The following is a 72,089-nucleotide window of genomic DNA, read 5'->3' as shown; positions in this document are numbered from 1 at the left end:
ATCCGGACGTCTGAATGAAGCCTTACAGGGGCATGATCAATGACTGTGGTGATCACCCCATATAGACTCCCTGATCACCCCCCCTGTCATTGATCAACCCCCCTGTCATTGATCAACCCCCCTGTCATTGATCAACCCCCCTGTCATTGATCACCCCCCTGTCATTGATCACCCCTCTGTAAGGCTCCATTCAGATATTTTTTTGGCCCAAGTTAGCAGAATTTTTTTTTTTTTTTCTTACAAAGTCTCATATTCCACTAACTTGTGTCAAAAAATAAAATCTCACATGAACTCACCATACCCCTCACGGAATCCAAATGCGTAAAATTTTTTAGACATTTATATTCCAGACTTCTTCTCACGCTTTAGGGCCCCTAGAATGCCAGGGCAGTATAAATACCCCACATGTGACCCCATTTCGGAAAGAAGACACCCCCAGGTATTCCGTGAGGGGCATATTGAGTCCATGAAAGATTGAAATTTTTGTCCCAAGTTAGCTCTTTGGAATATGGGCCCCTTTGCCCACCTAGGCTGCAAAAAAGTGTCACACATCTGGTATCCCCGTACTCAGGAGAAGTTGAGGAATGTGTTTTGGGGTGTCTTTTTACATATACCCATGCTGGGTGAGATAAATATCTTGGTCAAATGACAACTTTGTATAAAAAAATGGGAAAAGTTGTCTTTTGCCAAGATATTTCTCTCACCCAGCATGGGTATATATAAAATGACACCCCAAAACACATTCCCCACCTTCTCCTGAGTACGGAGATACCAGATGTGTGACACTTTTTTGCAGCCTAGGTGGGCAAAGGGGCCCATATTCCAAAGAGCACCTTTCGGATTTCACAGGTCATTTTTTACAGAATTTGATTTCAAACTCCTTACCACACATTTGGGCCCCTAGAATGCCAGGGCAGTATAACTACCCCACAAGTGACCCCATTTTGGAAAGAAGAGACCCCAAGGTATTCGCTGATGGGCATAGTGAGTTCATAGAACTTTTTATTTTTTGTCACAAGTTAGTGGAATATGAGACTTTGTAAGAAAAAAAAAAAAAAAAATCATAATTTTCCGCTAACTTGTGACAAAAAATAAAAAGTTCTGTGAACTCCCTATGCCCATCAGCGAATACCTTAGGGTGTGTACTTTCAGAAATGGGGTCATTTGTGGGGTGTTTGTACTGTCTGGGCATTGTAGAACCTCAGGAAACATGACAGGTGCTCAGAAAGTCAGAGCTGCTTCAAAAAGCGGAAATTCACATTTTTGTACCATAGTTTGTAAACGCTATAACTTTTACCCAAACCATTTTTTTTTTACCCAAACATTTTTTTTTTATCAAAGACATGTAGAACTATAAATTTAGAGCAAAATTTCTATATGGATGTCGTTTTTTTTGCAAAATTTTACAACTGAAAGTGAAAAATGTCATTTTTTTGCAAAAAAATCGTTAAATTTCGATTAATAACAAAAAAAGTAAAAATGTCAGCAGCAATGAAATACCACCAAATGAAAGCTCTATTAGTGAGAAGAAAAGGAGGTAAAATTCATTTGGGTGGTAAGTTGCATGACCGAGCAATAAACGGTGAAAGTAGTGTAGGTCAGAAGTGTAAAAAGTGGCCTGGTCTTTCAGGGTGTTTAAGCACTGGGGGCTGAAGTGGTTAATGAACATGCGTTATGCCTTTTTATACTCCAAAGAAAAAATGTCCCTTATTGGGGACCGTGTTATGGGGAACAAAAAAAATATTGATTATTGGGGGAACAAGAGTCCAAAAATTATGTCTTGACTGGGTCAGAATGCCTGTCCATAATCTAGGCAGCAGCAACTGTATGCAACATGAGGGTAGGCAGGCAACAAAATGGAAGGCAGACAGACATCAACAGTGGCAAGATGGGGCATCATCAGCAAAATCTATTCATTGACCTCAGCCAGAGGAATGTGAAAATGCTCCCAAATCCAGGCTTTGTCCATTTTGATAAAAGTAATGTTTGGGACACTGGAATAGGACAACTTGATCTGTTTAGGTGTTACCATGCCCCCTAAGGTGCTGAACAAAAGATGACATTGAAGGCTGGGCAAGAAAGAAGACAGAGTGCAAGTTCAGGCTACTGTTCCAGTCTGCCTGCCCAGAAGTCCAGGGGGTCAGGAAACAAAGTATGCGCTGGAGACAGGTCAGAGTTTAGGTAAGCATGACCCTGGGCATTGAGGTGGGAGGTCTTGGCTTTCTGATTTGCCTCAGTCTGGCACAGCACATGAAAAAACTGCTCCATCATGTTGAGGAGACTGAACTGGCTGCTGCTTCGGCTTGTGGCAGCAGGAGGTGGGTGACTATTTCAGACATGCTGGCGGCAGGTGTCTGCTCGCCGAAAGTTGTGGCAAGCTGCATACACAGTGTTTCCTAGTAATAACATAATTTGGTCTTCCTTTCGGAGCGAGGAAAACATTCCCCATTTTGCTTTGATAGCGAGGGTCTAAAAGCATGACTGTTCGGTAATCATCAGACTGCTTTATGTCAATGATACATTTATCAGTGCGTAAACAAGCGAGCATACAGGTCGCCATTCTGGCTAGGGTACCCAGAGCCAGTTCTTTCCAACTCAAGACAATTGGGTGTCGTGGCTGGTATCACTACTCATCATCTTCCTCCAACTCCACCTCCTCCACAGGAGTTTCTCCTTGTGGGTCCCCAACAGCTACAGGGCAGGCAGCAAGATCCATTAGCTGTTCTTTCTCCGTCACCTCCTGCTGAATAAGCATCAGTGCCTATTCTAAGATAAATAAGGAGGGATGACAGACAACTGCAACATGAGTGGCATAAGCTGTAACTGCCCGACCTGGAAACACATGCTCCCTGCTGAGGTGGTCTCGTGCATGACAAAATCGTTCACAGCTTTATGCTGCTCATACAGACGCTCTAACATGTGCAATGCTGAATTCCAATGAGTTTTGAATTCCAAAGAGTAGCTGCAGACTGTTCTGTCACTGCAACTCCAGGAGAGTATTCACCACGTAAGAATGGCTTAAATGCTCAGTCTCTGGAATATTGCCAGCACCTTATGCAAACCAGTGCAATTTAAAAAAAAAAGCAATGCATGACTAGGTTAATGACATCCGCCATGCAGGGAGCATGTTTTTCCCTCAAGGTTCAGCACAGTCACATTGTTGTGGCCATTGTTGCTGACCACCTCAGAGTCAGCAGTGTGACAGTCAGTGGGATATTTGCTGCTTGATGTACGTTAGCAACTGTTCGCCTGTTGTGGCTACTCTCATCCAGGTCGATCAGATCCAACACTCCACGAAGTGGGAGCAACACCATGCCGTGCTGAATTTGTGGACGGCAGAGTGTCCATGGAGGAGAAGGCAGATAAGTGCCTGGTGTGGGAGCCAGGCAAACACAATTGTGCAAGAATCAAAAGGACTTGGCCTTGTGGCTGCTGCAGACTACATTAACCCAGTGGGCAGTGAAAGACGTGTACTGTCCTTACCCGCAACAGCTGCTACAGGTGTCTACCATGGCCTGCACCTTGCCGCACAGCGAGAATCACAACGAGCGGCTGACCTTCTCTGCCACATGAGAGTACAAGGCACTACTGCATTGTTAGTAACATGGCCAGGTGGGGGTTCAGTTTGTAGACAAGCAAATTAATGGCAAGGAATAGGTTTTTTTTATTGCCACATTCTGCAATGGATGTCTCACAATGGAGTAGAGTACAAGAAGGAGAAGTTTTAGCAGGAGAAGACAAAGCTGAAGATGATGACAATTACACTATATTGCTTGAGGATGTGAGTTAGCTGCCACAAAGAGGACCAGGAGAAGGAGGACAAACTTGTTCTGATTGGGAAGCTTAGACAGTTGTATTTTCCCAAATAATCCAGTGATGCTGCCTCATGTGCTGCAGTAGAACTCTGGTACATATGTTTGAACATCCATGGCTTATTGTAAGCCATCTTCCACATGGTTATGGGTGTGGTTTTGTGTGCCAGCCTTATGAAGAAAAAAAAATGCCATATGGGATTTGCTTGCACAGACCTAGTGGAAGCCGAGCTTGGCGTAGGTCTGGCACGTTTTATACCTGCGCCCGCAGCATTAGCTGCAAAATCAGTTCCTGAGCCAACCACAATATAAGCAGATCTGGTCCTGCCAGTTATTTGGGAGGTTTTGGCCACATGTTGCACATGTATATTGCAATTTTCTCAAACCCCTCCAAATTTTTTTAACTGTCTAGAGATGCCCTGACACATATTTAGGCCACGTGTGTCCCCTGTGGCCGTATTGCGGCCCTCATATGGCGGGTCCACAATACACTTGCGGAACGGAACAGAACCACTGAACGGAAGCACTACGGAGTGCTTTCGTGGGGTTCAGTTCTGTGCTTCCGTTCTGCAAAAAGATAGAACTTGTCCTATCTTTTTGCAGAACGGACGGATCGCGGACCCCAGTCAAGTGAATGGGATCGCAATCCGCATGCAGCTGGCCCACGGTCGGTGCCCGTGCATTGCGGACTGCAATTTGCAGTTCGCAGCATGGCCACAGGCAGCACACATTCGTGTGCAAGAGGCCTTAGGTCTAGTATTTCAGGCATTTTCAGTGAAATTTCAAACGCTATCTATCCTCTGGAAGGTAAAACACGTGTTGTATCGTTTTGAGCTTTCCCCTTTTCCTCCACACACACACACACAAAAAATAAAATAAATGTATTTGTTAAAATGGTTGAAAAAAAGAAATGTTCTTGCAGGTAGCTGCTTTTGCAGCAGCTACAGCTGTGTTATTGCAGCGAGAAGGCACTGTTACGCACAGTGAGCCTCAGTTCCTCACTTCTCACTCCCTGGCTGAAAGTTTTGCCTGCCTTTTCCTATTCTACACAAATCTTCTTCTTTCTAACCTTTCCTTTTACTGTCCCTTCACAATAAAATAGAAGATTGACTGTGACTGCACAGTGTCCCTAAGATTGTTTTCTATCAGACACTGTTACATTCATCTACCCTAATTAACAGCCAAAATTTTTTGTAATGAACCCGGTTAATTACAGACTGATTCGCTCATCTCTACCATAACATAGCAGTGGATGGAGCTGAAATCAGAAAACTCCATCTGTCACGTTCTGGGGTCACTAGAACCTATCACAACCAAGTCATGATCAGGAGAATCCCTGAACATCTTCAGTGCTCGCAGAACAGACAAGGATCAAAGGAATACAGAACAAATGTTTATTAACGCTATATGATGAATATATTCATCATGGAGCACTGCTTCTTGGTACTCCATGACAAATATATTTGCCATGCCATTAAACTGTCACCATGTCTATGCACATGGTGAAAGTGCTGAGATTGTGGCTGTTATACACAGCCAGGAATCTAAGCTAACTGTCGCGGGACCAATGAGGGCAGTTCCAAGCTGGCGATTGCTCTGATTGGATAATCTGTACAGACTGGTGAATCAGAGGATTCTAATGCCCATTACAGATTCTGAACCCCACAGTTTGTGACTGTGGGGATCTGAACCTGGTGAAAATGTATAAATGACCCCCCCCCCCCCCTGTATGTTCAGGATGGCCAATGGTGTTAACAGAGAGTGTCAGCTGTAATATACAGCTGACACTCTGCTGCAAGTCTAACATCGGTGCTGGCATCGATGTCGGCTGTTTAACTCCCTCCATGCTGTGGTCTGTAAAGACTCCTGTATGGAAGGGGTTTACAGAGGTAGGGAGCTCCCTCCCTTTAACCCCAGGCCGCTGTGCTGCCATGGCAATATCCTGATGGTTGAGGGTTTAACAGAGGGAAGAAGCTCCATCCCTTTCCCATCAGGCCGCTGTGGCAGCATCCCGATAGTTACCATGGCAACCAGGCTTGCCATGTACCCGAAGCCTGACATGTTCTGCCAGAGTCAGGAGCCCGATCAGGCTTATTGTCAGTGACAATATACACTGCAATACACTATTGTAGTGTATTGTACAGCCACCAGACCCACCGAATCTTCAAGAACCAAGTGGGTCTGGGCACAAAAAGTGTAAAAAAATTAAATCATTTTTAAATAAAAAATATAGCTTTTTCCTATATTCGCACATTTATAATTGGTTAAAAATGAAAAAAATAAATAAATACTGTACACATAATTGGTGTTGCCGCGTCCATAACAACCTGATCTATAAAACGATCACTTTACATATCCCGCACAGTGAATGTCATCAAAATAAAAAAAATAAAAAATAAAAGGAAAACTGACGGAATTACAATATTTTCCCATCTCTCCTCCTAAAAAATGCTATAAAAAGTGATCAAAAGTCATTTGTAACCCAAAATGGTACCAATAAAGACTGCAATCCGTCTCGTAAAAAACATGCCCACAGACACCTACTGTAAAGGGGGAATATTAATCACCAATATTTATGCAAATATCAATAATTAATATTCATAAATAGGAGGAGCCAACTATTGATGACTCCGCCTATTTATACCTTTATATAATAATAATACAATACTTTGCCTTTACCTTACGCTAATCACTATGCTAGCTGCATGTGCCTTACTAAACTAACTATCGCTAATAAACACACATTACACAGATAGTTATATATAAAACAGTATTTATTAATACCTAATACACTTAAGCACGCAATACACTAACAATACGGCACTATAACACAGTACTAAACTACACTACACGGTTACCAATTCCACCCACAAACTAACTATACAGTTCACACATACACACACGTATTAGCAGCCCACCCCACCTGTCTCTATTTACTATCCCTATGGGGTACGACAAGGGTTAACGGTGGTCTTACAGGGGTGTAAGTAAACCACAAATAATGGGGTAAGGTACCGTGACAATGGAAGGGTAATCGGGGCAAGGGTATACACAAACAAGGCAAGGGTTAATCAGGGCCCAGGGTGCACATCAGGGGCACAAACAAGGCAAGGGTTAATCAGGGGCAGACAAGGGACCAGGGGTGATAGGGTTAACCAGGGGGGATCACTTACAACAATACAAATTATACGCTATATCTATATATATTTATAGATCAATGGTTATAAATATATATACATATAGACGCACAAACCACAATACAAACCTCACTAGACAATTCCCAATTCCACCCCACACTCTAGCTGCACAATACACATACATACATTCCTTAGCAGCACACCCAAAACACACACTCAGCTGCTACTGGGGTATTACAGGGCAGCTACAGGGGTACTCAGCCATCCTCAGGGCCATGTGGCCTCTCTTCCTTCAGGGTGCAGCTCCCATGTGTCTCTCATTGCAGTCCAGGTATCCAAGAGACCCTTGTTCTTGGCTTCGGGCTCCTATATCAGCCTCAGAAACACCCCCTTCCCCCTCCTCAGGGATGTGACATCATAGTGTCACTGTGACGTATGCCTGCCCTCAGAACAGCCAGTTGGCCCCCTGAGGCTAGCAGCACCACACGCCCAGCCATGTTCCAAACACAAGGTGGGGGAGAGCATAGTAACTAGGCTGATAAACTCAACAAAAGGCCTCAGATTTCTTAGCCTTTGAAGTCACCAGCCACCTGGAGACATATCCACCCCACTGCAGGAACTGGCTAAACGCTGTCCCTATGGGGGGCATTTAAATGCCCCCCATAGGGACAGCGTTTAACCAGTTCCTGCAGTGGGGTGGATATGTCTCCAGGTGGCTAGTGACTTCAAAGGCTAAGAAATCTGAGGCCTTTTGTTGAGTTTATCAGCCTAGTTACTATGCTCTCCCCCACCGTGTGTTTGGAACATGGCTGGGCGTGTGGTGCTGCTAGCCTCAGGGGGCCAACTGGCTGTTCTGAGGGCAGGCATACGTCACAGTGACACTATGATGTCACATCCCTGAGGAGGGGGAAGGGGGTGTTATATATGTGTATATAGATGCGCCCCAAGTATCTATTTATATATATATACTTAAGTATATATATATATAAATACTTGGGGCGCATCTATATACACATATATACTCATTATAAACCTGGGGCATACATGGGCAGTTATAGGCCTATATATATATACTGCTCAAAAAAATAAAGGGAACACAAAAATAACACATCATAGATCTGAATTAATTAAATATTCTTCTGAAATACTTTGTTCTTTACATAGTTGAATGTGCTGACAACAAAATCACACAAAAAAAAAATATGAAAATCAAATTTTTTAACCCATGGAGGTCTGGATTTGGAGTCACCCTCAAAATTAAAGTGGAAAAACACACTACAGGCTGATCCAACTTTGATGTAATGTCCTTAAAACAAGTCAAAATGAGGCTCAGTAGTGTGTGTGGCCTCCACGTGCCTGTATGACCTCCCTACAACGCCTGTGCATGCTCCTGATGAGGTGGCAGACGGTCTCCTGAGGGATCTCCTCCCAGACCTGGACTAAAGCATCTGCCAACTCCTGGACAGTCTGTGGTGCAACGTGACGTTGGTGGATAGAGCGAGACGTGATGTCCCAGATGTGCTCAATTGGATTCAGGTCTGGGGAACGGGCGGGCCAGTCCATAGCATCAATGCCTTCGTCTTGCAGGAACCGCTGACACACTCCAGCCACATGAGGTCTAGCATTGTCTTGCATTAGGAGGAACCCAGGGCCAACCGCACCAGCATATGGTCTCACAAGGGGTCTGAGGATCTCATCTCGGTACCTAATGGCAGTCAGGCTACCTCTGGCGAGCACATGGAGGGCTGTGCGGCCCTCCAAAGAAATGCCACCCCACACCATTACTGACCCAATGCCAAACCGGTCATGCTGGAGGATGTTGCAGGCAGCAGAACGTTCTCTACGGCGTCTTCAGACTCTGTCACGTCTGTCACGTGCTCAGTGTAAACCTGCTTTCATCTGTGAAGAGCACAGGGCGCCAGTGGCGAATTTGCCAATCTTGGTGTTTTCTGGCAAATGCCAAACGTCCTGCACGGTGTTGGGCTGTAAGCACAACCCCCACCTGTGTACGTCGGGCCCTCATATCACCCTCATGGAGTCTGTTTCTGACCGTTTGAGCAGACACATGCACATTTGTGGCCTGCTGGAGGTCATTTTGCAGGGCTCTGGCAGTGCTCCTCCTGTTCCTCCTTGCACAAAGGCGGAGGTAGCGGTCCTGCTGCTGGGTTGTTGCCCTCCTATGGCCTCCTCCACGTCTCCTGATGTACTGGCCTGTCTCCTGGTAGCGCCTCCATGCTCTGGACACTACGCTGACAGACACAGCAAACCTTCTTGCCACAGCTCGCATTGATGTGCCATCCTGGATAAGCTGCACTACCTGAGCCACTTGTGTGGGTTGTAGACTCCGTCTCATGCTACCACTAGAGTGAAAGCACCGGCAGCATTCAAAAATGACATAAAAAATCAGCCAGGAAGCATAGGAACTGAGAAGTGGTCAAGTCACCACCTGCAGAACCACTCCTTTATTGGGGGTGTCTTGCTAATTGCCTATAATTTCCACCTGTTGTCTATCCCATTTGCACAACAGCATGTGGAATTGATTGTCACTGAGTGTTGCTTCCTAAGTGGACAGTTTGATTTCACAGAAGTGGGATTGACTTGGAGTTACATTGTGTTGTTTAAGTGTTTCCTTTATTTTTTTGAGCAGTGTATATATATACCTGGGGGAGAGCCATGGCAGATACACATATATAGATGTATGCACTGCTTACACACATCCCATATATATATATATATATATATATATATATATATACATGAGAGGGACAGGAAATATATACTAACTATAAGGGGACACAGATCATATAAGGGGGCACAGATCAACCAGGGGCCACATATTTCCCACAGGGCCCAACATGAGCCCCTGTGGGCCACTAAGGGCAGATGTGCGCAGATGCTGGGCACATCCGCGCACATCATCCTATGAAGTGACCATTAATGCATATATATATATATATCATACATGCATGCACATGTTTGCATGCATATATGTATATATATGCATGCGTCTCAACCCTTCCTCAACAATCCCCCTGTTGTCTAAATTTTACAACAATATCTTGGGGAAAAAGGGTTGAGATATTTGCCCCCCCCCCCAACCCCATCCTTGGTGGAAGTTCAGGAAGAACTGTAGTGCACACTGATCTTTAGGTACTTAGACATCCCTCATCCAGCTTCCTCCGACCTGCCCTTCACCGTAACCTACTCCTCCGTCCACAGGATACACCGTCTTCGGGAACTTTCTTGACATCTTAAGAGTCTTCCAGTGTCGGCGACTCCCCACGTTTGGAGTGGCCACACACCCACAGTCTCTCGGTATTTGCCAATCTTCAGGTGTCGCCCCCCCCCCCCCAAATCTGGAGCGGGTTCACCCTTGCAGTCTTTAACTTGCCTTTCTTTAACAGTCTTTTAGTGTCGGCCACCCCCACTTTGGAGTGACCACACCCCCACAGTCTCTCGGTAGTTCTGCCGATCTTCAGGTATGGCCCGCCTCCAAGGAATCTGGAGCGGGTTCACCCTCACAACCTCAGTCCCAACTTTCTTTAATCACAACTCTCATCCAACATCTGTTTCCATCTTGACGGGTGCGGTTCTCCCGTGGACAGATTAATAGGTCTTTACAAGGCAGGTCAGACTATTAAGCGGTGATGTCATAGTACCTAAATTCTACTGTGGAGAACACCTCCGCCACACTACACATCCAGCCCTTCCCTTAAGAACTTGACCGTTCCAGGGTTCAAGGTGGCAAATGGCAAAGGATGCCTGTCCCTATCGTGTCCTAATCTTATCCCCATTCACACAAAACCAGGTCACATCCCTCCCAACACGACCAAATTCCATTATATGTATGTGTACCCATAGAGACTCATGCAACCTGGCATCTCTACCCCTCCAAAGACACAGGTAGGTCGCAGACCCCCGTGTCAATGGGAAATGACTATAGGATGCAAATGTGTACAGCCAAATAATAACTCACCACCGTGTGTTGGGCGAGTTTCCCTGAGTGTGGGCTGTCACACATTTGTACCTAGAGTGTCTATGAGTACACCATCGACCGACAAACAAAATCATAAAATGTACAATGTGCTATGGGGTTTCAGGGTAGTACAAGTTATACGTCCCGAACCCCCATAGGAAACAAAGTGTGTCCATACAATATTTGGCTACAGGAACAATGTTTGAGTTATGTCCTGAGCCTCCTCCTTCGGTTAGTTCGGTAAAGTTCTGTCTGGTTCTGGTGTATTTGGTCAATAAGTCCCTTGACCCTCCGATACACAGTCTAATGTAGATGACCAGAACCAGAAGAAGTTTCACTGGGTGAAACAAGTGAAAATAAGCACTTCCACCCGAACGTCTCCAAGTCTTCCTCCAGAGCCTGAGATAATGCTCCCGCTGGATTGTGGCACAGTCTTCCATCTCTAGAACACCTCTAGACAGAGGTCGCTTGATTGCCAAAATCCAGTGGGATCCTCTGGAGCCTCACAAGAGTGTCAGGGGGAATAGCTGGTCTCTTCTGTGGCATCTCCTGGGTTTTTCTTCCGCTTCATATTAAACACACCTATGGCAGAAGAAAATACCAGGCGCTCCTGGGGGATTTCTCCCCTCACGGTGCAATTAAATGTAAAATAATCCCAGCACCCATACCTTTGACCCATGAGTAGAGAAAGGTATTGGGCTGCCCTTTATCTCACAGGACCCCTTGTTATCCTAACACTGGTGTCTGAACACCCTACCTTCAGAGGATCACGTCCTCTGCTACACATCCCTCTGCGCCAACAGATAAGGATGGCCATCCTACTAGGTTAGGATAACTGAAGTGCTGTGGACAAAGCACCATCTTGTTATTGATGGCACCGTATCCCCGTCCACTCATGTGTACCCAGGTCGATTTCCCCCTGTGATCCCGTGTTGTGGAGGCCTGCAGAACCAATGGCATAGTCATGCCCTGGCTCCCCAGGAACCCACAACACAAGAACACAGTCCACACTCTGCTGCCAAACACTCTGCGTCCAATCCCTATCAGAGCTGTGCTACCTGCTCGGACTAGATTTAAGTGCGCAGCACAACATTACACCAATGTTGTCTGTCCGCCCCAGTCCCCAGCGCAACACAGCCCTACCAAAAACCTTGAGCACAACAGTGTTATCCGTATCGATCTGAGACCCTGGTTGCCCAGAATAAAATCACATTATCCTTTGTGCAGGATTTCCCGTGTGAAATTATCTGCTCGCGAACCTATACGTTCTCGATCCACAGTATAACACTGTTCCACTCCAAGGGGACACAGAATGAAACACAAACAGCAGACGGGACTTACAACAAACTACATTAATCAGCATGGTAGAACACATCCGTAGACAAGGACTACCACCATCAACATCAAGAAAAACTTACAAACAGATAACAAAAACACACAACATGGACATACACAGGGAACAAACGGTGTAACAAATAGTACAGGGGTGTCAAATGTTGCCTAGCCTAGCTTGGCCATTCTGACCCCTCAACAGCTGGTGATGCTGCCGAGAGGTAACTCCTTTATGGCCAAGCTGACTAGACCCCACTGCACAATTTGTTACCTGGCTGATACTGTTGGACACATTGCAATTACTTGCACAAGGGCAATTCGTTGCAATGTGTCCTTTGTTCCCACACCTGAAACACGTGAATTGGTTTCCTGTCCTGTGTGTTATGTTCCTATCTGTTTTGCAGTGTCTCGCTATGTGACCTAGGCCACCACATGCAAAACATCTGTAGTTTGCTCTGCATGGCCCAGGTCCATCTACACTGCAGCCGTGCTCCCTTCTCCTGAATTGTTCCATCCTCAGGGACGCACTCTTCACAACAGTTCTTTTTCCCAAAGTCAGGGAAAAATCTCTGTTTGTCTGGACCGGCTTGACCTGATGATTTGACCGGTCACAGACTACTCTCCCCCCTTTTTGCCATGCACAGGGCAAAGTTTTGGGAGATTCCGACCCTGACTTTACGGAAAAAGAAAGGGCCGGCACCAACTTGGTGATAACCTGTTGCATGCCAGACATTAGCTGGGACCTTACAGTAACCTTAGCCTTCAATTTGGCTACCGTCACGTCAGTAGAGGCAGTCTGCTCCTTGAAGGCCTTGACCTCAGTATAAGACTGAGTCAACTTAGCCTCAATTTCCTCCTTCTGCCTCTGCAGCTCTACTAACTGTGACTCTAACCTAGCCACCTGCGCATCTCGGTCAACAGTAGACTGCACATTCTCTGCCAGCTGTGCCTGCAATGCCGAAACCTGGTCCGAATTACTGGTACAGCACTGGCAACTTCCTTTGGCTTACAGATGCTAACCTCAAATGTTTGCACAAGTTTGGCTAGCATCCGAAGCTGTTTGGTGGCCTTGTTCAACACCGTCCGTTTGTTAACACAAAGCCTGTCATAACTACAAGCCTGTGCTAACAAATCGGACCACAGCATTTCTGATGAATTGTATGTGGTGGGGAGGATGGGGTTAAATGTGCTGTGTCTGCTCAAGTGTTGCAGTGTGGGGAAGTCCATACTCACCGTTTGCTGAGCGTCCATCTTCTCATTGGGGCCGTACCTCTTCGTCCTAACAGCTGCTTGGAAGAAGTCCTTTTTCTTCCGGATCGCTTCTTCCCGACCAGCCGGACTTGTACGCTGCTCCAACGAAGATGGATCTCTTTCAGTGACGTGTCCTCTTCTCCCTCGCAATCACTTGAGCGATGCAGTAACCGTGTAAAGCAAATAGCAAAATATTAGTTCACAGATAGACAATAGATTCTCTGCTAAAGGTTTTTGATCCGTGCTTGGTGCTGTGAGGTAGAGCCGCGTTACCTGTCCGAATTATCAGGTCTTAGACGCTCAGACCACTGACCGCGTCTCTCTTGCCTGATAATTGACAGTATAACCAACCTCTAGCCTCAAACACCATCAGGAAGAGTCGCGTTACCCGTCCGAATTATCAGGTCCTAGACGCTCAGACCACTGACCGCGTCTCTCTTGCCTGACAACTCACAGTATAACGGACCTCTAGCCTCAAAACCAAACACAGATTTCAAAATCTGAGCAGTGGGCCTGACTCGCCAATGTAAAGGGGGAATATTAATCACCAATATTTATGCAAATATCAATAATTAATATTCATAAATAGGAGGAGCCAACTATTGATGACTCCGCCTATTTATACCTTTATATTAAAATATTAATACAATACTTTGCCTTTACCTTACGCTTATCACTATGCTAGCTGCATGCGCCTTACTAAACTAACTATCGCTAATAAACACACATTACACAGATAGTTATATATAAAACAGTATTTATTAATACCTAATACACTTAAGCACGCAATACACTAACAATACGGCACTATAACACAGTACTAAACTACACTACACGGTTACCAATTCCACCCACAAACTAACTATACAGTTCACACATACACACACGTATTAGCAGCCCACCCCACCTGTCTCTATTTACTATCCCTATGGGGTACGACAAGGGTTAACGGTGGTCTTACAGGGGTGTAAGTAAACCACAAATAATGGGGTAAGGTACCGTGACAATGGAAGGGTAATCGGGGCAAGGTTATACACAAACAAGGCAAGGGTTAATCAGGGCCCAGGGTGCACATCAGGGACACAAACAAGGCAAGGATTAATCAGGGGCAGACAAGGGACCAGGGGTGATAGGGTTAACCAGGGGGGGATCACTTACAACAATACAAATTATACGCTATATCTATATATATTTATAGATCAATGGTTATAAATATATATACATGTAGACGCACACACCACAATACAAACCTCACTACACTAGACAATTCCCAATTCCACCCCACACTCTAGCTGCACAATACACATACATACATTCCTTAGCAGCACACCCAAAACACACACTCAGCTGCTACTGGGGTATTACAGGGCAGCTACAGGGGTACTCAGCCACCCTCAGGGCCATGTGGCCTCTCTTCCTTCAGGGTGCAGCTCCCATGTGTCTCTCATTGCAGTCCAGGTATCCAAGAGACCCTTGTTCCTGGCTTCGGGCTCCTATATCAGCCTCAGAAACACCCCCTCCCCCCTCCTCAGGGATGTAACATCATAGTGTCACTGTGACGTATGCCTGCCCTCAGAACAGCCAGTTGGCCCCCTGAGGCTAGCAGCACCACACGCCCAGCCATGTCCCAAACACAAGGTGGGGGAGAGCATAGTAACTAGGCTGATAAACTCAACAAAAGGCCTCAGATTTCTTAGCCTTTGAAGTCACCAGCCACCTGGAGACATATCCACCCCACTGCAGGAACTGGTTAAACGCTGTCCCTATGGGGGGCATTTAAGTATATATATGTAAATAGATACTTGGGGCGCATCTATATACACATATATACTCATTATAAACCTGGGGCATACATGGGCAGTTATAGGCCTATATATATATATATATACCTGGGGGAGAGCCATGGCAGATACACATATATAGATGTATGCACTGCTTACACACATCCCATATATATATATATCTACATGAGAGGGACAGGAAATATATACTAACTATAAGGGGACACAGATCATATAAGGGGGCACAGATCAACCAGGGACCACATATTTCCCACAGGGCCCAACATGAGCCCCTGTGGGCCACTAAGGGCAGATGTGCGCAGATGCTGGGCACATCCGCGCACATCATCCTATGAAGTGACCATTAATGCATATATATATATATATATCATAGATGCATGCACATGTTTGCATGCATATATGTATATATATGCATGCGTCTCAACCCTTCCTCAACACCTACGTTGGCAGAAAAAAAAAATGTTATGGATGTTAGTATGTGGCGGCGAACAATAACCATATGGACCTACAGAATCAAGTTATCATATAATATATACCACCTGGAGAACCCCATAAAAAAAAAAAAAAAACACTGACAGAATTGCCATTTTTTCCCGCACGGTAAAATAAAATGGTATAAAAAGTGATCAAAAACTGTCATGTATCCCAAAATGGTACCAATAAAAACTCCAATCTTTCCTACAAAAAACAAACCCTTAGACAACTATACTGATGGAAAAATAAAAATGTTATGGATGTTAATATATGGGAATGCAAAATATAACTTATTTTTAATAAAAAGTTATTTCACGCTGAAAAATTAAGAAAACATGAAAAAAACTATAAATTTGGTATTGCTATAACCGTATCAACCCACAGTATAAACATAGTATATAAGGCCGAAAAAAGACATTTGTCCATCCAGTTTAGCCTGTTATCCTGCAAGTTGATCCAGAGGAAGGCAAAAAAAAAAAAAAATGTGTGGTAGAAGCCAATTTTCCCCACTTAAGGGGACAAGAATTCCTTTCCGACTCCATTCAGGCAATCAGAATAACTCCCTGGATCAACGACCCATCTCTAGTAGCTATAACCTGTAATATTATTACACTCCAGAAATACATCCCGATCCCTCTTGAATTATTTTGTTGTACTCACCATCACCACCTCCTCAGGCTGAGAGTTCCATAGTCTCACTGCTCTTACCATAAAGAATCCTTTTCTATGTTTGTGTACCCTTGTCACAGTCATAGTCCTGGGTCCTGTACTGACCCCTGATATATTTATACATAGTAATTAAATATCCCTTCATTCATCTTTTTTCTAAAGTGAATAACCCTAATTTTGATAATCTTTCAAGGTACTGTAGTTCCCTTATTCCAGTTAGTACTTTAGTTGCCCTCCTCTGAACGCTCTCCAGCTCTGCTATGTCTGCCTTGTTCACAGCAGACCAGAACTGTACACAGTACTTCATGTGTGGTCTGACCAGTGATTTGTAAAGTGGTAGGACTATGTTCTTATCACAGGCATCTATGCCCCTTTTGATGCAACTCATTATCTTATTGCCCTTGGCAGCAGCTGACTGACACTGGTTTTTACAGCTTAGTTTGTTGTTCACTAAAATTCCTAGGTCCTTTTCCATGTCAGTGTTACCCAGTGTTTAACCATTTAGTATGTACGGGTGACTTACATTATTCCTTCCCATGTTCATAACCTTACATTTGTCAGAGTTAAACCTCATCTGCCACTTCTCTACCCAAGCCTCCAATCTATCTAGATCCCTCTGTAGCAGTATACTGTCCTCTTCCATGTCAATTACTTTACAGAGTTTAGTGTCATCTGCAAAAATTGATATTTTACTGTGCAAGCCTTCTACAAGATCATTAATAAATATAATAAAGAGGATAGGGCCCAGTACTGACCCTGAGGTTCTCCACTAGTGACAGTGACCCAATCTGAGTGTGTACCATTAAAAACCACCCTCTGTTTTCTATTACTGAGACAGTTACTTGCCCAAATACAGACATTTTCTCCCAGTCCGAGCATTCTCATTTTATATACTAACCTCTTATGCGGTACAGTGTCAAATGATTTGGAGAAGTCCAGATATACAACATCCATTGATTCTCTCCATTGTCAAGTCTAGAACTTACCTCCTCATAGAAACTGATTAAATTAGTTTGACATGACCGATCCCTCATGAAGCCATGCTGATATGGCGTTATTTGCTTATTTTCATTGAGGTGCTCCAAGATAGCATCTCCTAAAAACCTTCAAACAGTTTACCCACAATGGATGGTAAACTAACCGGCCTATAGTTTCTGGGCTCTGTTTTTTTTTTACCCTTTTTGAATATTGGTACCACATTTGCTATGCGCCAATCCTGTGGAACACTCCCTGTCACTATAGAGTCCTTAAATATCAGAAATAAGGGTCTGGCTATGAAATTACTTAATTCTCTTAGGATACGAGATGGGGGGCCATCTGGTCCTGGCGATTTGTCTATTTTAATCTTTTTAAGTCGCTGTTGTGCTTCTTCCTGGGTCAGACAGGGCACTTTTAATGGGGAATTTACTTTTACATTCTGCATTTCATTTGATAGTTTATTTTCTTCAGTGAATACAGTGGAGAAAAAAATATTTTATAGCTTTGCTTTCTACTCATTGCTCTGTGCAACTCCCCCCTCATCACTCCGTAAAGGGCCAACAACTTCAGATTTATATTTTTTACCATTTATATAATTGAAGAACATTTTAGGGTTAGTTTTGCTCTCTTTGGCAATTAATCTCTCGTACTCTAGTTTGGCCGCTTTTATTTGTTTTTTACATATTCCATTTTTTTCCTTATAGTTTTTCAGTGCTTCCTCGCCACCCTCCTGTTTTAGTGATTTAAATGCTTTCTTTTTGTAATTTATTGCTTTCTTTACAGTTCTATTTATCCACCCTAGTTTCTTCTTGTTCCTTAACCTTCTATTCCCATAAGGTATGTACCTCTCACAATTTGATTTTAGGATGCTTTTAAAATATCCCATTTTGTGGCTGTATTTTTATTTTTAAGGACTTTTTCCCAGTTAGTTAGGCCTATAGCCTCTCTTAGTTGGCTAAATTTAGCTTTTTTGAAGTTTGGTATTTTTGTTCCTCCCTGAAGAAACACTCTTTTGAATGATAATTGGAAGGTTATTACTTTATGGTCACTATTTCCCAGGTGTCCCCCAAACTGCGCATCTGCTGTTCTGTCAGGTCTATTGGTTAATACTAAGTCTAGTATGACCGTCCCTCTAGTCAGGTTGGGAAAGGTAATTGTATTTGGTTATTGCCAAGAACCTGTTTCCTTTATGAGATGTACAGGTCTCAGTTTCCAAGTCTGTATCTGGTTAGTTGAAGTCCCCCATAATTACCACCTCATTATCATTTGCTGCCTCGTCTATCTCGTTTAGTAGTAGATTTTCTCTGGACTCTGGTATATTAGGTGGTTTATAATAAACTCCTATTAGTAATTTATTATTGTTTTTGCCTCCATGTATTTCTACCCACAGTGACTCCACATGTTCATGTCCCTCACTTATATCTTCTCGGACGGTGGGCTTTAGACAGGATTTTAGATAAAGGCAGACCCTTTCCCCTCTTCGGTTTTGGTGATCCTTTCTAAACAGACTGTAACCCTGTACATTAACTGCCCAGTCATAACTATCATCCAGCCATGTCTCAGTTATTCCCACTATGTCATAGTCCTCCTCACACATCACTAATTCCAGTTCCCCAGTTTTATTAGTCAGGCTTCTGGCATTAGTATACATACATTTAAGAGGTGTATGTATATTTTTAACCCTACACCTTTCCTTCTGAACTGTTTTAGTCCCTTCTTCCATTTCTCCCCCTTATCATATACTATATACCACATATAGAACCCCCCAATTTTTTTAAATTAAAAACACTAACAGAATTGCAATTTTTGCCCAACTCAACTCCTAAAAAATGCTATAAAAAGTCATGTACCCCAAAATGGTATAGAAAAACTACAGCTTCTTCCGCACAAAAAAAAAAAAGAAGGGATGAACTAATTTCATATTTTGAAATTCATTTTCGGTTCGTGTTGTGGTATTTACTGAATTGCGTTATGGATTCAGTCACAAAGCACCATAACGCAATTCCATGACAGAAAGCAGAATTCCTTCATAATAGAAGTCTATGGCCTGCATAACGGATCCGCCCGGTTTCCCTTATGCAGGAGAGGACTGCAGCATAATGGAAACCGGACAATGCAGGCCATAGACTTCTATTATGATGGAATGAGTAATGGAATGCCTTTATGCATTCCGTAATGGAATTGCTTTATGGTTTGTGGTAATGGAATACTTAACACAATTAAGTAAGTACCACAACACGAACCGAAAACAAATTTCAAAGTATGAAATTCGCTCATCCTTAAAAACAAGGCCTCATGCAGCTCAGTCATCAAAAAAATAAAAAAAGTTATGGCTTTGAATAACAATTTAGGCAAATTCCATGAACGTGGCTGTGCCCCCAAACAGCAGTTTACAATCAGTAATCGGGTGTTTCCTTATTCAGGAAAAAATGCATAATAAGTTGTAGGTGCATTTTCTCCTGTTACTCCTTGTGGAAATGAAAAACTTGGGGCTAAAGCAACATTTTATTCAGAAAAATGTAATGTTTTATTTTACATCCAAGTGTTTCTATATTCTATGAAACACTTGTTGGGTCAATACACACACTACACCCCTCAATGATTGCCTTGAGAGGTGTAGTTTCCAAAATGCCATCACTTTTTGGTGGTTTCCTTTCTAGGGGTACTTTAGGGTCTCTTCAAATGGGACATGGCATACAAAAACCATTGCAGCAAAATCTGCCTTTCAAAAGCCATATGGTGCTCCTTTCATTCTAAGCCCTGCAATGTGCTTATATGTCAGTTTATGGCCACATATGGGATGCTGCCATATACAGGAGAAAATGGATAACAAATACTGGGGTGCATTTTCTCCTGTTACTCCTTGTTAAAATGAAAAATGTGGGCCTAAAGTGAAATATTCTTGTAAAATATGTACTTTTTAATTTTCACAGCCAAATGTTTATTTTTTCTATGAAACAAGATGCTCACTACCTCCCTTGAAATATTCCTTGGGGTCACTTTTTGGGTAGGTTTGCACTGTAAGGGTGTATCAGGGGGTCTTCAAATGCAACATGGGCCCAGAAAATTATTCCAGTTTAATCTGCCCTCCAAAAATCATATGACACTCCTTCCCTGCTGAGCCATGCGGTGTGGCCATGCAGCAGTTCACAATTACATATGGAGTGTTTCTGTAAAATGCAGAATCAGGGTAATAAATATTTTGAGGTTTGTTTGGTAGTAAAACATTGCTGTTTTACAGGAAAATTGGTTTGAAATGAAAAATTTGCAAAAAAAAGTGACATTTTGAAAGGTCTCTCTCTATTTTCATTAAATTCTAAACTGAATTGGTCCTTTGAAAAATGGGTTTTGGAAATGTTTGCTTCTAAACATCTAAACCTTCTAACGGCCTAAAAAATAAAATTACATTTACAAAATGATGCCAACATAAAGTAGACGTATGGGAAAGGTTAAGTAATAACTATTTTATGAGGTACTACTATCCGTCGTAAAAACAGAGCATTACAAATTTAGAAAATTGCATATTTTTCCAATTTTTTTAAATAAATTTGGGATTTTTTTATACATTAAGGTAAAACTTACCACTTAAATGAAGCATGATGTGTCATGAGAATCGGCTAGATAAGTAAAACCATTCCAAAGTTATTACCACATAAAATTACACGTCAGATTTGCAAAATTTGGCCCGGTTTTTAAAAGGGTTCTCCAGGAATTATGGAAATAAAATATTTAAATATTACTTTATTATAAATATATTCCCAAATACCTTTGATTAGTTATAATGGCTCATTTTGTATAGGGAGCAATCAGGGGAAATAAAATGGCTGCATCCTATTAGTGCACACAAAGCCTGTCCTTATGAAAAGTATTTGGGAATATATTTATAATAAAGTAATATTTAAGTATTTTTTGTAATTTTATTTTCTTAATTCCTGGAGAACCCCTTTAAGGTGAAAAATGGCTTGATCTGGTCATACAATATAGAACACTGTTCAGACACCAGACCAGGATACAGGATCATAGACAGATATATACAGGGGAAAAGAACAGGAGGCAGCGCCTCGTGTGTAGAACCGTCTGTCTGGTTATTGCAAAAATCACAGTTTATGCTTACCATATAGGGTTGTGAGAAGTCACAACGCCTGTGAATCGCCTTGCTGGAATATTCCCGTCCAGCGTTTGGTTTTTTTCTGCGTCTGCTGCCACGGTCTGTGCCCTTTTTCCGTTGGTTGCGGAGTTTCGGGATGGCAAGAAATGCAGATGAGAAGAAAATCAGACCTTTTCCAGCGGCGCTGATGCAGAGAAACTCAGGACCAAGATGGTGTAGGTAAAGGAGTTCTTTATTACTAGGACTGTCAACGCGTTTCTGGGGCGAACGGCCCCATTCATCAGGACAATAAAACTTACATATAATAGACATGTGATTGTGACTGTTTTATTTATGCACTCTGAGCGCGATGTGCACGGCCAGTGAGGGGGCGGGGAGGGGAGGGGTCCAGGGGCAGGCAGTGATCAGGAGGTGTCTGGAGCGTGGGAGCAGCCTTCGCTAATGTGCCAAGTGTGGCTGCGATGTTTGTGGGCGGTGTTCCAGCGGCATGACGCGCCTCAGAGTGACAGCCTGAGCAGCGCATGCAGGACTTCGCTACTCTTCGAGGCAGCTGTGTTCGGGGCTGCGATGTTTATGGTCGGTGTCCCAGCGGTATGACGCGCCTCCGAGTGACAGCCGGAGGCGTGTATGCACAGCTTCTCTAACATCCGAGGCAGCTGTTTTCGGGGAGGCAGTGGGTGGAGTCATCCTCCTGTGTTTGGCTCATGACTGGTGGCAGCCGGGAGAGGAGGGGGGTGTCTTCATGGCTCAATGCTCGTGCCGAGGTGACTGTAAATGTACAGCACTACAGATACAGCACTACGGATGTATGTCGTGCAGGGGATAGTAGAGGAATCTATAGTCAGTTTGATATTTATGATGTCCCGTGGCATGTATTGCGCAGCTCCCAATTTTTGGGACAAAAGTAAAAATCTGGATGCATGCTAACAATAAGTAAATAAATATTAGGCAGATCCAGATTCTTGAACAGAGAATAAAACATAAAAAGACGCTGAATATAAATAAATAAATTAATAAAAGGGGTTCAGGATTAACTGAATGATACCAGGCTATACTATAATCAAAATATAAGCAATATAAGGAAATATAAAAAATTTAAAATGTAAGAGATACCAGCGAAGTAGCTGAGGGCTTTATCTTTTTATCCTATGATATAGGGGGCTATATTACTATTTTGCTGATTTCTACTACTGTGACCATTGGGGGTTACCCTTGGTTGCCTTAGTGATGCCCCTATTTTTTTTTTCCATGATATACTGGGGGTCATGATGTACTTTTTTTTATTATATCTCGTTAAGTTGTCATAAGGTTTGATACAGTATCAAAATGACACTGGCAGAGTCAACTGTAGTAGACAGGACGTTCTGACCCTATTTGCGTGATATCTATGTGTCCAATATTTTATTTGGAGAATACAGCACTTAATTCTTTCGTCTGAAAAAAGGCCAGGGGGGGGATTTTCTTCTATTCAGTGGTATGGATTATAGGATGGTCTCACTAATCTAGTTCAATCCATATGGGGTCAGAGTGTCCAGTTGGTAAATCCAATATACCTCCCTTCTCTAGGCACTGTGTATCCACACCCAAAAAAAATAAACATGCGTTAAAAATTACTCCCATTGATCACATACCCGACAATCTATACAATAGGTTCAGTAGCCTCCAGAGAAGGCTCATGATTGCATAAATAAAACAGTAACAATCACATGTCTGTTATATGTAAGTTTTATTGTCCTGATGAAGGGGGCCGTTCGCCCCAGAAACGCGTTGACAGTCCTTTGAATAAAGAACTCCTTTACCTACACCATCTTGGTCCTGAGTTCCTCTGCATTAGCGCCGCTGGAAAAGGTCTGATTTTCTTCTCATCCGCGTTGGATCATAGACAGAGCCACATGGCCATGAACCCATTAAAATCAGGATACACGAAACATACAATGATACATTGCCTGGAACTCATGCAGAACTGATACATGGCACCCACAAACAGATCAGGACAAACAAAGACATAGTAAAATAGAAATGTGGTACATAGCCTGGAACCCATGCAGAATGGGGAGCATGGCGTTCCCAGACAGACTAGGACATGAAAACATTGATGAATAACCAGGCTGACCACACAAGTCTGAGCAGAGACCAAAACACACTTTTCAGGACAGCAAGCACCCTGCATTTAGCATACTGACTGAACTACAGGTAGGCCGCACACAGGTAAAAATATCCAGGTCAATTAAGGATCCTGACCACCTGGTAATCAGACACAAACACAGGGAAACATTAACCCTACATAGACAGGGAACACACAATTCACAGGGTACCATTCACACTATAGAAGACCGCAGCCAGCATGCACCACACAAGCAACCAGCATGCACAGGAACATAAACCGTAACCAGTACGCAACATACACTGACAAGCAAAAGGGTAACAATGTTTTGAACTTTTGACTTTCAAGCTCCATATCTCACCATCCACTACAGCTTTGAATGTGAGACTACCATAATTTTATAGACAATCATCTTGGCTATCTCATACATAAATTAGACTTGCAACTATTTAGCATATGATTAGTTATGCAGATTCTCGTCATGTTAATGCTCCTAAAATTTTAAATTTAGATTTTTATTATTTTGTTGGAATTTCGTAAATCAACCTTTGGCTTTCAACACTGCCTGAATCCTTCTGGGTATTCTCTCGATCAGATTCAAGTATGTCTCGACCAAAATCTTTTTCCAGGTCTATTCTACACGTTCTCAATGTTGGTGCATACTGGTTGACTAATTTGGGTACAAATACATCTTTTTCTTCAACTCTACCCACAAGTGTTTAATTGGGTTAAGGTCTGGGGACTGTAGGGGCCAATCCAGCACCTCTACTTTATTGTCATTGAACCATTTCTTCGCCAATCTTGACGTATGCTTCGGGTCATTGTCTTGCTTGAACAATATGTCGTCCTTTTCATACCCATAGTACTCAAGTGTATGAAATAACTCGTCTTGCAGGATACTCAAATATAGCTCAGCATTGAGACCACCATCAATCCTGGTCAAGTATTCAATGCTTTTGGCTGTGAAACAAGCCCATATCATCAGGCTTCCTTCACCAAACTTGTCAGTTCCTTCAATTTCTCGATCCATTAGCCCCCTTTTCCTTTGCACCCTAGATCCATTTCCAGACCCATAATGACTTTCGTCTCATCTCTCCAAATCACCTGTTTCCAATCTTTTACTTGACACTGTAAGTACTTTTTTGCAAACTTGAGCCAATGCTTTTTATGACGATATTGAAGTCGAGGCTTCTTCTGCTTTTTTCTGGCCAACATTCCAGCCTTGTGTAATGCAAGTCACACAGTGCTTGCATGGATGTTTGTGATCTCCCTATTACTGTCGTGTTTGTCATGCCAGAACTGATAGACCTTGTGATGAGCTGACTTGTTGACTCTGATATTTTGCCTGGACATCCACCTCTTGGCTTTGGAATGGATGGACGGACTTAATTTCATATTCTTCCAACTGTCAAGGCACTCACATGATGTAGTTTGGCAATTTTCTTGGCGAGATACTGCTATCGATGAGCTGGATGAGGCGGTTTCTCTTTTCTTGGGAAATCTTCATGGCTGCTCCTCGATTCAAAACAGTGACTTTTGCTTCGGAACCAACCTAATAACAGACTGAGCTATTAGTGAATGTGAGAACAGGTTGAAATTTGTAATATACAAGAAGAAAAAGATTGTTCTACCTCCAGGAGCAAAACAGTAACAATGCAGTTACATGGCAAGAATCTGCATAACTAATCATATGCTAAATAGTTTCAAGTCCAATTTATGTATAAGATAGCCAAGATGTTTGTCTATAAAATGATGGTAGTCTCACATTCCAAGCTGTAGTAGATGGTGAGATATGGAGCCTGAAAGTCAAAAGTCCAAAACATTGTATATTTGTTACCCTTTTGCTCGTCAGTGTACAAGCAACTAGCATACATGAGAATTTCAACTGCAGCCAGTATGCAAGTGCACAGGCAGCCAGCCTACACAGCAACACTGTCACAGTAAACTGCACTGCAATATATACACAAGGAGCACAATATTCACAGGACACAGTTCACATACTAAGAAAGCCCCAGCCAGCATGCACCACCCAAAGCAACCAGCATACAAAGGAAGGTAAACCACAGCCAGATACAAAGGAAGGTAAACCACAGCCAGTACGCAAAACATAAGCAACCAGCATACAAGGAAACGTAAACCGCAGCCAGTACGCAAGAGTGCATGCGGGCAGCCTACACGACAACACAGTGTCACAGTAAACCACACTGTGACACCATCGCTATGCCACATTGCCACCTAGTGCCTCCCCCTCGTTTGATAGCCCCTGCCTACAGTGCAACTAAAATCTTATTTGCATAAAAAGAAAAATAAGAGACCCTTAAAGATTTATATTGATAATACACTAAAGACAGTAATTACTGTCCCAAACAAAGTGTCACGCCTTGCCCTGTGAATGTGCGGAGGTCTGTCAGACTGGCTGCACATGTCTAACTTCTCTATTTGTGTTTGTTTGGGTTTGAGCTGGATCCACCTTCCCTTAGGTGTACTGGGTTTGATTGTTAGTGAGGCTATTTATCCCTCCTTCCCTCAGTGGCCTGTGCGGGTTATAGTTCTTTCCTGTGAGCTCTGGATGTGTGGTGGATCGTCTGCTCCAGCTCTGCTCTAGATAAGTCCTCTCTGTTATTTCCCATTGTGTCTTTTATCTAGGCCTCTAGGGAGACGCTTGCTTCCTCCGGGTTTGAAGAAGCAGGTTGCCTCTTCCCTACAGCTTAGGGTTTGCCCAGGTTTTATAAGTTTAGGTACGAGGGCATGTGCATATCCACCATTAGGGTATGCACATGGGCACAGCAGTTTAGGGAAAACTTTTAGGGATCGCTAGGAGGTGACCCTTTTCTCCCTAGCTTTTGGGCCTAGTCATTTGTTCTGTTTGTTTTCCTCTGTTTGGTTATTTCCCCGCTTACCTACCTATCGTGACATTATAACCCGCCAAAAAACTGTCATTTCCCTGCTGTTTGCGAAATGGAGGCTATGGATGCTTTGGTTGATAGGATGCAGGGATTATCGCTGGAGGTTGCTGACCTTCGCAGTTCTGTTGCACGGTGTCAGAATGCTCTGGCATCTGGCGCCGTTGGAGGAAATCAAGTCTGCTTAGAGCCTAAAGTCGCTCTCCCTGATAGGTTCTCAGGGGGTGGTGATGACTTTATTCGGTTCAGGAAGTCCTGCAAGTTATAATTTCGTCTGCGGCCGATTTCATCTGGTGATGAGAATCAAAGAGTGGGGATCCGTATATATCTGCTGAAAAGGGACGCGCAGTCCTGGGCTTTTTCTCTGCCGACCGGTTCACCATCCCTCAGGTCGGTGGATGAATTTTTCAGAGCCTTGGGCTTGATTTATAATGACCTAGACCGGGTCTCTATCGCTGAATCTAGGTTGCACAGTTTGTTACAGGGAGAACGTACTGCGGAGTCGTATTGTGCAGAATTTAGAAGATGGGCAACTGACTCGGGGTGGAATGATCCTGCACTCCGGAGTCAGTTTTGTCAGGGGCTATCTGAGAGGTTGGAAGATGCCCTTGCTTTTCATGAGTATCCCGATTCATTGGAGACGGCTATGTCTTTGGCAGTGCAGCTTGATAGACGTCTTAGAGAGAGGTATAAGATTCCTCTCGAGCGGAGGGTCCCATCTGAAAGTGGATCCGTCCCACCTATTCCCTGGGGTAATATGACATTTAAATCTAGGGCAGGAGAGGAGCCTATGCAGTTGGGCCAGGTTTCCTTTCGCTCAGGTGATAGGGATTTTAGGAAGCTGAATAAGCTATGTTACTTCTGTGGAAAAGAAGGTCATTTTGTTTGTGCGTGTCCTTTTGTTAAACCTCAAAGCGGTAATGAAAGAATACGGAGGTATTCACATAAAGAGAAAAAAAAACTTCCCTGACTCTTGGTAGTGTGAATGGGGAGTCTGAGCAAGCAAATATGCATTCTCCCTGCAATACCCATCTCCTCCTGCCTGCCATGGTGGCGCTAGACTCATGAAATTTAGATTTTGAGGTATTTGTTGACAGTCGTATGGGGGTAAACCTTATTGATTTTTATTTCCTCCAAAATCTTGGTTTTAGGCCTAGTTCACACGATCATTTTCTTGACAGTGTACGGGCCGTTTTTTGGTGTTCCGTATACGGACCGTATACGGAACCATTCATTTAAATGGTTCCACATTAAAAACGGAATGTACTCCGTATGCATTCCGTTTCTGTATTTCTGTTTTTCCGTTCCGTTGAAAGATAGAACATGTCCTATTATTGCCCGCAAATCACGTTCCGTGGCTCCATTCAAGTCAATGGGTCCGCAAAAACGGGACGGATATACCAATAGATGGTTCCGCAAAAACGGGACGGATATGGAAGACATAAGGAAATGCATCCGTATGTCTTCCATATCCGTCCCGTTTTTGCGGAACCATCTATCTAAAATGTTATGCCCAGCCCAATTTTTTCTATGTAATTAGTGTATACTGTATATGCCATACTGAAAAACGGAACGGAAAACAGAACGGAAACGGAAACACAACGGAACTCAAAAACGGAACAACGGATCGGTGAAAAAACGGACCACAAAAAACTATAAAAGCCATACGTTCGTGTGAACTAGGCCTTAGAACTAGCACTTTAGATAAAGAGATAACAGTGTTTGCTATTGATTCCTCCCCTCTCTCACAAAAGAGTCTTACTCATATCGTTCATGACATTCAGTTAAGGGTGGGTGATTCACATGTTGAGTTCATTTCTTGTTTTGTTATGAAGGGCTTGCCTGCTCCGATGGTTCTAGTTTTACCGTGGTTGATAAAGCATAACCCTACTATTGACTGGCAAAAAAGACTAATCAGTAGCTGGAGTGAATTTTGCACTGACAACTCTCTTTGTGCTTCTATCTCAGGGGTGTCAACTACGGTCCTACCTCAGTTTCTCTCTGATTTTGTGGACGTATTCTCGGAGGGTGGAGCTCAGGAGTTTCCCCCCCATCGAGAATATGATTGTCCGGTCAATCTAATCCCTGGAGCTAAACTGCCAAAATCTTGCTTATACAACCTTTCCCAACCCGAAAGAGAAGCTATGCGGAAGTATATTTGCCGAGAGTTTGGCAAAGGGACATATTAGGCCATCTAAGTCCCCTGTGGCCGCCGACTTAGACCGTGTTTAGATTTCCGGGAATTGAATCTCATTACAGTCCGTGATCCGTATCCCCTTCCTTTGATTTCTGATCTATTTGATCAAATTGTCGGAGCCAAGGTGTTCTTCAAATTGGATTTAAGAGGAGCTTATAATCCGATCAGAATTAAGGAAGCAGATGAGTGGAAAACGGCCTTAAATACACCCGAAAGTCTTTTCGAGAATCTTGTCATGCCCTTTGGTTTAACTAATGTGCCAGCGGTCTTTCAGCGATTTATCAATGATATTTTCCATCATTTAGTGGAAAGGGTCATTGTTATGTACCTTGATGACATACTAATTTACTCACCCGATTTGGAGACCCATCAGGATCACGTGAGACAGGTGTTGTCGATCCTTCGGGAGAATAAATTGTATGCAAAATTGGAAAAATTTGTATTTGCTGTCCAGGAGCTACCGTTTTTGGGATACATGCTTTCTGACTCTGGTTTTCGTATGGAACCCGAAAAGGTCCGGGCGGTACTGGAATGGGACCGGCCTGAGAATCAGAAATTTCTGATGCGGTTTTGGGGTTTTACCAATTACTACAGAAAATTCATCTTGAATTATTCCACCATTGTAAAACCTTTGACAGATATGACTAAAAAAAGGCACCGACTTCTCTGTCTGGTCGGATGAGGCATTACAGGCCTTTTCTGCTATTAAGAAATGTTTTGCGTCTGCTCCCATTGTGATGCAACCTGATGTATCTCAACCGTTCGTCGTGGAGGTTGATGCATCAGAAGTGGGGGTTGGAGCAGTTCTGTCGCAGGGCCTATCCCCTAGCAAATGGCGTCCGTGGGCTTTTTTCTCCAAGAAACTCTCGGCCGCTAAAAAGAAATTATGATGTAGGAGATTACTGGCCAACAAATTGGCCTTTGAGGAATGGAGTCATTGGTTGAAAGGGGCTACTCATCCTATTACGGTATATACTGACCACAAGAATTTGGCTTACCTGCAGTCTGCTAAGCTCCTGAATCCTAGACAGGCTAGATGGTCACTGTTTTTTACTAGGTTCAATTTTGTGGTCACTTTTCGCCCTGGGGTTAAAAACGTCAATTAGTTACGTTATTAAGTAGTTTTCCCAGGGGGAGTGATTCGGAGGATCCGGCTCAGATTTTGGCTGATGGGGTGGTGGTTTCCGCTCTGTGCACGAGATGGCGGTGTTGGGGGCCCAGGAGGAGGCTCCTGATTCTTGTCCTCCAGATAAGTTGTTTGTTCCTGCTGAACTGCGATACAAGGTATTCAAGGAACATCATGATACGGTCCTTGAGGGACATCCTGGAAGCAAATCCACCATAGATCTTATTTACGGGAGATCCTGGTGGCCAGGGTTGTGCAAGGCTGTGGAGGGTTATGTGGCAGCTTGTGAGACCTGTGCACGTGCTAAGGTGGCTCACACTCGGCTTTCAGGATCCCCTCTTCCTTTGTCCATCCCGTCTCGTCCTTGGACGCATTTGTCCATGGACTTTATTACCGATTTACCAAGTTCCTCTGGGAAAACTGCGATTTTGGTGGTAGTGGACCGCTTCAGTAAGATGGCCCACTTTGTACCGTTACCTAGCTTGCCCAATGCCAAAACTCTCGCTCAGGTTTTTATCGATAACATTGTGAAACTACATGGCATTCCCTCTGATGTGGTGTCTGATAGGGGGACGCAATTTGTTTCCAGCTTTTGGAGGGCATTCTGCTCTCGTCTGGGAATTCAACTGTCTTTCTCTTCGGCTTTTCATCCCCTAGCCGAATTTGCCTTGAATAACCGTAGACAGGAGTCCACTGATAAGTCACCATTTTTTGGAGCATATGGTTTTCACCCACAGTTTGGTACTTTTTTGGGGACTGGATCTTCTGGGATGCCAGAAGAGGAGAGATTCTCTTCCGCCTTGTCATCTATCTGGCGGAAGATCAAAGTTAATTTGGAAAAGATGGGTGAAAGATATAAACGGATGGCTGACAGGAGACGTATGACTGTTCCGTACCTGTGTGTGGGTGATTCAGTTTGGTTGTCCACTAAAAACATTAAGCTGAAGGTACCATCTTGGAAATTGGGTCCAAGATTTATTGGCCCTTACAAAATCTCTGCTATTGTCAACCCGGTGGCATTTCATCTGGATCTTCCACAGACCTGGAAGATCCATAATGTGTTTCACAGGTCTTTATTGAAGAAATATGTGGAACCTGTGGAACCATCTCCATTGCCACCTCCCCCTGTCCTGGTGGATGGCAATTTGGAGTTTGAGATCTCTAGGTTTCTCAACTCATGTGTTCTTCGCGGTTCCCTTCAGTACCTGGGGCACTGGAAGGGATACGGTCCCGAGTAAACAATGTGGGTAATGGCTACTGATGTTAGTGCTAGCAGTCTGGTGAGGGCCTTTCACAGGGCACACCCGGATAAAGTTGGTCCAGGGTGTCCGGAGGTCACCCGTAGAAGGGGGGGTACTGTCACGCCTTGCCCTGTGAATGTGTGGAGGTCTGTCAGACTGGCTGCACATGTCTGACTTCTCTGTTTTGGTTTGGGTTTGAGCTGGATCCACCTTCCCTCAGGTCTACTGGGTTTTATTGTTAGTGAGGCTATTTATCCCTCCTTCCCCCAGTGGCCTGTGCGGGTTATAGTTCTTTCCTGTGAGCTCTGGATGTGTGGTGGATCATCTGCTCCAGCTCTGCTCTAGATAAGTCCTCTTTGTTATTTCCCATTGTGTCTCTTATCTAGGCCTCTAGAGAGACACCTCTTCCCTTTTCCCTACAGCTTAGGGTTTGCCCAGGGTTTATAGGTTTAGGCACGAGGGCATGTGCATATCCACCATTAGATTATGCACATGGGCACAGCAGTTTAGGGAAAACTTTTAGGGATCGCTAGGAGGTGACCCTTTTCTCCCTAGCTTTTGGACCTAGTCATTTGTTCTGTTTGTTTTCCTGTGTTTGGTTATTTCCGCGCTTACCTACCTATCATGACACAAAGACTATTTGGGATTTCTACTTAAAACTAAACTAAATTGCTATGTAGGTTTGCTTCCAGGAGATACAAACACTGATTTCATTAAAATTATTGATATCTTTTCAGTCTTATCAGAAGCTGGAAAGATCATGGATGCAGTTGCCATAAATCTAGACCTTTGTGGAACTGTTTGTATGCTTGGCAAGGAAAAACAGGTTCACATAATGCAGAGCGATCCTGTTTACAGAATGTGCTCCCACAGATTACTCATTGCTTCATGTGACAGCTCGGAGAACTGTCAGGGACCACAAGAAACTTGAACCTACAGGACAGACAAAGGAATGTGTGACATGTCCTTCCCCACCATATGCATGTGACCAGCACACAAGTTATATATAGGATGGTCACAGTGGGGAACAGAGAAAACACAAGCTAACCCTGGAGTAAGAGACATTCATAGGAAGGACTTCTGCGACAAAAGTCCCATACGGAGAAGAAACATCTTCACAGGTGTGGAGAAACAGAAATCAGAGTAAGAAATAAGTTTCAAGTCTATAGACTTTGTAGGATTATAAAGGACTATGGATTACAATGCAGACATTATCCGGGACAATAATCCTATGGACAGTTTGGAGAAACAGCTAATTTGCCCTATATGCCTTGAAATGTTCAACAAACCTGTGGTGATCTTGCCATGCCAACACAACCTGTGTCGGAAATGTGCCAATGATGTATTTCAGGTAAGGAGATATTTGACCTGTTAGTACCAAAATTGATCCTCTATAGATCATAGATTTCATGTGTTTTATGAACGTGTCATGTGAACCACAGTTTTGACTTTTGTCCTTGTGTATAGCTTTTTTATACACTGTGCAGATGTACATATTGTTAACTTTTAGATATCAAACAGCAATTTATACTGTTTTTGTTTTATCATGATATAGAGACTTTCACACAGATTTTTATTTTTTAACACTGACTTGTTCTATCACTGTAGGCTGGAAACCCATACTGGCCTACACGATCTTCTGTGTCTGGTGGAAAATTTCGCTGCCCTACGTGTCGCCATGAGGTCATTTTAGACCGTCATGGAGTTTATGGGCTTCAGAGAAACCTACTTGTAGAGAACATAATAGATATCTACAAACAAGACTGCAATAGGTAAGCATCCCAAGAATATTATACACAAAAGCTAAGCTGTTATTTCTGTATGCTTTTAACATAACATTATGTATTATCCCATTTCTATGTCTGTTAACAACGCCTTTGTTCTCCTTTACAAATGACTAGTCGACCTGAGAAAAAAAAGGAAAATCATCCGATGTGCGAAAAGCATGAAGATGAGAGGATAAATATTTACTGCATAACCTGCGAAGTAGCAACCTGCTCCATGTGTAAAGTATTTGGGGCTCATAAAGACTGCGAAGTTTCTCCTCTCCAGAACATATATCAGACTCAGAAGGTTAGTGACCCATAACGGTCTAGACGTATGATGCACAGTATGATGTAGCACGTACATACAAATGCATGTAGTCTTGCTGTACTACTGACAGTGCTATAGAGAGCTCTTGCAATGTTTCAATAGAGGCCTCGTAGAAGCAGATCCCAGCCAAGTCACCTATTATTTTTAGAAAGATTTGAGACTGCAGCCAGGTCTCACAGGGGACACAGCTGTGCGGGGGTGGGAAGCAGAACAGGTTGAAGAGGGACATTTTAGATGAAAGCCGTTAATGGTTATACAGCATTAATATCAAATATTCATTTGGAGCTATCCCCCAAATAATTTGTTTTAAAACTAATAAAAATGGGTACAATCAGGGTACTAACTGTTAAAACATGCAGATACTCTGAAGCTGAAGACTATTGCATTGCTTTCTCCATTTTTAAACTTAATTTAGAGGGAACCTGTTATATGGAACATGGTAACCAATCCGCAGACAGCGGTTTCTAGAGCAGAATAAACTAAGTAGATTGATATTTAGTTTTAAAGAAAATATTTGGTGTAACAAGTAGTTCATTGATTTAAATCCTTGCTAAGGGCTCATGCACACTTGTGCGAACCATGCCCATATTGCGGCTTGCAAAGAGTGGGTCCACAATATACGGGCACCGGCCGTGTGTGCTCTGTATCCATTCAGTTGATACGGAGAGACGGATACGGAGCAGAGGCATGGAGCGGAAGCCAACAGGAGCGCTATGGAGCGCTCTCATGGGATTCCGGCCCGTGCCTCCACACTGCAAATAAATAGAATGTGTTCTTTTTTTTTTGCGATGCAGACTGAATCTTGTGGACCTCTGACCCATTCAGGTGAATGGGTCCGTATTCGCAAATGGCGGGCACATGGCCGGTGCCCATGCATTGCTGACCGCTATCTGCAGTCCATGGCACAGCGAATTTATCTTGTCAGTGCTTCACAGCTATCTCTACTTAAACACTTATACTTGGAAGGCTGTCAGTCAATGAGTGGGACCGCCCATTTGACTCCTAAACATAGAAAAAGCAGGAATGTAAATGAAAAAAAAAACACAAATGACACTGAGAGGGGAACTCATTAAGACTGGTATTTCATACCTCCTACCTACTATAAAAGTGGTGAGTGTAGCCTAAACGAGCAAAGAGTCGCACATTTTTGCGCAAAGCAGGAATCCAGGAAGATATACAATCTTTTATTGCCACTTTTCTGGAACCGAAGGCTTGATAAATTCTCCCCAGAATCTTTTTTTAACAGATTGTTTGAGATATACATTATGTCTCAATCTTTTCACTTATCGCCTTCCGCCTTTGCATGTTTCTAACTAGGCAAATAAAAGGACTTTACATTTCACTTAATTTATCTCCAGTTGCTGCTTTCTCAGATTTCACTGAGGGTCACATGACCTGTGATGTCAGCTTCTCTCCCTGCTCTGATGATGTTTTGTGCACTTCTGAGAGAGCAGATCTGTGCCTGTACACGAGACGTCACTGTGCTGGCCACGCCCCCCTGCACTGCCGGCTGCTGCTTACTGCTCTCTCCCTGGATTCTTGAGGAAAAACATGAACCCCCTCAGCTAGCACAGACTCAGGGCTGAAGGCTTTACTGAGTAGCTGAAGGCAGTAAGGAGACAAATGCTTGGCACAGAAGCTGACAGAGGAGTTCTGCAGAGCATTGCACAAGAACAGGTAGGGGGAAGATCCTGTGTGTATCAGCAGTGTCATTGTACAGCTGGGACTGGTAGTCCTACAAATACAACATGCTGCTGAGTCATGTCACTCAGGGCAGCTCTTGTATTCATTACCTTTGCAGAGCAGGGGGAGGGGCAGAGATTGTTGTTATTGCAGGTAAACAAAGGGCCAGAAGAGAACCAGGGAAATGAGGAAATATAGATTTTTTTTTTGCCTAAAACTTGCTTAGCTTAGGCTACTTTCAAACTCCCGTTTTGGGTGGATCCGTCATGGATCTGCAAAAATGGATCCGTTACAATAATACAACCGCATGCATCCGTCATGAACTGATCCGTTTGTATTATCTGTAACATAGCCAAGATGGAACCGTCATGAACTCCATTGAAAGTCGATGGGAGACAAATCCGTTTTCTATTGTGCCAGATTGTGTCAGAGAAAACGGATCCGTCACCATTGGCTTACCTTGTGTGCCAGGACGGATCCGTTTGGCTCAGTTTCATCAAGCGGACAGCAAAACGCTGCAGGCAGTATTTTGGTGTCCGCCTCCAGGGCAGAATGGAGACTGATCGGAGGCAAACTGATGCATTCTGAGCGGATCCTTTTCCATTCAGAATGCATTAGGGCAAAACTGATCAGTTTTGGACCGCTTGTGAGAGCCCATGACGGATCTCACAAATGGAAAGCCAAAACGCGAGTGTGAAAGTAGCCTTTCTATATTGCTGCCCATCAGATTTACAGTGCTATATATTTCGTTTTCATAACTCAGACAACCCCTTTAAGATGGCCCTACATATTCAATAAATCTTGTCTGAACCCGGCTTTCCCCTGTCAGGGGAGATAAGAATTAGGCAGTTGGATTTTAACTACCCAGTGCTTTGATTCTCGAGAAAATGTATCAGTTCAGCATCCATGAACATTTGCATGGGGGCGGAGGTGTGCAGAGATAGGTGTTGGCGGATAACTGACAGCTGTCCAGCCAGCCTTACACATTAAAGAAGACTAATCACCAGGAATGCAATATCTGTTTTAATTGAAAAATTAACACTCCCCTAAAAAATATTTTAGAAAAAAACATCAAAGTCATAAAAAAAAATAAAATAACTTTTGTACAAGGTCTGCATTCAGGATGCAAATGACTGCAGGAGTCGGGTCTGAAGTTCCTGGTTTGGATTTTCTACGGTAGCATGCCTAGTGTAGAGCCAATGATTATAACTGCTGTATTGATGCAGGAGACAACACTCGTTCTGACTCTGTATGCTGTTGTGGGAATAAGCTAGGCATATCATTGTAGCAATGCTGGTTGTTCCCAAGACTCCAGAACTGAACTTCACCTAGAGAAGTTGCCTTTGCCATGTACTAACTGTATCTTCTGGTAAACAGATGGTAGGGATGAAATGGATAACAATTGGATGGTCGCAATAACATTATATAGAATGGATCAACACTGGCATTCAGCAGTTTCTACAAAGAAGTAAACTGACCGATAGATGAAAGGAACCAAATGATGATGGGAATATGGATGAAGGAGATGGCAGACCATCAATGAAATAGATGGGAGATGGTAAAGGAATACTGGTTGAGAGAGGATGAAAAAAGGTGAACAGAAACAAAGATAAAAGAATAGACAAAGAACAGACACTGATCCTTCCTGATCAGTAAAGTAATAAAACAAAGACAAACTCAGCAAACAGACAATAAACAACTATCAATAACCTCAATGCTAGCAGCAATGAAATACAGGAACACTACAGATCCTAAGTTACACAGACACCACATAAAGAAACCAGAAAACTATCCAAGGATTCTGGATACAAACGCGCTGCACCCAGAAACAAAAGAGCCGAAAATATGAGCATTTAAGGGAAGGTTAACCAATCAAAACTCTTCCCTAAATTAATCAGGCTAAGCAAGAAGAATCACCTGACCAAATATTAGGTACAAGGCAGTTGCATAACAACTGCCCCAACAATACCAGTAAACAGGCAGGAATAAGGCAACAGAGAAATCCCTGTCGCCTGTAACAGTCATGATCTCCAAACCAGGAAGTCTAGACCTGACTCCTGCGGTAAGTCTGGCCTGAACGCATACTGAATACTGAACACAAGACTCAATGTTTCTTTTTACATTATTAATGAAATGTATTTACATCATTTTTTTATTTTTTTTATGAGGGCTGGCTGGCTAATGAGTTTTCAATTAAAACAGTGCATTTATGGTGATAATCCCTCTTTAAAGTCTCCTACCTTGGAGCATTCTTAGTGGGTGACATTTGATTTATGCCTACTTAAAAAGTAATTGGCCATGTTGTATTTTTTTCTAATACTTGTCAAAATACCATGTGCATAACATTGTCAAATGATTATGACTGATCAGTCGATTCTTTGCTTATGTGCAGGATATTTTTTCCCCTCTATATCTGTTTAAAAAGGCAAATGCCTTTAATCGTGTTAAACTGAACAGAATTAAAAGGAAATCCTCTGACATGTCATAGTGACATCAGTAGGGGTCCAGGATCAGACCCTCTGCTGGGTTCAAAATTGAAACGGCTATTATGTTATGTAGAACATTCAAACCTTTTTGGAAAGAATCTGCGGCTCATTCATTTTCAATACAATTTACTACCATAGGACTGATTTCAACATAGCAGCAGCACAAGAATTCATGTGCCCATCATGTCTCCAGTAATTTCCCTGTACTTTCAAGCCCACATTATATATGTTTTGACTCTCTTGCATGTAGATTAACTTAGTTTTTACTTTTATTTGGTTCACAGACAGAACTTAATGGCTGTATATCAATGCTGGTTGCTGGAAACGACAGAATTCAGACTATAACAAGCCAACTGGAGGACTCCTGTAAAACAATAAAGGTAGAAATGACAAAATATCTGCTACAGCATATTATGTATGTTATATGACATGCACTTCCAGACTGGGATGGTCATACAGCATAACTGTACATTAGGATTCTTAAACATATGTCCCTGTGTGTTATTTAGAAATTAGGCTAGGTTTAGATCTTCACTGATTCTCATTGGAAAAAAAATCCATATACACTGCCGAGCAAAAGGGTAACAATGTTTTGAACTTTTGACTTTCAGGCTCCATATGTCACCATCCACTACAGCTTTGAGCTTTTATAGAGAATCATCTTGGCTGTCTCATACATAAATTGAACTTGCAACTACACTGCTCAAAAAAATAAAGGGAACACTTAAACAACACAATGTAACTCCAAGTCAATCACACTTCTGTGAAATCAAACTGTCCACTTAGGAAGCAACACTGAGTGACAATCAATTTCACATGCTGTTGTGCAAATGGGATAGACAACAGGTGGAAATTATAGGCAATTAGCAAGACACCCCCAATAAAGGAGTGGTTCTGGAGTGGTAACCACAGACCACTTCTCAGTTCCTATGCTTCCTGACTGATGTTTTGGTCACTTTTGAATGCTGGCGGTGCTTTCACTCTAGTGGTAGCGTGAGACGGAGTCTACAACCCACACAAGTGGCTCAGGTAGTGCAGCTTATCCAGGATGGCACATCAATGCGAGCTGTGGCAAGAAGGTTTGCTGTGTCTGTCAGCGTAGTGTCCGGAGCATGGAGGCACTACCAGGAGACAGGCCAGTACATCAGGAGACGTGGAGGAGGCCGTAGGAGGGCAACAACCCAGCAGCAGGACCGCTACCTCCGCCTTTGTGCAAGGAGGAACACTGCCAGAGCCCTGCAAAATGACCTCCAGCAGGCCACAAATGTGCATGTGTCTGCTCAAACGGTCAGAAACAGACTCCATGAGGGTGATATGAGGGCCCGACGTCCACAGGTGGGGGTTGTGCTTACAGCCCAACACCGTTCAGGACGTTTGGAATTTGCCAGAGAACACCAAGATTGGCAAATTCGCCACTGGCGCCCTGTGCTCTTCACAGATGAAAGCAGGTTCACACTGAGCACATGTGACAGATGTGACAGAGTCTGGAGACGCCGTGGAGAACGTTCTGCTGTCTGCAACATCCTCCAGCATGACCGGTTTGGCATTGGGTCAGTAATGGTGTGGGGTGGCATTTCTTTGGAGGGCCGCACATCCCTCCATGTGCTCGCCAGAGGTAGCCTGACTGCCATTAGGTACCGAGATGAGATCCTCAGACCCCTTGTGAGACCATATGCTGGTGCGGTTGGCCCTGGGTTCCTCCTAATGCAAGACAATTCTAGACCTCATGTGGCTGGACTGTGTCAGCAGTTCCTGCAAGACGAAGGCATTGATGCTATGGACTGGCCCGCCCGTTCCCCAGACCTGAATCCAACTGAGCACATCTGGGACATCATGTCTCGCTCTATCCACCAACGTCACGTTGCACCACAGACTGTCCAGGAGTTAGAAGATGCTGGATGATCATCAGGAGCATGCACAGGCGTTGTAGGGAGGTCATACAGGCACGTGGAGGCCACACACACTACTGAGCCTCATTTTGACTTGTTTTAAGGACATTACATCAAAGTTGGATCAGCCTGTAGTGTGTTTTTCCACTTTAATTTTGAGTGTGACTCCAAATCCAGACCTCCATGGGTTAAAAATTTGATTTCCATTTTTTAATTTTTGTGTGATTTTGTTGTCAGCACATTCAACTATGTAAAGAACAAAAGTATTTCAGAAGAATTTTTAATTAACTCAGATCTAGGATGTGTTATTTTTGTGTTCCCTTTATTTTTTTGAGCAGTGTATTTAGCATATGATTAGTTATGCAGATTGTTGTCATGTCACTGCATTGTTACTACTTTGCTCCTAAAATTCTAAATTTTATTTTTCATTATTTTGTAAATCCACCTTTGGCTTTTAACACTGCCTGAATCCTTCTGGGCATGCTCTTGATCAGATTCATGTATGTCTCGACCTAAATCTGTTCCCAGGTCTCTTCTACACGTTCTCAATGTTGGACCATACTTGGGTACAAATACAGCTTTTTCTTCAATTCTACCCACAAGTTTTTGATTGGTTTGAGTCTGGGGACTGTGGGGGCCAATCCAGCACCTCTACTTCATTGTCATTGAACCATTTCTTTGCCAGTCTCAATGTATGCTATAGGTCTGCTGCTGGAACACTATGTCATCCTTTTCATACCCATAGTACGAAGTACAGTGTACGAAGTAAGTCATTTTGTAGGATACTCACATATAGCTCAGCATTGAGACCACATTGATCATGGTCAAGTATCCAATGCCTTTGGCTGTGAATAAACAAACCCATATATCATCATGCTTCCTCCACCGAACTTGACAGTTCCTTCAATTTCTCAATCTGTTAGCCCCCTTTTCCCTTGTTTCTTCCAGCCCCATTTGCACCCATCAGAACCCAGTCTATTGACTTTTGTCTCATCGCTCCAATTCACCAGTTTCCACTCTTCTACTGTCCACTGTTTGTACTTTTTTTCAAACTCGAGCCGACGCTTCTTATGACGATATTGAAGTTGAGGCTTCTTCATCTTTTTTCGGGCCATCATTCCAGACTTGTGTAATGCATATCGCACGGTACTTGCATGGACGTCTGTGATCTCACTATTACGAAGCATACAAGCCACCTTCACTGCCGTGTTTGTCGCATCAGAACTGATAGACCTTGCGATGTTGACTTGTTGACTTTCAATATTTTACCTGGACGTCCACCTCTTGGCTTTGGAATGGATGAACGGATTTAATTTCATATTCTTCCAAATGTCATGGCATCACATCTCACATGATGCAGTTTGGCATTTTTCTTGGCGAGATACCGCTATCAATGAGCTGGATGAGGCGGTTTCTCTTTTCTTAGGAAATCTTCTTCATGGTTGCTCCTCAATCCAAACCAGTGACCTTTCGCTTGGGAATCAACCTAATAACACACTGAGCTATTAGGGAATGTGAGAACAGGTTGTAATTTGTAGTATACAATAAGAAAAAGATTGTTCCACCTCCAGGAGAAAAACAGTAACAATGCAGTTACATAACAAGTATCTGCATAACTAATCATATGCTAAATAAATGCAAGTCCAATTTATTTATGAGATAGCCAAGATGATTGTCTATAAAATGATGGTAGTCTCACGTTCGAAGCTGTAGTAGATGGTGAGATATGGAGCCTGAAAGTCAAAAGTTCAAAGGACCTATGAAGGGCCCTCTCAGACTGTCTATGCAAGCCTGGTGTTAAGACACACTAGTGTTAGGACACACCGAGTATAATGTATTATCGTAAGAAGCATTCGAATATAATAAACTTATAAAATAGTAATCCCATAGTAAGATTTAAAAAACAGAATACATTTTTAATTGTAATTACCTGACTCCCCCCCCCAAAAAAAAAAATCACCATTATTTAGTGTGAAATACATTTTATTGTGCCCACATTAAATTAAAAAAATATCCACACTACTGTACTAACCTGAAGAATTTGAAGGATAACTGTCGTATTTTTTTTTTTTTTTGGAGTATTGGATTGTGGTGATTAATATCACCTTGGTGGCCCTATTTCAACTTTTCACTGTGTATTCAATTACCCCTTAATTCCACATTTTTGTTCCCTGTACTGCTTACTTTTACCTGTGCTTAAAATAGAGTTGCTAGGCATGGTCCGTCTTTCTGTTGAGTGAGGGAGCGCTTGGCAGACGCTCCCTCACTCAGCAGAGCTGGAGAAGTAGAGTTGAATCAGCGCATACAAGGGAAGGGAGATCTGCCATCTGCTCAGTGTATAAATGAAAGCAACATGTGGTAAGAGGACCCCTTTGTGCTGCAGGAGATTAACCCTTTAGGGGGGGAGGGCTCTGTTTACTGACACTTTTGGGAGGCTATTGTTACTGGCTAGTGCATGTGAGGATCTCAATGCATTGTGGGTAGTGAGGGAAGGCGGGATTAGCCTCAGGGTGAGGGCAGTGGCGGCCATCTTAACTGAATAGTGAAATTGCAGTTTTATGCAGACTGGTTGCTAAGGGCTGAATCTTATTAAATATGGGGTAAGTCAGTCTAATAGTAACTGATTCTGGAATATCATGTTATTAGTAGCTACATATAATTAAAATAAATTAGGGTCTAAATGTGACAGTTATCCCTTAATTATCGAGTTATTAAAAAAATTGCAAAAATCGCTTTCATCTATATTTCTGCAGCAATTTTTTTTAAATAAACAAATATATATATATTAGCTGATGACCCGGCGTTGCTCGGGTATTTATTTATTGCAATTTTATATTAAATAACAGTTACTTTCACAGTGGCTGCCCCTTTAACGGTGACCGCCCCTTTAACAGTGACTTTCACGGTGGCCGCTCCTTTAACAGTGACTGCCCCTTTAACAGTGAACTCCACAGCGCCCGTCCGTTTAATAGTGGCCCTTCCCCCCCCATGCATGTAGCAGTGTAGTTGTGCCGTCATACTTCATATGACTGAATATTTCAGGACCTGTGAACTGCTAAAACCTGTGATCAGTTGTTATGGCAACCTGAAGTAGGACCTGCGAGCTTCTATTGGCTGATAAGGGACATGTGACCGTGTGTATGGCAGTTAAGATTTAAGTGAAAGGCTGGGAGACTTGTATTGGCTAATGCAGGTCATTTTTTGGGAATATTTCGGGAACAGTACGTCCTAGAGAGTGGAGACCCCGGCACGCAAGATTTCTTTCCAGGTAGCAAGGGGTGTGTATACCACGTTTCGTTGAAATGGATGATTGGGTTTTTGAGTTTTCACACACATATGTTCTTTTATTTTTATATATATATATATATATATATATATATATATATACAGTATAGACCAAAAGTTTGGACACACCTTCTCATTCAAAGAGTTTTCTTTATTTTCATGACTATGAAGGCATCAAAACTATGAATTAACACATGTGGAATTATATACATAACAAACAAGTGTGAAACAACTGAAAATATGTCATATTCTAGGTTCTTCAAAGTAGCCACCTTTTGCTTTGATTACTGCTTTGCACACTCTTGGCATTCTCTTGATGAGCTTCAAGAGGTAGACCCCTGAAATGGTTTTCACTTCACAGGTGTGCCCTGTCAGGTTTAATAAGTGGGATTTCTTGCCTTATAAATGAGGTTGGGACCATTAGTTGCGTTGAGGAGAAGTCAGGTGGATACACAGCTGATAGTCCTACTGAATAGACTGTTAGAATTTGTATTATGGCAAGAAAAAAGCAGCTAACAGTCTATTCAGTAGGACTATCAGCTGTGTATCCACCTGACTTCTCCTCAACGCAACTGATGGTCCCAACCCCATTTATAAGGCAAGAAATCCCACTTATTAAACCTGACAGGGCACACCTGTGAAGTGAAAACCATTTCAGGGGTCTACCTCTTGAAGCTCATCAAGAGAATGCCAAGAGTGTGCAAAGCAGTAATCAAAGCAAAAGGTGGCTACTTTGAAGAACCTAGAATATGACATATTTTCAGTTGTTTCACACTTGTTTGCTATGTATATAATTCCACATGTGTTAATTCATAGTTTTGATGCCTTCAGTGTGAATCTACAATTTTCATAGTCATGAAAATAAAGAAAACTCTTTGAATGAGAAGGTGTGTCCAAACTTTTGGTCTGTACTGTATATATATATATATATACACTGCTCAAAAAAATAAAGGGAACACTTAAATAACACAATGTAACTCCAAATCAATCACACTTCTGTGTCAAACTGTCCACTTAGGAAGCAACACTGAGTGACAATCCATTTCACATGCTGTTGTGCAAATGGTATAGACAACAGGTGGAAATTATAGGCAATTAGCAAGACACCCCCAATAAAGGAGTGGTTCTGCAGGTGGTGACCACAGACCACTTCTCAGTTTCTATGCTTCCTGGCTGATGTTTTGGTCACTTTTGAATGCTGGCGGTGCTTTCACTCTAGTGGTAGCATGAGACGGAGTCTACAACCCACACAAGTGGCTGGGGTAGTGCAGCTTATCCAGGATGGCACATCAATGCGAGCTGTGGCAAGAAGGTTTGCTGTGTCTGTCAGAGTAGTGTCCAGAGCATGGAGGCGCTACCAGGAGACAGGCCAGTACATCAGGAGACGTGGAGGAGGCCATAGGAGGGCAACAACCCAGCAGCAGGACCGCTACCTCCGCCTTTGTGCAAGGAGGAACAGGAGGAGCACTGCCAGAGCCCTGCAAAATGACCTCCAGCAGGCCACAAATGTGCATGTGTCTGCTCAAACGGTCAGAAACAGATTCCATGAGGGTGATATGAGGGCCCGACGTCCACAGGTGGGGGTTGTGCTTACAGCCCAACACCGTGCAGGACGTTTGGCATTTGCCAGAGAACACCAAGATTGGCAAATTCGCCACTGGCGCCCTGTGCTCTTCACAGATGAAAGCAGGTTCACACTGAACACATGTGACAGACGTGACAGAGTCTGGAGACGCCGTGGAGAACGTTCTGCTGCCTGCAACATCCTCCAGCATGACCGGTTTGGCATTGGGTCAGTAATGGTGTGGGGTGGCATTTCTTTAGAGGGCCGCACAGCCCTCCATGTGCTCGCCAGAGGTAGCCTGACTGCCATTAGGTACCGAGATGAGGTCCTCAGACCCCTTGTGAGACCATATGCTGGTGCGGTTGGCCCTGGGTTCCTCCTAATGCAAGACAATGCTAGACCTCATGTGGCTGGAGTGTGTCAGCAGTTCCTGCAAGACGAAGGCATTGATGCTATGGACTGGCCCGCCCGTTCCCCAGACCTGAATCCAATTGAGCACATCTGGGACATCATGTCTCGCTCTATCCACCAACGTCACGTTGCACCACAGACTGTCCAGGAGTTGGAAGATGCTTTAGTCCAGGTCTGGGAGGAGATCCCTCAGGAGACCGTCCGCCACCTCATCAGGAGCATGCACAGGTGTTGTAGGGAGGTCATACAGGCACGTGGAGGCCACACACACACTACTGAGCCTCATTTTGACTTGTTTTAAGGACATTACATCAAAGTTGGATCAGCCTGTAGTGTGTTTTTCCACTTTAATTTTGAGTGTGACTCCAAATCCAGACCTCCATGGGTTGAAAAATTTGATTTCCATTTTTTAATTTTTGTGTGATTTTGTTGTCAGCACATTCAACTATGTAAAGAACAAAGTATTTCAGAAGAATATTTAATTAACTCAGATGTAGTATGTGTTATTTTTGTGTTCCCTTTATTTTTTTGAGCAGTGTATATATATATATATATATATATATACACACATGGCTAATACACTATCCTAGGCCATAAACCTGGTGTTTGTAGTATTTGTCAATTTTCCACATTGAGTACTTTGAATTTTTAGGATCTAAAAGATTTCTTTTTAATTAATGCACAGGACAGCAGTCAAAAGAAGAGGGAATCTGTCAATGAATTATTTGTGGAACTGAACAAAGTGATGGAGGAGAAAAGGGCAGATCTTATACAGCGGATATCTGAAGCTGAGGAAGAAAAGCTGAGTTTTGCAAGTTCCCTCGTTGTTAAATACCAGGAGCAACTTCAATCCTCATCTAACCTATTGCAAAGTGCACTTGAAATGGTAGAACAGACTGGTCATGCTACTTTCCTTCTGGTAAGTTATTACAGACCATATTATCACCTGATATAGTGATGATAAAAGTACAACAACCTAACACTAGGGAGCAGTGATTTTATATACCATCAGAATCACTAACACAAAAGATTCTTTAACTCTTAGGGTCACATTTATTAAGACCAGCGTTTTAGGCGCCGGTCTTAATAAAGCCCCATAGCGCAGGCCTCTCCATAACTTTGGCACATCCAGCTCTAGTTCTAAATGTAAGACAGCTTCCTAGCTTACATTTTAGACCATTTTCTACACCTAAACCAGGCGCAGAATATGATGAGTGAGATGGGCCTGTGTGCTGTCCCCATCTCTTCCGGCCCCATAGAGAATGAATGGGTCCGAATTCATTCCGCAACGTTGCGGAACGGATCCGGACCCCTTCTATGGACGTGTGAATAGACCCTTATTGTGTGTATAGTATGTGCCATTAGTATCTTTTATGGTATTTTTTACTTCCCAATGTTTTTGTTTTCACAGACGTCCAAGCAGCTAATGAAAAGGTGAGTGTTTTCAGAATTTATACAAGCATGTTTAAATATATTGATATAAAGAAATCAATGAAAATTGAATTGAAGTACTGTACCAATTTTGCAGTGCAGTTTGTTCATATGCATACTATAAGAAAAACAATCAGGCTGTTTATTTAGTAGGGCAGCCGAGGCAACAGGAAAACCAAGCACTCAGTTGAGGGTGACACTGCTATCCTATTTCTGACTCTTCTAGAAGTTTTACTTTTACAATATTCTAGAATAGTAAGGTACCATGAGCCACTTACTACCCAACAGCATAGCTTGAACAGTAGCGTTTTTAGTCATGTAAAAGGTGGAGTCTTCACAGGTGGGCAGCATTTACCAGCTTCCCTTGACTTGGCTTGGCTGTGTTCCACAGACAGATGACATTCCTCAGGTCACTCTACTAGTGAGTGAGCAGTATCAGATAAGCCAAGGCTGGAAGGGACAGCAGAGAGATCCAAAATCTAGAAGCATTCCTGGACAATCATAGCTGCAGACATGGGAAAGACTGTGTAAAAGATGTAGATATTTATTTTACTAACTTACATATTCTACTGCGCCTTACGGACATCCTCACTTGCTGTCCCCAGTGGGGCTCACAATCTAAATTCTCTATCAGTATGTCTTTGGAGTATGAGATGAAACCGGAGTACCTAGAGGAAACCCACACAAACACAGGTAGAGCATACTCCATTCAGATGTTCCCCATGGTTGGATTCAAACTTAGGATCCCAGTCTGCAAGATTCAATAAGATCCATGGTATATATAAAATAGATCTAGGCATAAAGGAGCCAGATATGATCAAAACTGAATACAGGAAATATGCATTAAGTTTTCACAATTACATTTACCATGGAAATAGTTTGGGCCAAATTTAATATATAACATCCTGTATACAGTATATTACAGCATGACAATAATATTGATCATCCATTTCTCCTCTTGTAGAATCTTGGAAGCCTCTAAAGGTTCCCAGCTTGAGAAGACAGAACCAGGTTTTGAAAATATGGACCAATTTACTTTGGACATTGAGTATGTCATTGAATGCTTGAAAAGGCTTGATTTTAGTACATGTAAGTGTGGCAAGAAAACGTATGGGGGGGGGGGGGGGGGGGTGAGAATACTACATTGCGGTTCTGTTTGGTTTATTAATACATCTCATGTAGGCTGTGAATATGAGGAGGAAGAGGAGGATATAGAGGAATATGAGGAGCCAGAAGAGGAGAGACCTGAAGGTAAGACATTGAATCACTCATGTACAACCCCAAATTCCCAAAAAGTTGGGACTCCGAATAAAATTTAATTAAGAAAAATTAACTCATTTAGAACTTGCCAGCATCGCATCTAAAATAAAAAGTTGGTACAGGGTCAACAAAAGGCTCGAAAAGGTAAGTGGAACTAATAAAAAAAAATAGCTGGATGTGTAATTTGCAACTAAGTCACATGACTGATTATAAAAAGGGCATGTTAGATCCCCTACACATATGTGTGGCTATCCAGCTCAGCTTCCCTTCGGCTTAAAGGGGTTGTCCGGGTACAGCGCTGAACCCGGACATACCTCCATTTTCAAACGGCAGCCCCCCTGACATGAGCATCGGAGCAGTTCATGCTCCGATGCTCTCCTTTGCCCTGCACGATTTAGCAAAGGCATTTTTTGGAGATCCGGTGACGTACCGGGACTCTCCATGGGACTGCCAGGAACCCCGGTGACGTCACCGGCACTGATGGGCGGGATTTAGTGCTGCCCTAGCCAGTAAAATGGTCCTAAAGCCCGCCCATGAGAGGCGGTGACGTCACCGAACACACTGTATGCTCCGATGCCAACATCAGGGGGGCTGCCGGGGTGAAAATAAGGGTATGTCTTGGTTTAGCTCTGAACCCGAACAACTCCTTTAACTCCTTAAGGACCGGGCTCATATTCACCTTAAGCACCAGGCCATTTTTTGCTAAATTTGAACAGTATCACTTTATGTGGTGATAACTTAAAAAATCTTTGACTTATTCAGGCCATTCTGAGAATGTTTTTTCGTCACATATTGTACTTCATGACATTGGTAAAATGGAGTCAAAAAAATTCATTTTTAATTATTAAAAAATACCAAATTTACCAAAAATTTGGAAAAATTTGCAAATTCCCAAGTTTCAATATCTCTACTTCTATAATACATAGTAATACCTACAAAAATAGTTATTACTTTTACATTCCCCATATGTCTACTTCATGTTTGGATCATTTTGGGAATGACATTTTATTTTTGGGGGACGTTAGAAGACTTAGAAGTTTAGAAGCATATCTTGAAATTTAAGGACCAGTTCAGGTTTGAAGTCACTTTGTGAGGCATACATAATAGAAACCACCAAAAAATGACCCCATTCTAGAAACTACACCCCTCAAGGTATTCAAAACAGATTTTAAAAACGTCATACATTTTTTAGGTGTTCCACAAGAGTTAATGGCAATTGGAGATAAAATTTCAGAATTTCGATTTCTTTTGGGGCAAATTTTCAATTTGAATCCATTTTTTCCAGTAACAAAGCAAGGGTTAACAGCCAAAAAAACCTCAATATTTATTGCCCTGATTCTGTAGTTTGCAGAAACACCCCATATGTGGCCGTAAACTACTGTACGGGCACACGGTAGGGCGTAGAGGGAAAGGTGCGCCGTGTGGTTTTTGGAAGGCAGATTTTGCTGGACTGGTTTATTTACACCATGTCCCACTTGAAGCCCCCCTGATGCACCCCTAGAGTAGAAACTCCATAAAAGTGACCCCATTTTGGAAACTATAGGATAAGGTGGCAGTTTTGCTGGGACAATTTTTAGGGTACATATGATTTTTGGTTGCTCTATATTACATTTTTGTGAGGCAAGGTTACCAAAAATAGAAATTCAGAAATTTTATCTCATTTGCCACAAAATGTTGAGGAGCACCGAAAGGGTTAATAAAGTTTGTAAAATCAGTTTTGAATACCTTGAAGGGTGTAGTTTCTTAGATGGTGTCACTTTTATGGAGTTTCAACTCTAGGGGTGAATCAGGGGGGCTTCAAATGGGACATGGTGAAAATCTGCCTTCCAGAAACCATACGGCGTTCCTTTCCTTCTGCGCCCTGACGTTTGGTCGTACAGCAGTTTACGACCACATATGGGGTGTTTCCATAAACTGAAGAATCAGGGTAATAAATATTAACTTTTGTTTGGCTGTTAACCATTGCTTTGTTAATGGAAAAAACTGTTTAAAATGGAAACTTTGCAAAAAAATTGCTGTTTTGGCACAGTTTTTATTTTATTTTTTTGACCGTGTTCATCTGAGGGGTTAGTTCATTGGGTATTTATATAGAGCAGATTCTTACGGACGCAGCGATACCTAATATGTCAACTTTTTTATTTTATTTAGGTTTTACACTATATTATCCTTTTATAAACGGATAAGAGTCAGTTTTTTTTTTGGTTTTAGTGTCTCAAGTCTGAGAACCATAGTTTTTTTTCGATTGTCAGTGGCTAAATGGAATTAAAATTGGGGAAGGGGATTATAAATTTAATACTCCATGGAACTCCATGGAAGCAACCGTCAATGCAGAGGCCCGGATGATCGGTGCACGTGTCACACTGAGTGGTGGTGTCCTTCTGTATTCCCCTCTAATTACACACTCTGCACTTTTTTGGGGACCATCCCTTCTTTCCAGTATGGGGGACCACACCTGGAAAGTGTTGGCCAGGAACGATTTGTGCGCCTCCAGTTCCCGAGGTACTCCGGCCTGCTCTTTCCCAGTCAGAAAAGATCAGGGCCTTGAGGACTGCCTCATAGAACTGCAGGAATTTCCCTGTGTTGCCAGCGCTCCGGGACAGCACAAAAGAGTTGTACAAGGCAACCTGGACCAAGTAGACCGCAACTTTTTTGTACCATGCCCAGGTTTTGCGCATGGCGTTATATGGCTTGAGGACTTGATTAGAGAGATCAACTTCTCCCATATACCGATTGTAGTCGACGGTACAATAGGGCATAAGGACCGTTGCCGCCGTACCTCGCACAGGGACAAGGGTGATGGAGTTACCGTGAATTGTGGACAGTGCAAGGACATCCCTCTTGTCCTTATATCTGACCAGCAACAGGTTTCCACTGGTAAGGGCACGGGTCTCACCCCTGGGGATAGGACCTGGAGGGGGTGGGTAGGGAGGCCGCGTTGATTTTTTCGTACGGTCCCACAAGCGGACGTGGATCTGCCGGCGAGAGACTGGAGCAAGGGGATACTAGTATAAAAGTTATCCACGTACAGGTGGTAACCTTTATCTAGCAGTGGGTGCATAAGGTCCCACACAAGTTTCCCGCTAACACCCAGAGTTGGGGGACATTCTGGGGGTTGAATATGGGAATCTCGCCCCTCGTACACACAAAACTTGTAAGTGTACCCTGAGGTTCTATCACAAAGTTTGTACAGCTTCACGCCATACCTCGCCCGCTTAGAGGAAACATACTGGCGGAAAATGAGTCTCCCCTTGAAAGCAATTGAGAGACTCATCAACCGCGACCTCCCTTCCAGGTACATAGGTTTCCAAAAATTTGGCCCCAAAGTGATTGATGACCGGCCTGATTTTGTACATGGGGGGGGACATGCTGCATTATCTGCATAATGCAGACATTTCCGGATGGCCTCATACCGGGTACGTGTCATGGCTGTACTGTAAAGTGGGGTCTGGTAGAGGACGTCGCCGCTCCAGTAATGCCTGACACAGTTTTTTTTTTGACTAGGCCCATGTGCAGCACGAGGTCCCAAAACGTCCTCATCTTGGCCGCACTGACCGAAGTCCAGCCACCGGCTCTAGCCAAAAAGGAGCCCGGGTGTTGAGCAATGAACTGTTGGGAATACAGGTTCGTTTGCTCCACCATCAGATTCACAAAGTGGTCACTGGAAAAAAGACTAAAATTGTCATATTCAGTGAAGCCCACTGTGGGAATCTGGATTCCTGCTTGGCCAACAAAATCAGGAATCACAGGCTCAAAATGCTCTGGGATACACTAGACAAGTTCACAGATAGAGGCCTCTGGTGGACTTATCTGGTGGACCGGAAAACTAGTACGAGCCCCAGAGCTGCTCGTACTAGTGTGGGCCACAGGGTCCCTGGCATGGCGGTCCCCTTGCTCTGCCGCCTTGGGGGCTCATCATCATCGCTAGATGATGAGGAGGACGTGGATGACAAAAGGAAAGTGGGGTCATCCTTGTCCTCACTGGGACCCTCGGCCAAGAACATCTAGCGGGCCATAGGGGAGTGTGTGTGTGCGTGTGTGTGTGTGTGCGTGGAAAACTTTATTTAGTGTGAATGTGTGTGGGGGACGGGTGTTCATGGACTTTGCCCTATACCTAACAGAAAAAAGAAAAAAAAAAAAATAATAATAATTTGAAAATCCCACAAAGTGTAAAATAAAAAAAAAATAAAAAAGATTCAAACGCGCTGATCAGCGGTATGAAGGGGTGGGGGCGATGCGCTAACAGTGGCCGGACGCTAAGAGTGCATGCAAAAAAAAAAGAAATCAACACTTGCACCCCAAAAAAATGTGGGGGCGGGGGGGGGGCAAGCTGCAGAACTCCTTGGGGGTCTAGGGTCACACAGCTGAGTGCTGTGGACCCTAGCCACCCGAACCGGGTGCTAAACTGCATTTAAAAAACTGTCACTGCATAGGCTCAGGAACACTTCTAGAAATCATTGTCTGTGAACAGTTTGCCGTGCAACACCACAAATGCAAGTTAAAGCTGTATCATGTAAAGAAAAAGCCATATATAAACACGGTCCAGAACCGCAGGCATCTTGTCTAGGCCAAAGGTCATTTAAAATGGACGGAGACAAAATGAAAAACCTGTTCTGTGGTCAGATGAATAATAATGTAAAATTATTTTTGGAAACCACGAACACCATGTACTAGAGACTAAAGAGGAGAGGGGCCATCCAGCTGGTTATTAGCATACAGTTGAAAAGCCTGCATCTCTTAGGCTGAGTTCACACGAGGGTGTCCGGATAAGATCCGGATGCGTTGCGGCAAACCCGCGCGAGTAGGTACCCAATTGCAGTCAGTTTTGACTGCGATTGCGTTACGTTGTTCAGTTTTTATCGCGTGGGTGCAATGCGTTTTGCACGCGCGTGATAAAAAACTGACTGTGGTACCCAGACCCGAACTTCTTCACTGAAGTTCAGGTTTGGGTTCGGTGGTGTGTAGATGTTATTATTTCCCCTTATAACATGGTTATAAGGGAAAATAATAGCATTCTTTAATACAGAATGCTTAGTAGGTGGTCAATTGAGGGTTAAAAATAAACCACGGTGATGGATCATGTGATTGGACCATGTGATATGACGTCACCACAGGTCCTTTAGCCGGCAGCTCATGATTAAAGAAGTAAGAAGGGACTGGCATCTACGCGATCAAGAGGAGAAGGTGAGTTAATTATTATTATTTTTTTAACCCTCAATTGACCACCTACTAAGCATTCTGAATTAAAGAATGCTATTATTTTCCCTTATAACCATGTTATAAGGGAAAATAATACAGTGAATAGACTGTCATCTTAGCAACCATGCGTGAAAAATCGCACCGCATCTGCACTTGATTACGGATGCTTGCGATTTTCACTCAGCCCCATTCACTTCTATGGGGCCTACGTTGCATGATAAACGCACAATATAGAGCATGCTGCGATTTTCACGCAACGCATAAGTGATGCGTGAAAATCACCGCTCATGTGCACAGCCCCATAGAAATGAATGGGTCCAGATTCAATGCGGGTGCAATGCGTTCACCTCCCGCATTGCACCTGCGCGGAAATCTCGCCCGGGTGAACTCAGCCTTAGGGTACGGAGCTTCATTAGTGCCTATGGTGTGGGCAGCTTACACATCTGAAAAGGCACTATTAATGCTGAACAGCATGTAGAGGTTTTAGAACATACACTGCTCAAAAAAATAAAGGGAACACTTAAACAACACAATGTAACTCCAAGTCAATCACACTTCTGTGAAATCAAACTGTCCACTTAGGAAGCAACACTGAGTGACAATCAATTTCACATGCTGTTGTGCAAATGGGATAGACAACAGGTGGAAATTATAGGCAATTAGCAAGACACCCCCAATAAAGGAGTGGTTCTGCAGGTGGTGAGCACAGACCACTTCTCAGTTCCTATGCTTCCTGGCTAATGTTTTGGTCACTTTTGAATGCTGGCGGTGCTTTCACTCTAGTGGTAGCATGAGACGGAGTCTACAACCCACACAAGTGGCTCAGGTAGTGCAGCTTATCCAGGATGGCACATCAATGCGAGCTGTGGCAAGAAGGTTTGCTGTGTCTGTCAGTGTAGTGTCAAGAGCATGGAGGCGCTACCAGGAGACAGGCCAGTACATCAGGAGACGTGGAGGAGACCGTAGGAGGGCAACAACCCAGCAGCAGGACCGCTACCTCCACCTTTGTGCAAGGAGGAACAGGAGGAGCACTGCCAGAAGCCCTGCAAAATGACCTCCAGCAGGCCACAAATGTGCATGTGTCTGCTCAAACGGTCAGAAACAGACTCCATGAGGGTGATATGAGGGCCCAACGTCCACAGGTGGGGGTTGTGCTTACAGCCCAACACCGTGCAGGACGTTTGGCATTTGCCAGAGAACACCAAGATTGGCAAATTCGCCACTGGCGCCCTGTGCTCTTCACAGATGAAAGCAGGTTCACACTGAGCACATGTGACAGACGTGACAGAGTCTGGAGACGCCGTGGAGAACGTTCTGCTGCCTGCAACATCCTCCAGCATGACCGGTTTGGCATTGGGTCAGTAATGGTGTGGGGTGGCATTTCTTTGGAGGGCCACACAGCCCTCCATGTGCTCGCCAGAGGTAGCCTGACTGCCATTAGGTACCGAGATGAGATCCTCAGACCCCTTGTGAGACCATATGCTGGTACGGTTGGCCCTGGGTTCCTCCTAATGCAAGACAATGCTAGACCTCATGTGGCTGGAGTGTGTCAGCAGTTCCTGCAGGACGAAGGCATTGATGCTATGGACTGGCCCGCCCGTTCCCCAGACCTGAATCCAATTGAGCACATCTGGGACATCATGTCTCGCTCTATCCACCAACGTCACGTTGCACCACAGACTGTCCAGGAGTTGGCAGATGCTTTAGTCCAGGTCTGGGAGGAGATCCCTCAGGAGACCGTCCGCCACCTCATCAGGAGCATGCACAGGCGTTGTAGGGAGGTCATACAGGCACGTGGAGGCCGCACACACTACTGAGCCTCATTTTGACTTGTTTTAAGGACATTACATCAAAGTTGGATCAGCCTGTAGTGTGTTTTTCCACTTTAATTTTGAGTGTGACTACAAATCCAGACCTCCATGGGTTGAAAATTTTGATTTCCATTTTTTAATTTTTGTTGTGATTTTGTTGTCAGCACATTCAACTATGTAAAGAACAAAGTATTTCAGAAGAATATTTAATTAATTCAGATCTAGGATGTGTTATTTTTGTGTTCCCTTTTTTTTTTTTGAGCAGTGTATGTTCCCATCCAGATGGCATCTCTATCAGGGAAGGCCTTGCATATTTCAGCAAAACAATGCTAAGGCTACTTTCACACCTGCATTAGGTGCGGATCCGTCTGGTATCTGCACAGACGGATTCGCACCTATAATGCAAACGCTTGTATCCGTTCAGAACGGATCCGTTTGCATTACCATGAACAAAAAGCATTTTTTTTGTTCATGATAATGCAAACTGATCCATTTTGATTTACACTGAAAATCAATGGGAGGTAGATCTGTTTTCAATTGCACCATATTGTGTCAGTGAAAACGGATCCGTCCCCATTGACTTACATTATAAGTCAGGACGGATCCGTTTGGCTCTGCATCGTCAGGCGGACATCAAAAAGCTGCAAGCAGCGTTTTGGTGTCCGCCTCCAGAGCGGAATGGAGGCTGAACGGAGGCAAACTGATGCATTCTGAACGGATCCTTATCCATTCAGAATGCATTGGGGCTAAACTGATCCGTTTTGGGCCGCTTGTGAGAGCCCTGAAACGGATCTCACAAGCGGACCCAGAAACGCCAGTGTGAAAGTAGCCTAAACTACATACTGCACCCATCAGCAAGGCTTTGCAGAAGAAGAGTCCGGGTGTTGAACTAGCCTGCCTACACTCCAGAGCTTTCACCAATGGAGAACACCCCGAACTGTAGAGCAGCTAGAATCCTCCATCAGACATCATTCTTCTCTCAAAACTCCAGCAATTCATTTCCTCACTTCCCAGACGTTTGCAGACTCGTTAAAATAAGAGGGGATACCCAATGGTAGACACAGCCCTGCCTTTTTGAGATGCATTGCTGCCATCAAATTCTAAGGCCCCTTTCACACGGGCGAGTTTTCCGCGCAGGTGCAATGCGTGAGTTGAACGCATTGCACCCGCACTGAATCAGGACCCATTCATTTCTATGGGGCTGTTCACATGAGTGGTGATTTTCACGCATCACTTGTGCGTTGCGTGAAAATCACAGCAAGCTCTATTTTGTGCGTTTTTCACGCAACGCAGGCCCCATAGAAGTGAATGGGGGTGCGTGAAAATCGCAAGCATCCGCAAGCAAGTGCGGATGCGGTGCGATTTTCACGCACGATTGCTAGGTGATGATCGGGATGGAGACCCGATCATTATTATTTTCCCTTATAACACGGTTATAAGGGAAAATAATAGCATTCTGAATACAGAATGCATAGTAAAATAGCGCTGGAGGGGTTAAAAAAAATAAAAAATAATTAAACTCACCTTAATCCACTTGCTCGCACAGCCCGGCATCTCTTCTGTCTTCATCTTAGCTGTGTGCAGGAAAAGGACCTTTGATGATGTCACTCCGGTCATCACATCATCCATCACCCATCACATGATCTTTTACCATGGTGATGGATCATGTGGTGGACCATGTGATGACCGGAGTGACGTCACCACAGGTCCTTTTCCTGCAATCAGCAAAGAAGGAGACAGAAGAGAAGCCGAGCTGCGCTATCAAGTGGACTAAGTTGAGTTTAATTATTTTTTATTTATTTTTTAACCCCTCCAGCGCTATTTTACTATGCATTCTGTATTCAGAATGCTATTATTTCCCCTTATAACCATGTTATAAGGGAAAATAATACAATCTACAGAACACCGATCCCAAGCCCGAACTTCTGTGAAGAAGTTCGGGTTTGGGTACCAAACATGCGCGATTTTTCTCACGCGAGTGCAAAACGCATTACAATGTTTTGCACTCGCACGAAAAAATCGGGCATGTTCCCTTAACGCACCCGGACCTTTTCCCGCAACGCCCGTGTGAAAGAGGCCTAAAAGAGTTAATTTTTTTCATGAAATTGTGAAATGTCTCACTTTCAGTTTTCTGTGATCAACTGTGAATAAAATATGAGTCAATGTTTTTGTGACCTGCTGCCCATTCCATTAGCTCTCATTTTTTAAAAAATGTATACCACAGGGTATACTTTTTTCTTGGATGGCTCTGTATGGGATTGCACAGCAGACTGCTCTATTCCAGAAAGGATAAAAGGTATACAAACATATAGTCAGGGCTGTGGAGTCGGGCTATTTTTGGCTGTAGTCAGAAAAAAAAGGTACCAACTTCGACTCCAGCTTGAAAAAAAAAAATCTCTTATTAATATTGCATAATTAATTTAACTTCCTTCGGAAGTTTAGAAATGTTAATAATAAAATATATTTCTGTTCTATCAATCTAAGGCCTCACGCACACGAACGTATTTTGTTTCCGTGTCCGTTCCGTTTTTTTTTTGCGGATAGGATGTGGACCCATTGATTTCAATGGGTCTGCAAAAAATGCAGACAGCACACCGTGTGCTATCTGCATCCGTTTGTCCATTCCGTAATCCCTCAAAAAATAAAGACCGTGTCCTATTCTTGTCCGTTTTGTGGACAAGGATAGGCATTGTTACAATGGATCCGCTAAAAAAATAAATGGATTCAACACGGATGTCACACTGTTGCGGATCCACATTTTGCATACGTATGATGTGCAGATGTGTATGTAGCCTAAGGCTCTTATTTGATTGTCAGAGATGTTGCCCATGTGGTCACTGCTTTACCACCAACAGAATGTAGTAGAGAGTTTATTTTCTGCTCTCAAGGCATCCATGAAGGGCTCATGCACACAACCATGGACAAGAATAGGACATGTTCTATTTTTTTGCAGAACGGACTTGCTCATGCACACGAATGTATTTTTTGTCCGTTCCTTTTTTTTTTTTGGCCTGTATGTCCATTCCGCTAAAAAGGTACAACATGTCCTATTCTTGTCCATTTTGCGGACAAGGAGAGGCATTGTTACAATGGATCTAAAAAAATTTTTTATAAATGATGCAATACGGATGTCACACGGTCGAAATACATACGGTCGTGTGCATGAGCCCTAAGGCAATTCTTTTTCTGAGGGTAAATACATAGATGTCTTATTATTAAAAGCATAACAAAGTTTGCCAGTTATTGCATATTTACTTACAGGGATTTAAAGGGAAACTGTCACCTAGAAAACGCGTACAAAACTAGTCACATGGCTACATAGCTTCTATACATACCTTTATTGTACTTGTCGATTGCTGCGACCTTCTAAAAAATTATTTTTATTGGCGCTGTGAAGGGTCAAAGAGGTGTGAATGAGGCACTGATGTGCCCCGGACACCGCTTGCTCTCGACCGGCTCTTACTGCGCACAGTCACTGACAAGCTGTATCTGTCTGTCACTAATGGTGCATGGACAGATTTTCACCAGGGCTCGGAGAGCTCTGTCTATCAATCATGAAGGGAGAAGATGTGTGGTGTAGCAATGCCAACAGAGGTGTTGGGCTGGGGCACTTAAAGAGTGAAAAAACATGTCTGCTGGGGTCTCTCCGGCCTCTTTGTTCTGACCAAGGGCACCAGGAGGCCCTAGAGAGTTTTGTCAACAGCATAGCTTCCGGAGCTTTGGCTTTCTCTGGCCTCCCGGCTGGGATGAAGGGGCCGGAGACATCCCTGCATTCATTTTTTTTAATATGGGAATAACCCTTTAAGTGCCTTATTCACACCTCTTTGACCCATCACAGCGGCACCAAAAAGCATTTTTTACATAATTGCGGCCATTGACAAGTACAGTACAAAGGTCTATATAGTCTCACTGCTTTCATCCCTATGCAGCCATGTCACCAGTTTGCTATGTATTTTTTAGGTGACACTTTCCCTTAAAGGATAACTGTCGTATATATATTTTTGGAGCATTGGATTGTGGTGATTAATATCTCCTTGGTGGCCCTATTTCAACTTTTCACTGTGTATTCAATTACACCTTAATTCCAAATTTTGTTTCCCTGTACTGCCTACTTTTACCTGTGCTTAAAATAGGGTTGCTAGGCATGGTCCGTCCTCTGTTGAAGGACAGAGGACGCAGAAGCACGCAGCGTGCAAGGTCAGATTACTGACAGCCAGGGACTGTAAATAAATGATTAAAGCCAGGTCATCCCTAGCAGCTGATAACAGTGCCTGGGCTGTGTGCACTTCTCCCTGTCCCTGCGCTTGGTAGACGCTCCCTCACTCAGCAGAGCTGGAGAAGGCAGAGTTGAACCAGCGCACAACAGGGAAGGGAGATCTGCTATCTGCTCAGTGTATAAATGAAAGCAACATGTGGTAAGAGGACCCCTTTGTGCTGCAGGAGATTAACCCTTTAGTGGGGGGGCTCTGGTTACTGACACTTTTGGGGGGCTATTGTTACTGGCTAGTGAGGGCAGGCGGGATTAGCCTCAGGGTGAGGGCAGTGGCGGCCATCTTAACTGAATAGTGAAATTGCAGTTTTATGCAGACTGGTTGCTAAGGGGTGAATCTTATTAAATATGGGGTAAGTCAGTCTAATAGTAACTGATTCTGGAATATCATTTTATTAGTAACTACATATATGAAAATTGAAATTAGGGTCTAAATGTGACAGTTATCCTTTAAGTTATTTGTTCAGAAATTGTATTCCAACAAATCTGCTTTATGTTCTATCTAAGCAGCCTTATTATTGATATAATGGTGAGAAAAAGCCAGATATTACCATTTTACTACAGGAAATGTATTGCTAATTATTGGCCGTTTATGAAGGAGTCGGAGCCAGACTCTAATAAAATAGAGGCGTCTGTACACTGCATATAACAGCCCAATGGAGGCCGACATTGGGTGAAGGGAGCCTGTGGATAAGTTTCTCCTATGTGCATGTGTCGTTTTCCTAGTGCATGCAGCAAATGTACACTGCAAAAGACAGTGTGCATGCACCCTTACTATAAGGCCTTATGTACACGACTGTGTCTGTATTTTGATCTATAAATGGATCTGCAAAATACGGATGGCTTTCATGTGCACTCTGCATTTTTCCCTCTCCCATCAATATAAATGACTATTCTTATCTGCAATGCAGACCAGAATAGGACATGAACTGTTTAATTTGCAGAATGGCCACAGGGATCCACAAAAAATACAGCATGGCCCCATGGAAATGAATGGGTTAGTGTGCTGTCTGTAAAAAATTTTGGATAGCACACAGATAAAAAGTACAGTCATGTACAGGAAGCCCTAAAGGTGCAAAAATGGAGTGGGGGGGGGGGGGGGGGGCAGACCTGTAAAGGGAAGCTTACTTACCTGCCTCCCGGCACTGGCTCCCGCTCCTTTTCCTTCTGCCTGTGATGCTCCGCTATGCTCCCTAATTGAAAACAACCGATTGTCATGATGTAAGGGGAGCAGGTCACTGCATGCAGTATCAAATTAGATGTTTTCAATGAGGTACAGCAGCAGGCTGGGAGGAGAAGGAGTGAGGACACATCGTCAGGAAGCTGGGTTTGCCAAAACCCTCCCCCCCTCCCCATCCTGCAACAAAATAGTTGGTTATATACATATCTATATGTAAGGTATATGTACAGACTGGACTGACTGTATTCCTATTAAATTCATATTATTTGACATTGTAAAATTCTTGTCTGTTTACAGGGCAGCAATAATTTCAAAGCATGCAAAAAAGAATAATCAGAAGGAGAAAGTAAAGAGCATGGCCCAATCTTCAGGATGGAAACAGGGCATGACATGAGTCAGGAGGATGAAGATCCTGCAGGCGATAGAACTCAGGACTGCTGCCAGTCACAGAGGACCTTTCTTGTGGGTCAGCTGACCAGGGTGTATATAATTGTTCAACTGGAATTTTTAAGTATGTTTAAGTATGTTCGGTGTGATGACTCTGCATGTGGGTTGATCTGCACACGGTCAAGAGTCCTGTGATGGGATTTCACAATTCTTACAAGTGTGTTTTAGATGTAATGACTTGAATAAAATGTTTATTTTGTTGTGATACATTCCCGAGATGTAAAGTGTGATGCCACGCTACATGACTGTCAGCCTTTATAGTAACACAAATCCACTGTTTTTACAATGACTTATTCTCTAAAAGAACAGTAAAGCTTGTACAAACAAGTAAAGCTGGTTACATTTCCATTCTAATTATTCACTGAGAGAAGACTGTAGTGTAAAAGGCCTTGTGCACTCAGCAGAGCATCATGCACACAGCACAGGGATGGTGCAACAGTAGAGAGTGATAGTAGAGAGTAATATCTGGAAACCCCACCAATCCATTATAGTTTGTGGGAGGCAATGGATAAGCATGCTTGGCTGTTTCCCCTGCAGAAATTAGTTAACTTTAACTAATATTTTGAAGATAACATTTGGGAGCATGACCAGACAGCCTGTTGTATAATAAAGCTGTTTAGCAAAACCTGGTTCCTGTCTGGCTTGTACCTTTATAAGTAGAGATGGCCTAGCGGTTCTCCTGGTGGTCGTTTCGCGGCAAACTTTGCGCGTTTGCGATTTGCTGAACGTACGAACATATGGCGATGTCCGCCGGTGCCATATTCTTTTGCATTGTGCCGAACTTTGACTCATGACACATCCATCAGGTGGGACAGAACAGCCAATTGAGGAGATTTAGCACATGGACACCCCCCACCCTATAAAATAAACCGATCTGGTAGCCATTTTACATTCTGTGCTTTGCCAGTGCAGAGAGAGGTTGCTTTGTGGAGCAGGGACAGACTGTTAGGGACACCAAACGCTAGCTAATAGGGCCACAAAAATCCTTTTAAGGACTGGTATAGGTGTGCTATCGATGGGTGTGATATACTTAAAATATACTTTCTAACATAGAAAGTATATTATAGTGCATTTGTATTGTGCGGCAGTTGTGTGCGGTTCTGCTGCGATACCACAGCTATATAGAGGGCAAACGCTATTGGAACAACTAATTGCAACGGGTGTGATATACCTGTTGCCCCAAAAAAACTGATTGAGGGGTGTGATATACCTTCTTCCACAAAATACTGATTGAGGTCTGCGATATACCTTGTCGGGTGGTAATAATTCAATTAAGAATTATTAATTATGGTCATAAAAATAATTAACCATAAAAAAATTAAATTTCTAAAATTTGTCATTAATTCTTAAAATCATGACCTGGTGAATTGTAGACAACCTAATTGATACAATTCACATCTGAGTCAGACTATTTCCTCAGATAAATAAGTTATTTTTGACGTGAGACGACATAAGGTCCTTTCCAGGAAGGTAAGAACTTTCTCTCCTTCACTTAATCCCGAGCGAAGTTATAGAGATAAACCTGATCGGAAATTTGATATTCCTTCTGTGTAGTCTTCAGATCGTAGTATGTCTTAGCACTTATTGCGGCTTTCTCTATATTCTTCTGGGCGAATGCAAAAGCATGCTGAAGGTGCTTGCGTAGATTTTCCACATATTGATGAGATGTTGTAGCATTTATTAGATTGTGGTCTGTCGTTAGATAATATTGTATACGTATGAAAATGCACAATAAATCCCCCTTCATTCCAAAATGTTCCATAACGTGTGAATGTGTTTGGAATGCATAAAAGGGCTTTTCATATGTCTTCTTCTAAAGGTTGGGTACGTGAACCTTGTTTGTACCATAACTTGGCCAAAATCTTTTTGAAGAATCTTATCCAACGCACTACTTGGATGTTTAACAAACTTAACCATCCTATTATGATGATAAACAATATGCCCCAAATATAATCTCCCCCCCGTGTCCAAACGGAGGGATACAATATATTATTGTCCGCTGGCGAATACTGTAATGTGTCCATGGTGACGTTGTCCTTCCTGATTACCATTCGAATAGTATGGCTAGGTTTGTTATCTAGCAAAAATCTTAAGTCTGGGTTTATGGCAATCTCCTGGTTTTGGAAGGCATCAATACTCTCCACTTCTCCCTCAATGTCCTCTAGGTCAACAGGATATAGAGTACGATTTCCAATCATAATCCTGGAATTTTGAGGTACTTTTATAATGGATACACGAGAAGGCAGGGCGATGACTTTCACCATTATGTGGTCATTTGAGAAAACAGTCATGTCTGGTAGGCGAGTACTAACAAGCCACTTATTTTTAATTAAGACCGCATTTACCACATTTCCCCCACATTTCCCCCCCCTTTAATAGGGTCACCTGGCACTTTTCTGATCCATGTTTCTCGTATTCGAGGCCACACAATGCGTTAGTCGCATCATAGTTAAATGGATCACCCTCGCCCCAAATAATCAGGGTGGTGTTATATAACTGTTGTGGCAAAAAAAAAAATTGACGGGTGTGATATACCTGCTTCCACAAAATACTGATTAAGAGGTTCAATATACCTACCAAATATTGAATGAGGGGTGCGATATACTTACTTCCACAAAATACTGATTTAAGGGGTTTGATATACCTGCTTCCACCAAATATTGATTGAGGGCTGGAGATATACCTGGTTCCACAAAATACCAATTAAGGGGTTCGATATACCTGTTTCCACCAATTATTGATTGAGGGGTGCGATATACCTGCTTCCAAAAAATACAGATTGAGGGGTGCGATATACCTGCTTCCACCAAATATTGATTAAAACCTGCGATATACCTGCTTCCACAAATACTGCTCGTCTCTAGGGACTGTGCTGTGTGCACCCCCAAATACACCACCACCACCACCACCTCAGTCCCTCCACTCGAATCAGAGGAATTATTTTCCCATCCATTCCCACACCTTACGGATGCACAGCCATTCTTTTTTTTTATTTTTTTTTATTATTATTATATTTTTTTTTTTCATGTTTAAAATCAGTTTTTATTGAAAAGTATATTCGACAAAGTCAAAGACAAAAAGTATAAATATACGATTGTAGAGGATCTTACAATAAGAAAAGGATCCAAAATGTCTTCAATAGATTGGCTTGCAAGCCTTGATTATACATAAAGGCATGAACTTACAACTTATAATGTAAATAGCAAGGCACAAATCAGCTGCGCTTTTAGAGAGAGAAGAACATGTATCCAGCAAAAAGGTTATCTGTAGGGTTCGCACCGAACTTTAGGATTTTGGGACCCCGGACCCGAACCCGAACATTTCCGTAAAAGTTCGGGTTCGGTATTCGCCGATTTCTTGGTGCTTTTTGAAAGGCTGCACAGCAGCCAATCAACAAGCGTCATACTACTTGCCCCAAGAGGCCATTACAGCCATGCCTACTAATGGCATGGCTGTGATTGGCCAGAGCAGCATGTGACCCAGGCTCTATATAAGCTTGAGTCACATAGCGCTGCACGTCACTCTGCTGTTACAAGTGTAGGGAGAGGATGCTGCTGGACTTGTGATTTCAGGGAGAGAATAGGAGAGAATCTAACTCAGCGATCTACCTAGAAATAGTTGTGTGGGTGCAGGACACAATCGTTTTACCCTGCCCTGAGGCCATTGACCAAAAAAAAAAAAAAAAACTTTTATAATTCTGTTAGTTAGGTGGGTGGCGGCGGCGGCCATTTTATGCATGCTCAGTGCACCAGCACTGCATCTGAACTTTTAGGACATTGCAAATCACAATTTTTTTGGGGCAAACTACAACATCTGTATTAGTCAGTGTGCAATTTAAGGTAGAAATACACCCATAATTTTCTGGGAGTTTAAAAACACAATTTTTTTTAAAAAAAAACGGTATTTTCCAGATCTGCAAGTGTTAAATTCAAGTTTAAGGCTACGTCTACACGATGACATTTGTCGCGCGACATTTTGTTGCACTAATGTCGCGCAACAATTTTTATAATGGCAGTCTATGGTGTCGCACTGCAACATGCTGCGACTGCGACGCAACAGTCGCAGAAAATCCATTCGAGATGGATTTTTCTGCAACTGTTGCGTCGCAGTTGCAGCATGTTGCATGTTGCAGTGCGACACCATAGACTGCCATTATAAAAATATTCACGCGACATTAGTGCAACAAAATGTTGCGCTACAAATGTTGCAGTGTAGTTGTGCCCTATCTGTCGCGCGACTTATTGTCGTCATGTAGACGTAGCCTAATATCTACAGCTTTCTTAGGCTACTTTCACACTAGCGTTCGGAGCGGATCCGTCTGATGTTTCATCAGACGGATCCGCTCCGATAATGCAGACGTTTGCATCCGTTCAGAACAGATCCGTCTGCATTATTACTTAGAAAATTTTCTAAGTCAGAAAGTAGCCTGAGCGGATCCGTTCAGACTTTACATTGAAAGTCAATGGGGAACGGATCCGCTTGAAGATTGAGCCATATAGTGTCATCTTCAAGCGGATCCGTCCCCATTGACTTACATTGTAAGTGTGGACGGATCCGCTCGCCTCCGCACGGCCAGGCGGACACCCGAACGCTGCAAGCAGCGTTTAGGTGTCCGCTCACTGAGCGGAGCGGAGGCTGAGCGCTGGCAGGCGGATGCATTCTCAGTGGATCCGCCTCCACTGAGAATGCATTGGGGCCAGACGGATGCGTTCGGGGCCGCTCGTGAGCCCCTTCAAACGGAGCGCACGAGCGGACACCCGAACGCTAGTGTGAAAGTAGCCTTATTCTGTTAGCAAAAAAAGACTTTTTTGGCAATCTACAACATCTGTATTAGTCAGTGTTCAATTTAAGGTAGAAATACACCCATCATTTTCTGGCGTTTGAAAAACACACTTTTTTTTTCTTCAAAAAACAGTATTTTCCAGATCTGCAAGTGTTAAATTAAAGTTTAATATATACAGCTTTCATATTCTGTTAGCAAAAAAAGACTTTTTTGGCAATCTACAACATCTGTATTAGGCCACACAACAGTATTTTTTCACGGTCCACAAAACAGGGTTCCGTTGTTCCGTGATCCGTTTCCGTTTTTGTTTCCGTGTGTCTTCCTTGATTTTTGGAGGATCACCAGACATGAAAAGTGAAAAAAAAATCTGTCAAGTTTGCCTTGCAAATGATAGGAAAAAAACGGGCACAGATCACAATCTTGTGTGCCTCCGTGTTTTTTCACAGACCCATTGACTTGAATGGGTCCGCGAACCGTTGTCCGTGAAAAAAATAGGACAGGTCATATTTTTTGGACAGACTGAAAACACGGATCACGGACGCGGATGACAAATGGTGCATTATCCGAGTTTTCAACGGACCCATTGAAAGTCAATGGGTCCTCAGAAAATCACGGAAAACGGAACAACGGACACGGAACACATCAACGGTCGTGTGCATGAGGCCTAAGTCAGTGTGCAATTTAAAATCTCTCAAAATCCTCTGTTCTATTGCTGGGTGACATGAACCACCTTTTGCCGTGAATGAACCCCTGCTGTGCCTGGGTGACAGGGGCCTAAATCTCTCAAAATCCTCTGTTCTATTGCTGGATGACATGAACTACCTTTTGCCGTGAATGAACCCCTGCTGTGCCTGGGTGACAGGGGCCTAAATCTCTTGAAATCCTCTGTTCTACAGGGTGGGCCATTTATATGGATACACCTTAATAAAATGGTGTATCCATATAAATGAAGATACGAGATGTGCAGCACCTGAAACTACGGATACTGAAAGCCTGTGCTAGCATTTCTTCTGTGGTGTTGCTATCAGTGTGTGAAGAGTGGGAGAAGAGGGTTGCATTGACAATCCAACACAATGGGCAGCACATTGAACACATTTTATAAGTGGTCAGAAACTTGTAAATAACTCATGAAAGAATAAAGTTACGTTAAAAGCACACCATTGTTTTTCTTGTGAAATTCCCAATAAGTTTGATGTGTCACATGACCCTCTTCCTATTGAAAAAACTTCAAAATGGCCGCCATGGTCACCACCCATCTTGAAAAGTTTCCCCCCTCACATATACTAATGTGCCACAAACAGGAAGTTAATATCACCAACCATTCCCATTTTATTAAGGTGTATCCATATATAAATGGCCCACCCTGTATTTGCTGGATGACATGAACCACCTTTTTCCGTGAATGAACCCCTGCTGTGCCTGGGTGGCAGGGGTCTAAATCTCTCAAAATCGTCTGTTTTATTGCTGGGTGACAAGAACCCCCTTTTGCCGTGAATGAACCCCTGCTGTGCCTGGGTGGCAGGGGTCTAAATCTCTCAAAATCGTCTGTTTTATTGCTGGGTGACAAGAACCCCCTTTTGCCGTGAATGAACCCCTGCTGTGCCTGGGTGACAGGGGCCTAAATCTCTCAAAATCCTCTGTTCTATTGCTGGGTGACATGAACCCCCTTTTACCTTGAATGAACCCCTGCTGTGCCTGGGTGACAGGGGTCTAAATCTCTCAAAATCCTCTCTTCTATTTGATGGATGACATGAACCACCTTTTGCGATGAATGAACCCCTGCTGTGCCTGGGTGGCAGGGGTCTAAATCTCTCAAAATCGTCTGTTTTATTGCTGGGTGACAAGAACCCCCTTTTGCCGTGAATGAACCCCTGCTGTGCCTGGGTGACAGGGGTCTAAATCTCTCAAAATCGTCTGTTTTATTGCTGGGTGACAAGAACCCCCTTTTGCCGTGAATGAACCCCTGCTGTGCCTGGGTGACAGGGGCCTAAATCTCTCAAAATCCTCTGTTCTATTGCTGGGTGACATGAACCCCCTTTTACCTTGAATGAACCCCTGCTGTGCCTGGGTGACAGGGGTCTAAATCTCTCAAAATCCTCTGTTCTATTGCTGGGTGACATGAACCCCCTTTTGCCGTGAATGAACCCCTGCTGTGCCTGGGTGACAGGGGCCTAAATATCTCAAAATCTTCTCTTTTATTTGCTGGATGACATGAACCACCTTTTGCCGTGAATGAACCCCTGCTGTGCCTGGGTGACAGGGGCATAAATCTCTCAAAATCCTCTGTTCTATTGCTGGGTGACAAGAACCCCCTTTTGCCGTGAATGAACCCCTGCTGTGCCTGGGTGACAGGGGCCTAAATCTCTCAAAATCCTCTGTTCTATTGCTGGGTGACATGAAGCTCCTTTTGCCGTGAATGAACCCCTGCTGTGCCTGGGTGACAGGGGCCTAAATCTCTCAAAATCCTCTGTTCTATTGCTGGGTGACAAGAACCCCCTTTAGCCGTGAATGAACCCCTACTGTGCCGGGGTGACATGGGCCTAAATCTCTCAAAATCTTCTGTTCTATTGCTGGGTGACATGAACCCCCTTTGGCCGTGAATGAACCCATGCTGTGCCTGGGTGACAAGGGCCTAAATCTCTCAAAATCCTCTCTTCTATTTGCTGGATGACATGAACCACCTTTTGCCGTGAATGAACCCCTGCTGTGCCTGGGTGACAGGGGCCTAAATCTCTCAAAATCGTCTGTTTTATTGCTGGGTGACAAGAACCCCCTTTTGCCGTGAATGAACCCCTGCTGTGCCTGGGTGACAGGGGCCTAAATCTCTCAAAATACTCTCTTCTATTTGCTGGATGACATGAACCACCTTTTGCCGTGAATGAACCCCTGCTTTGCCTGGGTGACAGGGGTCTAAATCTCTCAAAATCGTCTGTTTTATTGCTGGGTGACAAGAACCCCCTTTTGCCGTGAATGAACCCCTGCTGTGCCTGGGTGACAGGGGCCTAAATCTCTCAAAATCCTCTGTTCTATTGCTGGGTGACATGAACCCCCTTTTGCCGTGAATGAACCCCTGCTGTGCCTGGGTGACAGGGGCCTAAATATCTCAAAATCTTCTCTTCTATTTGCTGGATGACATGAACCACCTTTTGCCGTGAATGAACCCCTGCTGTGCCTGGGTGACAGGGGCATAAATCTCTCAAAATCCTCTGTTCTATTGCTGGGTGACAAGAACCCCCTTTTGCCGTGAATGAACCCCTGCTGTGCCTGGGTGACAGGGGCCTAAATCTCTCAAAATCCTCTGTTCTATTGCTGGGTGACAAGAACCCCCTTTAGCCGTGAATGAACCCCTACTGTGCCGGGGTGACATGGGCCTAAATCTCTCAAAATCTTCTGTTCTATTGCTGGGTGACATGAACCACCTTTTGCGATGAATGAACCCCTGCTGTGCCTGGGTGACAGGGGCCTAAATCTCTCAAAATCGTCTGTTTTATTGCTGGGTGACAAGAACCCCCTTTTGCCGTGAATGAACCCCTGCTGTGCCTGGGTGACAGGGGTCTAAATCTCTCAAAATCGTCTGTTTTATTGCTGGGTGACAAGAACCCCCTTTTGCCATGAATGAACCCCTGCTGTGCCTGGGTGACAGGGGCCTAAATCTCTCAAAATCCTCTGTTCTATTGCTGGGTGACATGAACCCCCTTTTGCCGTGAATGAACCCCTGCTGTGCCTGGGTGACAGGGGCCTAAATATCTCAAAATCTTCTCTTCTATTTGCTGGATGACATGAACCACCTTTTGCCGTGAATGAACCCCTGCTGTGCCTGGGTGACAGGGGCATAAATCTCTCAAAATCCTCTGTTCTATTGCTGGGTGACAAGAACCCCCTTTTGCCGTGAATGAACCCCTGCTGTGCCTGGGTGACAGGGGCCTAAATCTCTCAAAATCCTCTGTTCTATTGCTGGGTGACAAGAACCCCCTTTAGCCGTGAATGAACCCCTGCTGTGTCGGGGTGACATGGGCCTAAATCTCTCAAAATCTTCTGTTCTATTGCTGGGTGACATGAACCCCCTTTGGCCGTGAATGAACCCATGCTGTGCCTGGGTGACAGGGACCTAAATCTCTCAAAATCCTCTCTTCTATTTGCTGGATGACATGAACCACCTTTTGCCGTTAATGAACCCCTGCTGTGCCTGGGTGACAGGGGCCTAAATCTCTCAAAATCGTCTGTTTTATTGCTGGGTGACAAGAACCCCCTTTTGGCGTGAATGAACCCCTGCTGTGCCTGGGTGACAGGGGCCTAAATCTCTCAAAATCCTCTCTTCTATTTGCTGGATGACATGAACCACCTTTTGCCGTGAATGAACCCCTGCTTTGCCTGGGTGACAGGGGTCTAAATCTCTCAAAATCGTCTGTTTTATTGCTGGGTGACAAGAACCCCCTTTTGCCGTGAATGAACCCCTGCTGTGCCTGGGTGACAGGGGCCTAAATCTCTCAAAATCCTCTGTTCTATTGCTGGGTGACATGAACCACCTTTTGCCGTGAATGAACCCCTGCTGTGCCTGGGTGACAGGGGCCTAAATCTCTCAAAATCCTCTGTTCTATTGCTGGATGACATGAACCACCTTTTGCCGTGAATGAACCCCTGCTGTGCCTGGGTGACAGGGGCCTAAATCTCTTGAAATCCTCTGTTCTACAGGGTGGGCCATTTATATGGATACACCTTAATAAAATGGTGTATCTATATAAATGAAGATACGAGATGTGCAGCACCTGAAACTACGGATACTGAAAGCCTGTGCTAGCATTTCTTCTGTGGTGTTGCTATCAGTGTGTGAAGAGTGGGAGAAGAGGGTTGCATTGACAATCCAACACAATGGGCAGCACATTGAACACATTTTATAAGTGGTCAGAAACTTGTAAATAACTCATGAAAGAATAAAGTTACGTTAAAAGCACACCATTGTTTTTCTTGTGAAATTCCCAATAAGTTTGATGTGTCACATGACCCTCTTCCTATTGAAAAAACTTCAAAATGGCCGCCATGGTCACCACCCATCTTGAAAAGTTTCCCCCCTCACATATACTAATGTGCCACAAACAGGAAGTTAATATCACCAACCATTCCCATTTTATTAAGGTGTATCCATATATAAATGGCCCACCCTGTATTTGCTGGATGACATGAACCACCTTTTTCCGTGAATGAACCCCTGCTGTGCCTGGGTGACAGGGGCCTAAATCTCTCAAAATCCTCTCTTCTATTTGATGGATGACATGAACCACCTTTTGCGATGAATGAACCCCTGCTGTGCCTGGGTGACAGGGGTCTAAATCTCTCAAAATCGTCTGTTTTATTGCTGGGTGACAAGAACCCCCTTTTGCCGTGAATGAACCCCTGCTGTGCCTGGGTGACAGGGGTCTAAATCTCTCAAAATCGTCTGTTTTATTGCTGGGTGACAAGAACCCCCTTTTGCCGTGAATGAACCCCTGCTGTGCCTGGGTGACAGGGGCCTAAATCTCTCAAAATCCTCTGTTCTATTGCTGGGTGACATGAACTCCCTTTTACCTTGAATGAACCCATGCTGTGCCTGGGTGACAGGGGTCTAAATCTCTCAAAATCCTCTGTTCTATTGTTGGGTGACATGAACCCCCTTTTGCCGTGAATGAACCCCTGCTGTGCCTGGGTGACAGGGGCCTAAATATCTCAAAATCTTCTCTTCTATTTGCTGGATGACATGAACCACCTTTTGCCGTGAATGAACCCCTGCTGTGCCTGGGTGACAGGGGCATAAATCTCTCAAAATCCTCTGTTCTATTGCTGGGTGACAAGAACCCCCTTTTGCCGTGAATGAACCCCTGCTGTGCCTGGGTGACAGGGGCCTAAATCTCTCAAAATCCTCTGTTCTATTGCTGGGTGACAAGAACCCCCTTTAGCCGTGAATGAACCCCTACTGTGCCGGGGTGACATGGGCCTAAATCTCTCAAAATCTTCAGTTCTATTGCTGGGTGACATGAACCCCCTTTTTCCGTGAATGAACCCCTGCTGTGCCTGGGTGACAGGGGTCTAAATCTCTCAAAATCGTCTGTTTTATTGCTGGGTGACAAGAACCCCCTTTTGCCGTGAATGAACCCCTGCTGTGCCTGGGTGACAGGGGTCTAAATCTTTAAAAATCGTCTGTTTTATTGCTGGGTGACAAGAACCCCCTTTTGCCGTGAATGAACCCCTGCTGTGCCTGGGTGACAGGGGCCTAAATCTCTCAAAATCCTCTGTTCTATTGCTGGGTGACATGAACCCCCTTTTGCCGTGAATGAACCCCTGCTGTGCCTGGGTGACAGGGGCCTAAATATCTCAAAATCTTCTCTTCTATTTGCTGGATGACATGAACCACCTTTTGCCGTGAATGAACCCCTGCTGTGCCTGGGTGACAGGGGCCTAAATCTCTCAAAATCCTCTGTTCTATTGCTGGGTGACAAGAACCCCCTTTAGCCGTGAATGAACCCCTACTGTGCCGGGGTGACATGGGCCTAAATCTCTCAAAATCTTCTGTTCTATTGCTGGGTGACATGAACCCCCTTTGGCCGTGAATGAACCCATGCTGTGCCTAGGTGACAGGGGCCTAAATCTCTCAAAATCCTCTCTTCTATTTGCTGGATGACATGAACCACCTTTTGCCGTGAATGAACCCCTGCTGTGCCTGGGTGACAGGGGCCTAAATCTCTCAAAATCGTCTGTTTTATTGCTGGGTGACAAGAACCCCCTTTTGGCGTGAATGAACCGCTGCTGTGCCTGGGTGACAGGGGCCTAAATCTCTCAAAATCCTCTCTTCTATTTGCTGGATGACATGAACCACCTTTTGCCGTGAATGAACCCCTGCTTTGCCTGGGTGACAGGGGTCTAAATCTCTCAAAATCGTCTGTTTTATTGCTGGGTGACAAGAACCCCCTTTTGCCGTGAATGAACCCCTGCTGTGCCTGGGTGACAGGGGCCTAAATCTCTCAAAATCCTCTGTTCTATTGCTGGGTGACATGAACCCCCTTTTGCCGTGAATGAACCCCTGCTGTGCCTGGGTGACAGGGGCCTAAATATCTCAAAATCTTCTCTTCTATTTGCTGGATGACATGAACCACCTTTTGCCGTGAATGAACCCCTGCTGTGCCTGGGTGACAGGGGCATAAATCTCTCAAAATCCTCT

The 72,089-nt window shown here is 43.6% G+C and overlaps 1 protein-coding gene across 1 annotated transcript; it reads left to right on the top strand.

Moving 5' to 3' along the window:
• Positions 1-32,101: 32,101 nt before the first annotated feature.
• On the top strand, positions 32,102-60,454 carry TRIM63 (tripartite motif containing 63). The gene is made up of 9 exons (XM_040424232.1): positions 32,102-32,461; positions 32,719-32,882; positions 33,012-33,183; positions 37,658-37,753; positions 45,208-45,441; positions 45,934-45,956; positions 46,918-47,042; positions 47,136-47,204; positions 59,968-60,454. Exons 1-9 carry the CDS (start codon positions 32,303-32,305, stop codon positions 59,976-59,978), a joined length of 1,053 nt encoding a protein of 350 aa, XP_040280166.1. The 5' UTR covers positions 32,102-32,302; the 3' UTR covers positions 59,979-60,454.
• The last annotated feature ends 11,635 nt before the right edge of the window (positions 60,455-72,089 follow it).

Source organism: Bufo bufo, chromosome 3, assembly GCF_905171765.1.
Source record: "Bufo bufo chromosome 3, aBufBuf1.1, whole genome shotgun sequence".
Taxonomy (NCBI): domain Eukaryota; kingdom Metazoa; phylum Chordata; class Amphibia; order Anura; family Bufonidae; genus Bufo; species Bufo bufo.
The sequence above is the reverse complement of the archived record's forward strand: the minus strand, read 5'-3'. Positions and strand labels throughout refer to the sequence as shown.

What these genes read in the sequence shown, in the direction of transcription:
- TRIM63 (XM_040424232.1), top strand. Translation starts at nt 32,303, where the DNA reads ATGGATTACAATGCAGACATTATCCGGGACAATAATCCTATGGACAGT. An exon ending in GTCATGCTACTTTCCTTCTG is followed by an intron (nt 45,442 to 45,933) that starts GTAAGTTATTAC and finishes TTGTTTTCACAG; the next exon opens with ACGTCCAAGCAGCTAATGAA. An exon ending in AAGGCTTGATTTTAGTACAT is followed by an intron (nt 47,043 to 47,135) that starts GTAAGTGTGGCA and finishes CATCTCATGTAG; the next exon opens with GCTGTGAATATGAGGAGGAA.